The sequence below is a fragment of the Seriola dumerili genome, unplaced genomic scaffold, assembly GCF_002260705.1.
Source record: "Seriola dumerili isolate Sdu_G_001 unplaced genomic scaffold, Sdu_1.0 BDQW01000493.1, whole genome shotgun sequence".
Taxonomy (NCBI): domain Eukaryota; kingdom Metazoa; phylum Chordata; class Actinopteri; order Carangiformes; family Carangidae; genus Seriola; species Seriola dumerili.
In genome coordinates this window covers 538,873-610,527 of record NW_019174748.1, presented here as the reverse complement: position 1 = coordinate 610,527, position 71,655 = coordinate 538,873, and the positions used below count along the sequence as shown (strand labels likewise).

Below are 71,655 nucleotides of genomic sequence, written 5' to 3'. Positions count from 1 at the left end.
TTCTCGTCTTTGATGTCTCGGTGCACGACGCCATGAGCGTGCACGAACTGAAGCGCCTCCACAATCTGGCGGAAAAACCTGAGAAACCAAACACAGCAAAGTTTAACACCACGCAGAGGAGAGTGAAAACCAACATCAGAGTCAAAGAGCAGAGTGGAGCAGAACCTGAGAGCGAGGTGTTCAGGCAGCGCTCCTCTTTCCGTGATGAAGTCAAACAGATCCTGATATTGTGCCGGTCGCTCCAGCACCAGTAGGAAACCCTGCCCCTCCACCTCGAACCAGTCCAGCATGGAGATGACCCCACTGTGACCCCCGACCTCTGATAGCCGCTGCAGCAGAGCAATCTCCATAGGCACAGGGCTGACCTCGCCGGGCTGAGGGAGGAGAGGGTTAATGAACATGAGCCATTATCATCCTCACTGCACTACTGTGTTTAAACTGTGTTCACTTAGAACAATGATCTCAGACTGGTTGATGTGGACCATGTTTACAGATTACAAATTCAAGTCATGACTTTTTAATTCAGCTGAGGATGAAATTCAAAACCTTAGTCACAGTCAAACCAGTCAAATGACAACAAACACTAACACCTACAATCATTTACTGAGTACATTAATTTACTGGCATTTACATGTTTGCCAGCTGCAGAGACTCAGAGGGATAATACTTCAGAAAAATATTTGTCATAATTTTATCAGGTCTAAAGTTTACATCTTTAAATATCTTGTTGTATCCAAGCAACAGTCCAGAACATTTTTCTGTTAATCTATCCCATAATGCATTTCATGAATCCCCTGAGGTTCATCCTGTGACACAGAAGATAAATGTCACTGAACAGCAAAGTTGTTCATAAAACTTTTTTTTTTTAAACAACAATCATAACAATGATGTCTGTTATGATTAAGACCACATATATACTATTACACATATATATTTTAATAACTCAATGAAGTAAAAACACATATTAAATAACAATCTATGATAAACCAGTTACTGTAACACCTGGTGTTTTCATTACAGATATAACAATAATATTCTGTTATGAATCAAGGTGTTCTTTTTAAATATTTGTGGGTAATTCAAAGAGAAACTCCAGTTGGGTTATTGTGGGTGTTTTTGCCCTGACTCATCATCTGCAGGTGTGTTCCAGGAGCACTGTGTTCTGGTTGGGGGGACTCCCAGTTAAAGTTGTGATGAATAAGAAATAAGTTTGTTACTAGGGGAAAATCCTACAGCGTCATTTACCAACCCATGACATCACAGCTTTCCGTGGGAACCAGAAGCTGTCCCGCCCCCGAAACCACCCTGTAATTCACTCATCAGTCCAGCAGAGGGCAGAGCTGACCTGAGGTCTGTTTCTCAGTTTATGGGAGGACATACAGTATCAGGGTCTTAAATTGACCCTCTCTGGGTTCTGAACTGATGGTCAAACAAAACCAGATATTTGAAGACGCCACACTGAACTCTGGGAACATTTTACAGACTAAAAATATAACTAATAATGATAATATTTACTGTGGCACTCACCAGTCTGGCCCACTGCTGAACTCTGTCACTGGAAATCTGTTTAATGGCAACCTGGGTGGACAAAAAGGGCACACAAACAGTTTAGTTAAAATCTGCAGCAGCAGAGTGGGCCAGTGTTTCACAGTAATGTCATTACTCTTCAGTCAACCCAGTCACCCAAAGAAGATGATGCTTTGACTGAAATACTGAATGCAGGTCTAGTGATGATGGAACAGAACTTTTAAAAGACACAACCACTTTGTAGTGTTAAAAGAAAACAAGTAAACTAAAACAATGAAAATGTAAATACACATACTGAAAAAAACATAATAAATAAGGGCAGAATTAAAGTGTGTATAAAGGTTTGTAGTCTAACCTGCAGTCCATCAGAGAGCCTGTGGCCTGAAAACACTGAACCGAAACCACCCCGGCCAAGCAGGGACCCCCAGTGATACTGCTTGCAGAACGGTTCCTTCACTGAGAGAGGAAGAACACACCAGTCAATCCACATTTCACACACAGAGAATGTAAAATAACAGATTGGCCCCAAACACATCACAGTGATCTTTTGGTTTATACTGATCTATTGTTTCTGTAAAGAATGGTTTTGTACCCTCAGGACGAACACAAAATCAGAGATGCTGAGAAACTGTTGTTATACAACATATTTATACTGGTTAAAAATCCTCCAATGTGAGTTTATACTTAATGCTCTTTTTTTTTAATGTCCACTCACAGACTTTCATCTTCACTGACATTAGCTGTTGGTTGCAGCTACAGTTTTCTGTTTTCTCACGAGCTTATTGTTAATTTCATGTCTTTCATTAAAAAAACGATTAAGAACTAACTAAAGTGGGTTAACACAGAAAAAATGTTGAAAATAAACCATATTTCCATATGTTAGTGTTTGATTATTAGTGAGCTGTCTAAATATTTACAGAGCACACTGTCTGTGTGTTTGTTGTGGTAACTGCGCCCTGCAGCTGTTTGATAAAATGAGAATAAAATGAAGGTCAGGATACAACCCTTTAAAAAGCCTCTTGCTGTCATTTTAAAACAGCCGTTGGTTTCAGCGGGACTCTGGATTAACCTGAAAGTCTAAATTTTAATGTTTTCGTTCAATACGAGACGTTTAACCGTTGTTTAATAAAATCCAGTCACCGTGGAAACGGTGCTATATTAGCGAGGCAATATTTAGACTATTAGATGTAGTTGGAACGATAATACAGACGTTTAAAATCGTTGTTTTGTGACTGCAATCTAGTTTAAGAACAGCTAGAAGAGGGTCGCAGAAAATAAATAACAGAGCAGCTGGTCCGCCGTAGACACGGTGATTTTATCCTGTTTTATTTTATCTCAACCACCTTTTTTAAAACATATTTTACTTTCTTGTTGTTCTCACCGTTTTTCCCTCTGACTTCCTCCTCCAGTTGAAACTCCACCGCTCTTTTCTCCAACATTTTCTGAACGTTTACAGTTAGTTGAAGCCGATAAAATCCATCCTGCTGTTGGCTGAATTCCTGTTAGTTGTTTTTAAACCCTCTTCTGTCTTAAACCGACGATGCTACAGTTTCCCTCCGGCTGTTTCCTGCTTTACGATTTTAAAATCCAATTTCAGCAACAAAAAAAATTACTATGCAAGTTAGTTTCTCCGGTTAAAACTGCTTAAATAGTTGAAAATAATAACTTGAAGCCGTTGATATGTTCTCCAAACCCCTTGTTGACCGCCTTCTGTGATCTACGCATCTGTTTTGGTCTGTATTTATACCCCTCTCTACTACTACGCCCACTTCACTCAGGCTGTCCAATCAGCGCTGAGACGTGTGCTCAATGTTTTGAAACTGTCCCGCCGATCAGATTCAAGCTGCCGTTTCTACTTTCAGCTCATGAATATTCAAATCCCGCGAGAAGAATTCGTAGAATTCAGAGCGGCGAGAGAAGGTGACGGGAAGGAGAATGACAGTTTCCCCCAAAGCCTACACACACACACACACACACACACACACACACACACACACACTAACGGTTCGTCCACATGCTGCGCTTCCTCTGCCGGTCTGTCAGATGGTCTGGTATTACAGAGGTTGTACAGACACAGACAGGGCCCAGTTTAGCTCGCCTTGATAAGAAATGAGTATGAGGGCGCTTCCTGTTCCTGTTCAAAATAAATGTGTCATTACAAGAAAGACCACTGACCGAGGCAGGCGGGGGTTCAGCAGTGGACTTCTTTGAAAATTAGCTTATGTTTGACGCTGTATTTTACAGGTCTGTTATTTCCCAACAACTTCTTTAAAGTTTCCTAGAAAAAAAACGGTGGTGGTTTTAATGACAAGAAAAATAGGGTCCAGGTTCTGAGACCACTTATTTTAGTTAAATTAGTTGTGTTGAATTTATTATTGACTTCCAGATGAATTTCCATGAAATGAATGGTTTCGCTTAAGCCAATCATTTGGTTTATTCTTCATTTCTGCTGAATTGTATGCTAGTTTGACACACGTCACATTTTGTATGAGTGAAAATCTCAGGGTTGTGTTAGCTTAGCATTTAGAAATAACTGATGACTGTTTCCACTGTGGTACCTTCCAGGAGAGGTAATTTTGAAATAAACTGGAATTTATGGAACTTTAAAATAAAATGTTGGGGTGTTCCTACAAACATAAAGGGGGAAGAGGAGGTAAACACAACTACTGACTAACCTGAATTAACACCTCAGAAAGTTTTAACAAAACCAGATCATAAACTTAAAGGTAAAACATGTTGTACTACACTGCATCAGATTCTACGTGCGTACATAATAAAGTGGACACCGAGTGTATGATTGTATGATTATCTGCTTATGGTTATATGCTGCAGTAACGTGAAAAATTCCAATTTATTTCCAAATAACCTGTTGTGCAAGCAGAAAATTTGTCAGGACGTCTGGTGTTTGTTACAGTGGCAAGAAAAAGCCAGTGAACACTGGAATGAAATGGTTTAGGTAATAACACACAATCATAAACCTTCCAAAACCATTAAACCTTCACAGTGCTGCTGGAAACAGGAATTGAACCCTGGATTTGTTATCTGGATGAACCTCCTCTGAAACCAGCTCCTCCAGTAGCTGCTGATCAGTGCTGCTCAATGTTCAGGAGCAAGTTTGGACCATTCTTCCCTACTGACTCGACCACTCCAGAAGGTGGATTTTCTTTGAAGTTTAGGGTCATTGTTCTGCTGCATCAGCAGCTTATCCTAGGCTTCAGCAGGTGGACAGCCACTCTGACATTAACCTATTAGAGACCTTGATAAACGGTGGTACTACCTCCACCCTGCTTCACCTTCTATAGACGGTTTGTGTGACTGTGGACTCTTTGAGATGACTCTGTGGCCCTTTGTGCTTCATGCTCATCATCACTTCTTCATCCTCATTCCAGTCTGGTTTCACTTACTGGACTCCAGGTAGCTTCTGTTCATGTCATTAGAACAACACAATGATTAGTGTTATTAGTTTAAACAGATTGTGTTTGTTCATTAATGTAACTTAGATGACGATCTGATATTTTATATACTGTATACTCAGATGCTTCCACAGGGTTCACTTCTTTCTTCTTTCTGCTGTATTTAATCTGCCTCTTTTTATTCTTAGAACTGTGTAACCAGGACGTCCTGGTGGAGAGTTTAGGACATTGACAGCGTAATGACAACACTGTAATCTTATCTCTTTCTCTCATTTTCTGTCCATGGTGCTTATTATCCACTAAAAGACCAAAAATACCCACAAACATGAAAAAACACTTCTCTCTTCTCGCCTCAGACAGGAGAGGAAAGGTTCTGTGAATGAATAAAAGATGAAGTGAAAAAAATGAATGGTAAAATTAAGGATGTTAATGAAAAGAACTACATCCTTTTCATTAACATCCTTAATTTTACCATTCATTTTCAAGGAGGTAGAGTAGACAAGAGAACAATAGATGAACAATGGGTGAATAGAGGTTGATAAAAAGGGAGAAGGAGTCAGAAAGAAACATGAGAGGATATAAAAAAGCAGGAAGAAAAGACAAGGAAACAAAAAGAAAAGGGAGAGGATCATGGACAGATCAGGGGGCCCTAACCTCTTACATAAGAGCAAGACCCCCAGACTGAAATGACAAAATGACCACCACAACATTTGTGGTGATTTTGTTGGTTTTGTAGTCATCTTGTGTCTCTTTGTAGTAGTGTTGTGTCTCTGTAGTTGTGTTGTGTCTATGTAGTCATGTTTTGTTTCTTTGTAGTCATTTTGTGTGTTTGTAGTCGTGTTGTGTCTCTTTGCAGTTATTCAATGTCTCTTTGTGGTCATGTTGTGTCTCTTTGTAGTCATGTTGTGTCTGTCTGTAACTTTTTTGTGGTTGATCTTTTGACTGACTTTCAAACAAACAGAAACAGGAAGTGGTTCTGGACCAGGGGCCCGAGGTGTCAGGGGGCCCATGGTCCTGTCTATTGTAGGCCTGTTCAGTAATCCATACATGGAGAAGATGCACTGAAAGATATGGCGACACAGATTAAAGGGGAAAGATGGAGGCAAGGCTCAGAGAGGCGTTTGTGTGCAGAATAAATCTCACAAACATTTTTTTTGGAAACATTTTCCTCTTTTTATTCCAAGAAAAAAAAGGTATTTTCATCCCAAATGAGAAAATAAAATAAAACAAACTTATATTATTAATAATAACAACAATAATAATCAATCATTAAGGGGATAAGTATGACAATTCTCTTTTTTTCTCTCCTTTTCTATTTGTCGCTTTTTCTCTATGATGATATTGGTCGTGGTCAATTAAACATGCAGCTAAATAAGTCCAATGATGATGATGAGGATGGAGGTCATGGTGGAGGAAGAGGAGAAGAAAGACAAAAAGGAGAAAGAGGGAGGAGGTGTTACAGACCATGAAGTCACTGCTGGCTGTTTTATTTCTCAGACAACGATGGAAAGTAAATATGTGTTGGTCGCACAACATGGCTGCCAATGGAGCTGTGACAATGATTTTGCTTTTGGCAGCTAAGCTAACTGTAATGCAGCTTGTTAGCAGTGTTAGAAACCTAGAAACCAAAGGATACTGCTTTAAAACATAAGACTTGAGGCGATAGCCTGCTCAATAAAGAGCATGCTAACATAACGTATACGCCACAGGCGGGTTGCCTTCTTCATTTCTGATTAGCATTCCTCACAAAATGGCTGCCAGTGTGAGCTACTAGAGGATTGAGAATGAGCAGGAAACAATATTGCTCACGGCAGCTAAGCTTGAAAAGTAACACTATGGGTGCTGTAGACTAAGTTAAAGAATGCTAACACCGCTAACAAGCTGTTCTGCTGTTAGCTTAGCTGTCAATAGCAAAACTGTTTACCAGTAATTCTCAATCCTCTTGTAGCAACTACTACTACTCCTTTTGTGTGTGTGAGTAATCAGAATTAACAGGACAACCAATCGAGGCTATGTTAGCAAGAGTTAGCACTAGCTAAACACAGTAAGACTTCAGGCGATAGCTAGCTTGTTGAGAAGCATGCTAATGTTGCCTACAGGACACTGATAAAGATGCTTTAGTATAACTTTTCCATAAATTTCAGTTCTGATTAGCGGGATTAGCGTTCCTCACAATTTTGCTATTGGCAGCTAACTGCAATGTAGCTAGTTAGCAGTGTTAGTAGGAACTAACTTTACCTCATAGTAAGACTTTGGGTGATTGTTTTCCTACTAAAGAGTGAGCTAACTTAGCCTACAGGATTAGCATTTTAGAATTCTGATTAGCATTCCCCACACAAAGTGGCTGCCAGTGAGAATTATGAGACGAGTAAGAATGAGTGGGGAAAAATGAAGATATTGATAGTTAATCTAACAGCAATGGCGCTTGTTAGCTATATGAGAGGAAACTAGCTTTAAACACAGTAAGACTTCAGGTGATAGCTTGGAGTACCTGTGGAGAGGTCGTCTTTTTCACTTCTGATTAGCGGGATTAGCATTCATCACACAAAATGGCTGCCAACGGACGCGACGAGGAGTACAAATTGTGGCAAAAATTGTTGCTATCAGCAACTAAGCTAACAGCAATGTGGCTTGTTGGCGGCATTAGCGGGGACTAGACTTACACTTTATGCTATTTTATCATACAGGACACCAATAAACAGTACCTGTAGAGTGGTTGTCTTTTTCAGTTCTGATTAGCATTCGTCATTGAAACCAATGGCCTGATAGCCGCAGAGCTAATATCCTGCTATAAAAAGAGTCATCGGTGTAATTCTGAAAACTAAACAAAAGATAAAAATTTAAACCGATGAAGTTGAAAGCTGCCAAATGTGATGTTTAAATGTCAGAACTGATCCCAAATCAGCAGCAAGACCGAGCTCCCTCTGGAAAATGAAAAGTGGGGGTTGTTTGGTAATGCTGGATCACTATTGGCTGGAAGCAGGGCATTATGAGAGAAAGGGGAGGAGGAAATGAAAGGAAACAGGGAAGAAGGGAAGAGGAGCCGACAGAACGGAGAGAGATGAGAAGATGAGTTGAAAAAAAAAAAAAAAAAAAAAAAACAAGTGTGCATTTCTTTGATGTTTTATTTTTTCCCTGGTCGATCTCCTTCTGTGGGTCAGAGGTGAGGGGGTGGAGGGGTCAGGATGGTGGAGGGCAGGGGTCAAAGGTCATGGTTGTGTCGGTGTGTGTGTTTGTGTGTCGTCTGTCGGCTGGTTATCAGCTGCTGTCAGGTGACGGCTCTCTCTCTCGGTGCATTGCGGCACTCTGGTGTTTGATGCTGTCCAGGTACTCCTGCTGAGAGACGGCCAGCACTGATGCCAGGATCTCATCGTCCTCCCAGTCTGTCAGACCTGGAAAACACACAGACCAGGTGACAGATACACACATGACAGTTTCAACCAGAGACGGTAATCTACTTCAAGAATCCTGAACAAAAAAGTCTGTAACAATAAAGATGTATGACACATATCCTGCCCCCAGAAAGTCAATTGTCTGCTTTATAGCAGCTGAAACAAAAAACATATCGAGCCAATCGTGTTGTTGCACTGATGCAAGCACACACAGTTGAGGTTCATAAAAGTTTTAAGCTGAGTGAAAACTAACTTCGTAGTAAAATCTTGTGTTAGTTTTCTACAGACAATGATCAAAACAAACAATTCTGTAATTTATCAATTTTATTTATTCAAACATCAGACACAAACTCTCACATTTGAACTGACAGCATAGTGTCACAGCTCTCTGGACTGAGCCATAAAAGAAGATGATGTCTGAAATAACTGCCGAAGGGTGTCGCCAAGATGGCTGCCGAGGGGACAGACATGCCTAGGACTCCACGAATGAATGGTTTATGGCTTTGACTGGATTTGGCAGGAAGGACTATTGAAGATGAGATGTTCACAGTCACACTGTTCATCATCTCATGGACATATTTCACTACATCTCAACATTTCATAGACTTACTAGGAAAAACCATATGACTTGATGAGGCAAAATAATAGTTAAGTTGCGACACTAATCTTTTAGAGCTGATGATCTTATTTCCTGTGTTTGCTGCAGGTATGATGGATCAGACTGAAACCTCCTGCAGCTAAATCCACTGTCAAAAAAAGCCCTCTGAGTATAGAGGTTGAGAATGTCTCCTGACAGCAGCAACAGTCAAGACTATTACAGAGGAAACAGAGTTCAACGCTGACCTGCAGACTGTGTTTTAACTGGTTTTATTTTTATTTTATTTACTTGATAGAGACAATGCAATTTAACATAGTTTCAACACAAAGAATGAAACTAATGTGTTGTACAAAGAGTTTATAGCTATTGCTAATTAACGACTCCTGTCCTTAGTTGGGCTTTTATGTGTATAATGTAATTAAAACAGTCAATAGCAAAAACAACACAAAACAGACCACACAATTGATAATATCTTACAATTAGCTAAAAATATACAGATGTTCAGTCTAAAAAGAGACAACAACAGCACAACAAGCTACAAATAGTCAAACAAAGACAATAAACAATAGATACAATTACCTAGAAACGAATAAAGCTCTGGTTTGCTTTCAGCAGCACTGAACCTTTGTTGTAAAGGAATTTATATCTGGAGTTAATCTGGAGTTATATCTGGAGTTAATCAGTTGGTCATGTGTTCACAGCTCTTTCTGGAGAAAGCTGATTGTCTAAATTTAGATCTTCAATGTGGTATTTTATTTAGTAGTTGCCATTCACCACGCTCCTGGTTACTTTGTTCCTGTCCTGCCTTTGGATATATCTGGAGAGAGACTCTTGGGCTAAACTATTGATACATTTATAAACTAATTTGAGGAAGCAAAGATGAATAAAGCTCTCAAAACTAAGTAGATTGTATCTTTTCAGTATGTGACAGTGATGCCATCGGACAGGCTTTTTGTCCATTATTTCCAGTGCCTGATTGTAGGAAGTGAGGGGTCTGACTGTAGATAGTGACGCTTGAGCCCATACTGCGATACAATATGAGAAAAAAACCATCGGGTATGTTGTGTCTCAGTAATTTGAAGCAATTAAGGTTGGTCTTTACTGTTTTTGAGATCTTCTTTGCATGTTTATCAAATTTGAGTTGTGAAACTAAAATTATTCCTAAGAACTTGAAATCATCGACCTCCTCTATTCCTTCATTCTGTAGCTTGATTTTAAAGCTTTTCTGGTGGACCTCAGTGGAGTCAAAAGACCAGACCTTGGTGGAGCCGAGAGGAAGACAGCAGCATGTTCAGAGCTGCAGAGTTCTGGGCAACAGCTCATGATTATATCCCAAGAAATTATTGAGCAGTGAAGATGAAACAGACAGAAACATCATGGTGAGAGTTCAACACTGTTCTGTCCTTTGATAAAAACATACTTGAGTGTTCAGAGCTGAGCTGTAAACAGCTGATAAAACTCATATTATTAGAAAACAACAATGAAACTGAGAGTGTTTTCTCACAGGGACACCAGCCTCTGCTTCACCCCAGATAACTTTGAACACACACACACACACACACACACACACACACACACACACACACCGACACAACAACACACCACGCCCTGCTCTGCTCGGCAGCTTCCTGTTGACTCAAGCTGAGCTTTGATGGTAAACAACAGACAGTGACTGAGAGCTTCATGTCTGCTGCAGAGACGAGCAGCACCACTCACTGTTAGCAAGTCCAGTTTAGTTTTACAGCCCAGGTGGCTTTAATGTCTGTACAGTGAACAACCTTTGACCTTTGAATCAAACAAGGACTTCAACAAAATCTCTAAAGGCGAAAAATGGAAGAAACCTGAGGAGGAGCAACGGAGGAGAGACCCCTTCCCTCCTCTAGGAGAGATCAGGGTTAGAGAATGCATTCTGTTAATTAGGGTCCTCACAAAGGTAGAAGTACAAACATGTGTGTGTCTTACCAAATGCTGTAGGTGACATCTCCTGCATGATGGCTCTGTACTCCAAATGATGACGACTCTGATTACTGGGACCTACACAAACACACACACACACACACACGCGCACACACGCACACGCACGCGCACACACACACACACACACACACACGTTAGGTACTGAACACTTCATGAGACACACATGCAGTGAGGATGATGTACCTGTGTCTGTGTGTGTGTGTGTGTGTGTGTGTGTATACAGGTTACCTGGCGCGCAGGGAGAGGGGGGTTTGCTCAGGATGAGGGCGGCTCCAGCGGGGGAGGGGGGCTTGTTGTTGGTCGATGGGGTGGTTGTGAGGTCGGAGTGGGAGGGGTCTGAGTCGCGTTGCCGTGGCGACCGGGCGCTCCAGTCATCCAACCCACTGGAAGCTGCTGCCGTCGCCGAGCTGCAGGTGGCACTTGCCTTACGGGGCTGAGAGGGAAAAGATGTTTACATCTGTTAAATAATTCCTTTTTTCTGGTGGTGCTGAGTCAGCTGGGGGTGGAGACTGAAGGCAACAACCTCATGGTAACTGTAGCTTCAAAGCCATGTGCAGAGGGGCTGCAGGATACTGATGGAGGTTACGTCATAGCTGACATGTTCTGCTGCAAGTTTTCTACCTAAGTATAACACTCAAGGTTTCATTTCTCCTTAGCTAAGGGGCTCAATTAAGGGCATTACACAGAATCTCTTAAAAGGTTTCCTTAGTTAAGGAAAAAAGTAATTTACAGCAGTAATAGAGATTTTACAGCGGTAAAATTGTACTCTTCTTGGGATGTGTTTATTTTCTTCATTTATCATCATAAACTCAGTCATGTTGCAGTTAAGATAGAGTCAGAGATACCTTTAGTTTATTTCCTTACTTTGGTCACTAAGTTCTTTTGTGCAATGGTTTAACTGACTTTAAGTGATTCCTTAAGTAAGAGAAGAGTAATGTTTAAATACCTTAAGGAGAAGATTTAAGGGTGTTTTGTGCAACTGGCTCCTGCTCTTTAGTAACAGACCTCTAACACAGAGATGAGGCTGCGACGAATGAATGAATCAACACAGAGACACACAGGGCTCTAAGACTAGACCATATAGTGAGTCACTATGGAGCGACTCCTGTTAACCCTTTGAGTTGTCTGTAAATCCAGCTCCTGCATCTGACTGGACTCAGGTGACATAAGCAGTCAATGTTTGTTTGGTGGCTGATTGAAGTGTTCTGCTTCTTGTGAAGTCTTTGTTCCCTTCAGGAGGTTTTCCTCTGATAAAAAGTTCCAGTTACATTCCAGTGGATCAGCTCCTCCTCCTCTGAATGAGAACAGGTTTGGGTCTCAACACACAGTGACTGATAACAACACATACTGAAAAGACTTTTTATGCAGATCCTTACACTTTTAAAAGTGTAAGGAGTCCCCCCCTGTACCTGTCTGGCCTGTTTCTCCTGGTCCTGCAGCCACTGCAGGTAAGACTCCCGGGCCACCTGCTCCTCGATGGCCTCGTTGGTGGCCTCCCAGTCCGTCGCTCTCTTCTTGTCCTCCAACATCTGCTGCTCGATCCACGACTCCTCTGACGTCTTGATGGCCGATTTCATCAGAGACTGCTCTGCGTACTGAGGGGGAAGGGGTGGAGGTGGGGGGTGGGAAGGAAATCCACTGTCAACAAATATACCAGTCCACCAAGTACTGACTTCACACACACTTTTCCTGCTTACCAAGGGTTAAATATCAACACTTCAGAGCAGGGCTTTTGTAACTCTCTACCTCTGTCCTGTGCTTGTTTACATTTTGTCAAGTATCTTTGTCAAGTACCCGGCAGGCCTCACAGCTTGAACACCCCTGATCTATGGTTTTAAATGTGTCAGGTTTAGGTACCCCTGGTTTGAAGGCGGGCAGTCCCAGTCCCACACCGATCGTGGCCTTGTTGGGGTTCACCACAGAGTTATAGTGGATGTTGCGGTGGTAGCTCACTCTGATTGGCTCGTCGTTGTTCTGGTGGATGCCATGGAACGTGTTGATTGGCTCTGTGGCAGAGGGAGGAGGGTAAGGTGTGATTGGCTGATGACAACATATGTGGAGGTTGTTACTGGACAGTCAGACTCACCTGTGCTGTACTGGTACACCTCCACCGGTCTGTTGTACATCTCAGCCATGGCCTGCATCTCGATGTGGTTGCCATGGCAATTGTTTTTCCTCTTCCTGTTGATGTATGTGGTAAAGTCCTCTGTCACGTAGTTGGAGAAATAGTCGGCGTTCTTCATCTAAAGGAGGAGAAACACCTTCGTGAACACAGACGCTGACAAAGACTTTAACAAAGGAAGAAGAAGATTCATCAGCTGAGAGTGTAAGGTCAGAAGTCAGAGGTCAGAGTGACTCACCAGGTAATCCATACAGTGTTTCCTGACCACTTCATGCATATCTTGATCTCCATACACCTGATCAGCTAAGAGAGACAGAGACAGAGAGTTTGGGTTAGGACCAATCAGAGCCCAGACTGATCATCTGTGTGTAGTTTCAACTAAAACAGAGACACACACAGGCCGTGTTGGGTTCTGATCAGTCAGTTAACATGTGTGATGGGTCTCAGTCACTATGAAACACTTCCACAGTTCACCCAATATGGACTCAAACACACCGTTTCCTCCACCAGGAAAAAGTAAAGAACGGTGAAGACCTGCGACTGACGAATATTTTAATGACCAATTAATCATTCAGTCTATAAAAGGTCAGAAACAGTGACATGTCCAAAGTGATGTCGTCAGATGTTTTGTTTTGTCCCTAACACTCAGTTTACTGTGATGTCAAACCTGATACCAGAGGACGTCTGTGAGGTAAACACATTAAAAACACATTAACACACGTTTATTGTGTGTGCACACTGTTCATACATGTGAATGTCACACACAGATGTCTGCAGAGGAAGGTGACAATACTATGCAGTTTAACTGTTCAGGGGGCTGATGGGTGGACAGAGCAGGCTAGCTGTTTCTCCTTGTTTCCAGTCTTTATGCTAAGCTAATATAACTAGTTGGTCATTTTGGAATTAAATTGGAATAAATTTACTTGTCAGGGATCTTGGTCAAAACCATGAACCTCATACAAAGAGAAAAAGCTGATGTCCATCTGCGGGTCCACACAAACACTAATGTAACTACTGCAGTTGATACAAACACAAATTCAAAAAACAAGTCAACAACAGAGACAACAACAGGAGTTCTTTAAATGTTGAACTGCTCCTTTGACGTCGAACTGTTGAAATGTTCCTTTAACTGTCAGTTTTGATTCATACTGGTATTCAGCGAAAATGTGAGTGAACCAGTCTTTTTACTCAATTACACATTTATTCACACACTCACACACACACACACTTCCTGCATTGGTATGCAAATGAGCATCACTTTGGTTCGATTTCCAGCAAGTCACATGGTCTGTCACCGCGGCGATTCTCAGAACCCCCCCCTACAACTTCCTTTTTCTCATCAGCAGTTTCTGTGTGTGTGTGTGTGTGCGCATGTGTGTAAAGACAGTTTGTATGTTGTTGAAGTTGAAGCTGCTAAGTGATGACTGACACACACACACACACACGCACACACACACACACATGCACGCACGCACGCACGCACACACACACAAACTGAGGGACAGATATAGGGTCACACTCAGAACAAAACTAACACACACCGTTGAGCAGCAGCAGGTGTGTGAATCAGAAACACACAGTCTGAGTGTATGATATTAATGATGTTAATATACATAACCAAATTCACATCCATGAATCAGACTGATGTACAGGGCGACACACACACTGAGTCAGTGTTTCCACCTGTTTTACTCACATTAAAAAGAGGGAAAAACTAAATTAATTAATTAAATTACTTTAGTCAGCATCAGTGTAAATGTTTGTTGCTGTGTGAGGAGTTAAAGATGAATAATATGAATAAAAGATGATGAACAGCTGTTAGGAAATGTTTGTACAAATTCCATATTAGTCGATTTTTGCAGAGAAAAGAAGGAAATAAACCAAACAGACATTAAAACAAGTCTTTTTTCAAATGTTGATGCTCTGTCACTTTTATTTAATTTACTTAAAGCAGAGAAATTATTAATTAATAACACATACACAGTAACTGTGGCAAGTACAAAAAATAAATACAAAAAATAAATACATGTTTTAACAATGTAGCCCTGCACACTAGTTCATTATGACTCTACCACACACACGCTGTCCACTAGAGCAACAAATGTGGATTAATCCACCGCTGAAAATAGCCCTTAACAAATGCACAATTTCCTCCTGTTTGATAAAAAACTACAGTGATCAGCTGAACTTAGTTACAAGTCTGCACATGGAGTTTCTTGACTCTGAGAAAACCTGATGTCAGCAGAGAGTCAGTCTCACAGCGGAAACTTCAGCTTCTTTTACATAAAGAAAAAATAGAGTTTTGTTCAAAAACAAACCAGGTGCGTGAGTCAGACACACACAGAGGGAATCTCCCCTCTGATCACCCACAGTGAGTGAGTCACTGAGCGAGTCCCACACACTTCACAGGAGGCGAGAAGAGGAGGCAAGGACAGAGAAGAGGAAACAAGGAAAGGAGAGGAGAGGAGAGGAAAGGAAACAAGGAAAGAAGCTGAGATGAGAGTAGGGCTGGGCGATATGGCCAAAACTGTTATCACAATAAAAATTTCCATATCAGTCGATATCGATATTTATCAGGATAAATGCCACATCGTTATTTCTTTCAGGTTTAAAGGCTGATTTTTGCTCCTGAGTGAAAGTTGAAGAAACCAGATAGTCGACTGTGGTTTTAAACTGTTCTATTTAGGCAAAACATGACAAACACTTGCCAAACAGCAGAACATTTAAAAACTCTGAGGTACAAACATTCAAATTATGATAAAATATGCATTATTAAAATCAAAATCCTTTTCAGTCCTTTTTACTCAACAAAGTAAATAGAAAATTAAGTTTTGCAAGGAAGATGGCTCAGACTGCAAAATACATTAAAAAAATAAATAGACGAAGAAGATTTGCAGTGGGTACTGGCCTGGTGCTCATCGAAGTTCCACTAATACTTGTTTTTCTTACTTTCTGTGTGTTTTAACGGGTGATATTTTTTCAAATGATCAAACAGGTTTGTGGTGTTGCCTGTCTTTGATGGAATGTGTCTCCGGCACAGTTTCCGGTGCACATTGCTCTTTTTTTTTGTCGGAATGTAAATAGCCAAAATATCTGCAAACTACTGAAGTTGAGTGGCCTCTGTTGTCGACGATATCTGCGTCCTCCGAGCTGCGTTCTGCTTTTTCTGCGGTGTCTGTCATTTCGCCATATTTGCTTACTCCACTCCAACTTCAAGCCTGTCAGCCACTGCGTGCATCTGTAATTAATATCATGTGCTGGCCTACATTTATACCTCTCACTGAATATTTATCAAACATTTTTAATGTTTCTATCGAGGAAAATAATTTCGAGATAATTATTGCTATTGTTTTATCGCCCAGCCCTAGATGAGAGGACAGGAGAGGAAACAAGGAGAGGAGAGGATAGGAGAGGAGAGGAAACAAGGAGAGGACAGAAGAGGAGAGGAAATAAGGAGAGGAGAGGATAGGAGAGGAAACAAGGAGAGGAGAGGAAACAGGGAGAGGACAGAAGAGAAGAGGAAACAAGAAAAGGAAAGGAAAGGAGAGGGGAGGAGGAGAGGAGGACACAAGGCGAGGAGAGGAGACAAGGAGAGGAGAGCAGGTAAATGTGAGTTTGTTGCTGAGAAACACACACAGAGATAGACTTCTGCAGAATTAATAACCACAAACACAAATACACAGGAAACCACAGCGAGCGCTCTGATTGGTCAGCCTGGATATTATTCTCAGAAAGGTGGGGGCAGGGCCTGACAGAGGAACTGCGTCCATCCATTCGTTTTTACTAATGATGTTGATAAAGTTTTTATCTGAACCTCACAGACACTGACACCACCCTGACCACCAGCAACAGCAAACTGCAAAGCATGCTGGGTAATGTAGTCGTAGGTCGTTAGTTGGCTCCTTGGGCTCATTATTCATCAGGATTTTTAAACAAATTCACTTATTTTATCAACAAACAGGAAACAATATGATCAGGCTGAGTTTAATTTATGAGCATGGAGAGAAAAATACACAACTCACTGAATGATATGAATCAAACTTTAACGCGACTCCTGATCCTCTAGAGATGATGTCTCACTCTGTTGAAGTTGTTGAACTCCAGAAACTCTCTGCTCTGACCGTACGGTGGTGTTACAGAGTGATGCTTCTTTTACCTCATAAACAATTCTTGGCAGAGAACAGACACAAAGTGTCATGTTGTTCTTTGTTAATCACATTACTGACAGAGTTAATGTGAATCAGCCAAGTTCATCAAAGTCTAACTAAACTCCCTGTTTTTGTTTCTATGGTGATTCTGTTGAGCTGCAGGAGAGGGACAGGAACACGATGAGGGAATTTCTCAATAAAAGCTGTATAACTATGGGAGACACTCACTGGATTTGTCTAACTCAGAAATCTTAAGCCTTTACATTGTGGATTCTGTCCATCACTGACACTGAAAGGTTTTCTTATAAAGTCCAGTATGGACAAGAGGACAAATCTGTGACAGGTTCATGTGACTGTTGTTTTCAGACATGAACAAATGTGAATGTGCCCTTTAATGTGAGCAGTAATGTGAGCAGTAATGTGAGCAGTAATGTGAGCAGTAACGTGAGCAGAACTGCAACAGGAGGCTGAGGTAAAGACAGCATGAGGTTCTGATCTGGACCAACATCAGGCCCTCCCTCACAGAGGAGGTAGTGGTGATGTTGCTACACATATTAAGGACAGGTTGTGTGTGTTAATGTGTGTGTGTGTCTCTGCTGTGGTTTTATCTCACTGCAGCTGACCAATCACAAAGCAGAGAGAAGTCAGCCTGTGTCATCTGTTTTCTGTAGAAGTCTATCAGCTCTGAAGCTCCGCCCACCATCAGGGGGTCATTTGACTGGCTGAGCAGCGCTTGGTTCTAACACCACTGCCCTTCCTGTCAGAGATCATGTTTATAACCCTGTTGAACAACCATACTGAACCACCACAACACACACAGCTCAGACACTGAGTGTGTGTGTGCTGACCCTGGGTCAGTCCTCAGTCACCAGCTGCAGGTGACCTGTTTTATCTGTGTAGCTGTCAGAGTCACTTCTCTGACACTTCACACACTTTAACAGTCAAAACACTCTCATTTATGAATTTTATTCTGAAGTTTGTGAGTAAAAACAAAAGATTTTACTTTTAACTTTCACTCAATTTTACTTTTACCAGCTATCGAGTGGTTTTTCTGTATCAATCTAAAAACTGATCACAAAAGCTTTAATTGCTGAAATTACAATGTCACAGTTGTTTCTAAAAAAAAAACATGACGTATTTGTTTGCAAAAAAATATTTGTCTGAGACACAACTGTTGTTCCACAGATTCCAGATGTTTGAACCATCAGAGGTACAGATGTGTTTACGCTGAACTGTTATGTGATCCACAGACACATGAAGTGTAAATGAGGTCAAAACCAGATTCTCTATTCATACCAAGAAACTCTATACATCTGCTCACACGCACGCACGCACGCACGCACGCACGCACGCACGCACGCACGCACGCACGCACGCACGCACGCACGCACGCACGCACGCACGCACGCACGCACGCACGCACGCACGCACGCACGCACGCACGCACGCACGCACGCACGCACGCACGCACGCACGCACGCACGCACGCACGCACGCACACACACACACACACACACACACACACACACACACACACACACACACACACACACACAGTTATATAACCCCTCTGTGATTCTTCTTCTACTGTAACTATCTGTGTTTCCCAGGTAACCTACAGGTGCAGTTTTACTGCTGATGTTTTCACTGACACGTCTCCTGAAGTCGAACATCTGGAGGACCTGCTCTCTGATTGGTCAGTGCATCCACAGTAAATTGTGCAGATGGGTGTTGAATGGTGGCTCGGAGCTGCACCAAACCTGAACCAAACCACACTCTTCAGATACCCCCAACCCCAAGTGCCCCCTGTATTGTTCCTGACTGAATGGGACTTGGTTTGAACCTTGATCACAGCTGAAGTCCTGGAGCCTCACAGACACACAACACAACAACAATCATTTTTGAATCCAGGACAGTGAAGCTCAGGTGTTATATCACTGAGACTGCTACACCTGCAGAGGTTTGTATTACGGTGTTTGTGTGTGGGCGCGCGCCTGTGTGTGTGTGTGTGCGTGCGTGCGTGTATGTGCGGCTGGTCAATAACACCTTGACCTGCCTTCACTGTGTCAGCTGATCAGCATTAGACAACAGGTATAACAGGTATGATCTCTGACTGCAGCTTCACCAGGAAGCTCTCAGATCCTCAACAGATCCTGGACTCAGACTGAACTCTGGTCTTTACCTCTGTCAGGTAGAACGTGGTTATCAGAGCTGCGTGACACTCGTCAGTGTTTGTCCACGCTCAGTGTTCACGTTGACTTTTCATTTGTGTCACTTCAGATAAAAACTGAGAACAAAACTGTCATTCAGCGTGCACACACACACACACACACACACACACACACTGCTGCTGTGCTCAACAGAGACAGAGGTCAGTGTGTAAATACTGTTCACAGTCAGCTGAGCAGTGTGTATGTGTGTGTATGAGTTCTATCCAAACACAAGCTATGTAAGAGTAGACTATTTCAGTCTGAAGGGAAAATCCACCTTAACCCAGATCTGACTCTGTACACAACTGCAGTCACACACAGACACACACATACAGACACACACAGCAGCAGACTGATGGAGAAACTGTGGTGGAGATTCCTCTTTACACACACTGTCTGGACTCAAACAGTCAGACGTCGGTGTTACAGTAATACAGGTCAGAGGGTACTATGACAGAGGTCGAACGAACAAACGAACACACACACACACACACACACACACACACACACACACACACACACACCTGGTCTTCATGTGAGCTCAGCGACTCATTAGCAGCAGGTCATTTGTACACAGTAGATTTCCCTACTGTGTACATTTGTACATTATCACACTGTAACGTGATGAAACAGACTCTCAGGTTGAACTCTGCTCCAGTTCATCCTGTAACATCATGAGTACGTCATCAAACAGCTGTTAATGAGCAGAGAACAGTAACTCACAGTGTGGTCTTCATCCTCAACACCGGGGTCTGTTACACACACACATACACAGCTCGTTATGCTGACAGGGACCTGCTATGAACGAGCTAAAAACTGAGGCTGAAACGTGTCTGAACATGAGTGAAGTCTTCTTCATGTCAATCAAACTCTGAGACTCCCTGGAAAATGAGCGCTCACACAGTATCCCCCATGACATCACGTTCCTCACTATTCATTAGACCAGGTCCAGCTGCAGTCCGGACTAATGAAACTGATCCGCCGTTTTCCTCATCAGATTCAGTAGAATCTGATTCTCCTCTGCAGAGAATCTTTCATTCATACAATTCATTTCAAATCAAATGAATTTTAAAAACTTGCTGTGAGACTCAGTAACAGCAGGAAACAATCGCTTTGGAGAAGATCTGAGAGATGAGTGTTATAGGTGTTTAGAAGCTGCATGGTCGGTGTTTATACTCTGTTCCACAGTTTTTGTTCATAATGAGAAATTGGTTCATTTACTGCTGGTGTTCAATGACCTGAGGCAGCGACTGGGAGGATAAACAGTGGAGGTGCTAAACCGTTCACACCTTAAAAACTAGTCATAAAGAATCAGTCAGTGTAAAGATTCAGAGCATGAACCTGGTTTGACTCAGGTGGAAACACACAGTGTTACTGATGTAGTCAAGACGCTTCTCACTGACGCTGCTTTACCAAAGTTGACTCAGAATTTTGTCCCTTTTAGAATCAGCAGCAGCGACTTTAATTTTGGTTTTGTCCTCATTTAGTTTCAAGTAATTGTTACGCATCCAGCCATATGTCATCCAGCACCTGCAGAGAATTTATAGAGGTGCCTCTTTATGACTGCTTCCTCATAATGATCACTTAGGACATTAGGGCTTTAACCACTAAACTTAAAAAAATGTAAACAGAAGTGATCGCTTAATAAAAGGCCAATCACAAGTGATGTACCTACAAGACAGGAAAATAAAATTACTACATTAATTCCAAATATCACAGCTTATCACATCTTATAACTTATGGCTCTACACTTTATAAAAGCTCTAAAAACACAGTGGTCTGGTCTGAACTTTCCACTTCCTCCAGCTGCAGAACCACAGGCCTGACAAGATTTTTGGACTGAGGTGAAAACCCTCAGGGATGATTGACAGCGTTACCGTGACAATGCACTCACAGCTCAGACAGGTCGGTCACCTGAATGCTGGAATCTGACAGTATTTAAAGTCAGTAAAACCAGCAGGACCGGCTGTAGACAGATACTCATCACGTCAACATGTTGACAGCTTTAGTTTCTCTTTCACGGGAAAACACCATCAGGTTTTTTACACATCGAGTGTCTTAAAATGACCGAACCACAAATCTAACTGTGATGGAGGAGAGACAGCGGAGGGGCACGAGGGGCTCTCAGAAGCCTGGCAGGAGAGATGACATCCCAGGTGACAAACAGACACATAAAAATGTGAGTTTAGATCAGACAAGAGTCATGTAGAGGAGTCCGGTGTGGAGCAGCTGAACGGTGTGAATGTTTCATACGAAGTTTACTGAAGTAGACGTCAAAGAAAAGTTTCTAAAAACAGAAACTGTGGATAAGAAAAAAGCACCTGACCAAAGATGAGAAGGCCTCCTCAGCGTAGTGAACCACTCTTTGCTCTTGTTCTCTCTGATAAAGCATGACCAGCAGCAGTGCATGCTGGGAGTTATCAGCACGCTGGGAACACGTGTCTGACCAATCAGAGGTTGCTCAATGGGTCTGAAGCAGGAGACGTGCCCAACAACCACATCTGACTTACTGTATCTAACACACACACACACACACACACACACACACACACACACACACACACACACACACACACACACACACACACACACACACACACACACACACACACACACACACACGCTGAACTTTAATCTTCTTCTGAGCGCAGGGCTTTTGTAATAAACTGATGATGTTTCCCTTCATTCATTCAGTCTCTGTTCATGTTAGCACGGATCTTGATGGGAGACGTCTCACTATGGTGTTTTAAATACATCATAGTGTTTTTCATTTTTATAAAAACTCTGCATCATTACTGAAGCTTCTTCTGCTCCACACCAACACGAGTCTCATGTTTTACCTGTAATGTCTCTGTTCATGTGTGAGGTGAAAACATCAGAGAAAATAAAAGTAAAGCATCGTGTAGGTCTGCAACTACTGATAATTTTCATCACTGATTAACCTGCTGATTATTATGTCAATTGGTCAATTAACTGATTTGTCAATAAAGTGTCAAACAAAAGCAAAAACTGTTTTTTATATTTCCCACATCAGTGTAACATCTTCAGATGTCTTGTTTTGTCCAGAGACCAAAGATGTTCAGTGTCACACAGGAAAACATGAAACCTTCATATTGATGAGCTGGAAGCAGCGGAGATTTGGTATTTCAGCTTCAACATATAATTAAAACCATTATTTGATTATGAAAATAGTTTCCAATTCATGTTCTATTGATCAATTGATCAACTAATGGATGCAGCTGTAATTGTAGTGAGGTCCAAATAGTTTTTGTGATTCTTGCAAACTGTTATTTGTTGATTGTTACTGAGCAACAGTGTTGATATGCAGTGAGGTGTGTGTGGATCAGCTGATCACGTGTGTGTGTGTGATGTTAATCAGCAGGAACCAGCTGAGAGACAACAACAGGTGGACGAGTGTCACCACCACCCTGAACATCACACATGCTTCATTTGCATTTAGAGACAGCAACACGGTTGTGAGGAGCTGACAGCAGCACCTCCTACGGGCTGCACGAGTCATCACACACCCTTCACTACAGCATCAGACAGAACAGGAGCTGAGCGTGTGCTGATTGATTGTTGTAGAGATGTCTCACTCTGGACCAAACCCCCCAGACAGATGATCGGAATGTCGACCAGGTGTCATGGAGGAATGTGACCTGACCACAGGAAACACACCCATCTGTGTTTACAGCAGAGGAACAACTTATCACAGCCTTCACTGAACCAAGCAGACACACAAGTACAAGAAGAATCCTGCATTCAAAACCTACTGCAGTAAAGGTGCACGTGTTCATGTAGTGATTTTCATGTAGTCGAAGTATCAGTAGTAATGTAGTAACAGTACACAGAGAGTCTCAGCTGGTCTCATCTGTAGTGTTGCTCTGGAGTCTTAATTTGAAAAGTAATTAACATCAGTAAAAACTTCACATCCTCCTCATCGTTCTGGCAGCAGAGGTCATCACAGAGTCGGACCGACGTCTGCGTTAAAGACGAGAGCTGTCATGTCGGAACAGACGCATACACTGTTACGTCTCTGATTCCTGAACGGCAACCTGCTCTGACATCACACACTGAGGCAGCACGAAGCTGCGCTTGGTTCAGTGTGAAGGAGAAAAGGCGGCAAAACGAGGGTCTGATTAACAGGAATATAGTGGGATCTCTGTTTAAAAAGGGGCTGGTGAGAGAAGGTGTGTGCATACATACACATGTGCAGGACAAAGTTTCTTCTTCTGTTTCTTTAGTCATAGCTACTACACTTAGTACAATGAACGCTGCCTCCACCTGAGTGAGTGAACTAATGAAACACAGAGAACTATGAACCCTGGGACAAAGTACACACATAAACCACATTTACCTCAAATGTTCAATTCAGTGTTACTGTTAATGTAACTGTACTGAATTGACCTGAGGCCTCTGGTGTCAGGGAGAATGAGCTGTGACCCCTGGATGTTTTTCTCTATAATATCAAAGGAAGATCAGAAAAGCAGAATTTAGTTTTTTCTGTTCCACAGTGTCTGGAAATCATCGCAACCCTCAGGGCGGGAAACACTGACCTGAAATGTTCACTGCAGCAGAGACGGACAGAGGGGCTGCAACACGCACGCACACACACGCGCACACGCACACACACACACACTTGAACAAATGTTGTTGTTTAGTGTTTGATGTCTCAAAAGTGTTTTTACACCTCACTGTCCACTTTCTGTTTCAGGTAGGCAGGTGTGGGAGTGTGTGTCTGTGTGTGTGTGTGTGTGTGTGTGTGTGTGTGTGTGTGTGTGTGTGTTTGTGAGAAAGAATGTGTGTTTGTATTTCTGTGAAATGCAACAGTGAGTGAAGAAACAGCCTCTGAAAACAGAAGTGAAAAGAATCAGAAGTGAACTGAGAGAAAATGAGAAACACTGACGTCCGTCTGTCCGTCCAGCGACACCTGAACGAGCCCTGGAGTCGACCCAGACACTGAGGCCTCAACCATCTCTGTCTGACACGAGTGAAAACGTCCACTAATAGTTTTCAGTTTTTAGCTGTGATGTGTGAGTGAGTATCAACAGATACACTTGTCTTCACTCTAATATCTTTATAATAAAACTAACTCTAACATCACACAGCACTCTGCCCCTGTCTGCTCTCTTGGAGATACATGTTTTACGTATTAATGTTTATTTAGTGTGGTTAAACTGTCCAATAAAAACAAGCTTCTTTTTACCTTCAGACAAACTGAGCCCAAACTGTTTCTTCATGAAGAAATTAATACGTCATATGTTTTCTAAACACTGTTCTCCTCATGATGATGACCATTGACACTGACTGAAAGCTCTCACCTGTCCAGCAGTTTGTTCCTTCTCCCAAAACACCTGAGTGAATTTTACAGTGGCCTCATTTCCAACATTTACACGTACAGTACATGATACAGCAGCAGCTGTCTGAGCCGCCCTGACACTGAGCTCCCAAAGCATGCTGGGTAAAATGCTGCATTTGTAGCATTTTAGTTTAAATGTGGACAGTCTATGTTCACACTGACTTTTTATAAACAAAACTGGAGGAGTAAACATGAAGTCACTTGACTGACAGCTAAGTCAGTGATTGGTCGGTTTTCGCGGGATGTCATCCTGCACCATCAGATTCACATCCTGACTCCAGGTCAGTCTCGATTGCTTCTACTGTGTTTATGTTCATTCATCTTCTCTGCTGTCGACAGAAGCTCACACAGAAATGACTGTAGCTTTATTAGTGCCATTAGACTGAAAATCAATTATACTGATCAATCATAGGACGAGTGTTACTGTGAGATCAATATGAACTGAACTAACAAAAACACAAAGGATACACACAACACAATAATTTTAACTGCTCTGAACGCACCAGCTACAGCGACTGATGTGGACTGAACAGCTGGACCAAGACCTGGTAGAGGAGGGTTCAGTCCAATTCACACAAAACAGACCCGCTACAGGATTCCGACTTTAACATGAAAACTCAATAAACACCTTATTACACAACAACAGGAAGACAGGTGTGAGCTTACAGGTACAACACAGACACAGACACACACACACAGACACACACACACACACGGCTGAGGTCAGTGCAGTGACATAACTGCAGCAACATAATAGCTGTTATCTGAAACACAACCTGGACTCTACTGAATGGACCTCTGTGTCTGTGTGTGTGTGCATGTGTGTGAGTGCGTGTCTGTCCTAAAGGTAGACACAGGAACCCTCATCTTTCACTGTGACCCACATTTCAACATACTTTCCCACCACACACCCTGACACACACACACCCTGACACACACACACACACACACACACACACACACACACACACACACACACACACACACACACACACACACACACACACACACACAGTGCCCCCTGCTGTCAGTGAGGAGTCACAGCGGCAATTTCCTGTCAGTGCTCAGTGATGTAGGTCATCTCATCATTGTTCACATTCACACAATAAAAAACAGGTTCAACAGAAAATCAGATGGGTTTGTACAGACACCTGTTTACAGGTTAATCCCTCTACTGACTCATCCAGGTGCTGTGAAACAGTAAACAAGGCAAAGAGACATCTGTCCAGTTTGTACTATTTGCATATAGTACACAGTATAGTCACAGAGATGCCATTCAAAAGGTTTTATTCTGAAGAACTTTTCAACAAAACAGAAGCACCTGAACCTGTTCACCTGCACATCAATAACACCACACTGACTAAAGCAAACAAACCTAAACCCACAATAATTGAACGACCACTAAAGACCAGAGGCCTGACAACACACAGCTGATGACGTCAAGTCAGTTTGATTTATTCTTCTTTTAAAGATTAAACTATCTTAACTTAAGAGGGACTCATGTGACACACTCCTCCAGCCAAGAGCCGTGGACGTTACAGTTATATGAGGATATAAATGAGCTGGTGACTGGTTGTTGGTTTGTCTGTCAGTCAGATGGAAACATGTTCAGTAAAACACAACACAGTCCAACAGCAGCTAAACACTGACACCTGCTGGCGAGCAGACGAACTGCAGAGTTACATGTTAATTGGAGCTGAACAATGAATCAAAATATTATTGAAATCCCAATATGGCCAAGTGAAATATCCAAATCACAGGAGCTGCAGTTTTTCTGATGAAGTTAAAATGTGCCACAACAACAGATCATTATAGATGAAGCTTTGTGGTGCTACAGATGTCCCGGTCTACAGATCATTTTCTACAGATGTAAAAGAACTGGTTGTTTGCCAACAAAAATCACATCATTATCATCTTTATGTTTTTTATTATCATTAACCGAAATCATGATATCACAACATGATTTTTTAGTCTTTTAGACCTAGTGTGTGTGTGTTTGTGTGTGTGTGTGTGTGTATCACTTACCCACGGCTCTGAACAGACACGCTCCGTCCTCCTTCATCTTCTTGATGACAAAGCCTTTCTTCTCCCTCAGAGCTTTTTCAAACCAGTGCTCCTGCTGAACACACACACACACGGAGGGTCAGCCATATACTGGGCCAGGACAGCTAAAGACTTCACTACCCAGAATTCCTTCTCTCCGGTCCCAGAGATGTTAACCGTTCTAAGGCTGTGATTTAAAATTATTTCATTATCAAATAATCTGAAATGTTTTTATCAATTAACCAATTAATCATTTGGTCTGAGGTGATGACATTAAATGTCTCATCATGTCCAACCAACAGTCAAAAACACAAAGACACTAAGTTTACAATCAAAGGGCATGAAGAACTGTTCACATCTGAGCAGCTGGATGAATGAAGTGTTTGGTAGTTTTGATTATTGATTAAAGCACCAAACAGATGTGTAGTGCAGGTGTTAAACCTGGAAAAGCATATGATCTCCACTTTAAAATGAACTGTCACAGCATCCAGTCAGAGAGTCTGATGGTAGGACCTTAAATGATGTGACTCACATGATGAGACGTCTGAACATCAACATCATCTCAGAGAAAAATCTGAACATTGTATCTCACAGTTTGGTCACTTTGAGTTGTGTCCACAATCTGGGTTGTGGACACTGGGTACTGAACTTTTATGGAGTGACTGAATTTGTTTGAATCTATTGAGGATCAAAAATACTTTGTTATTCGACAACAATTTTTGATACCTAAAGAGTAAATCTCATCATCAGTGTCAAGACTGAAGACAATGTTTTGAACTGTATTAGCCTCGCACTGTAAGAAGAGAATATACCATGTAAGTAGTAATAACGTAGATCTGTATGGACTAGGGCTACATAATTAATTGAAATGTAATCGAAATCACACTATGGCCAAGTGCAATTTCCCAAAAAACGGCAGGAGCTGCAACTTTTTTGATTAAAGTCAAAATGTGTCACAACATTGTTGTGCATTGTAAGTACCATCTGTTGTGCTACAGAGATGCCCCCGTCTACAAATCATATTCTCCAGATGAAAAGGAACATGTATGTCTGGTACAAGACCCAACAAAAATTACATCATCATCATTTTTTAATTTTTGTGAAAATTGAATTTAAAAACGACCATTCAAACTGAAATCGCAATCCAAATCCCAAAATAATCACAATAAGTAATATTTTTTTTGCATATCGTGCAGCTGTAGTATGGACACTGACCTCATGAACAGGGATGTGGTCTCGGCACCAAACAGTCTCGTCGTGTACTACACCTGTCTAGTGTTGCAGAGGCTGAAATCTGACTTGTGTCAACAATAAATCCAGTGTTATTGTTTTTGCTGCGTTTTTTTTTTTTAATATTTTCTAAATATGTAATTGTACATATTATATTACTATCTATTATTTATCTTGTTTTTCAGTATTTTATATTGACATTTTGCAGTTTCTCTTTTTTTTTGTACTGTCCACTTTGCTGCTGTAACACTGCAAATTTCCCCACTGGGGGAATATCTTATCCCTTTACCGACTCCAGTCTCCTCCACACAGTAAGGTCACAGGTTTTAGGACTCTCTGTACCACCTGATATCCTGAGCTGAGGCTCTCTCAGTACTGAAATCCATACATTGCTAGATCAAACGCACCACCTCAGGTGTGATCATCCAAATCCTCATCTGTCTCCAATCAGCACCATTCAGATTGTTAACAGAGCTACAAACCGTCACAACTGTGCCTCCAGAAAAGAGCTGAGTAGAACATGTGTTTTCTGAAATGATGGTGTTTCTTTTGTTGTCAACACAGAACAGAGACATTTAGCTACGCTCTCCTTCAGAGCCACAGAACAGTTTTATATCACAATAAAGGTTTTAACTGTTGGTCAGAACAGGTGAGCTCACTGAACTTACGGAGTTACCTGGACAGGTGAACTGAGGTATGTTTACATCGACCTGTGTTTATCAACCTTTTCAATATGTAAATAAAAAACAAAAAATCTGTCGAGTCAAGATCAGTGTTTGTTGTTGTGTGGATAAAAAACCAAAGTGAAACAGACTTCATGAATAAACTCGTACATGAAGCATGAACAGAGGAAACATCAGCTATGTGTGGAGCGATGTTGATGAGGAGGCTGAACCCTCCTCACATTTACATTCCATCATGTTCTCCACATGTTTCCATTGTCTGAGCTTTGACTGGATCTGTTAATTAGCTCATCTTCTTCTGTGGTTTGATGGCAGCATCTCGAGAATCAGCTCCACCAGCTGTTTATCTCCATCAACACAAAGCAGCAGAGGAGGAAACAAGACTTCACTCAGGTTTGACTTTACACTTTTTTGGACATTGGGTTATAATTTGATATTTGATGCAACTGTGGCTGCTGGATTCACAACTACAAGATTTAGTTCTTCAACAGTACACTTCATCTTCTGTATTACTCTTGTCAGACTTTTACTTTCACTTCACAGAAACAGATCAGCATTGCATCATAGCTCTCATTTTACTAACTAAGTATTAAAGACTAAGTATTAACTTGACTTTATGACACAGCTGTGAACACGACAGAGACCAGGAAAGCTGGTGTTTGAATACATCTCAGTTTCTATCAGAGTCCTCCGAGCTCTCAGAGAAGATAATTGAAGTTTCTGAAACGAGGATTTTTACATGTGTACGTACACATCACTAACAAACCTGATCACAACCACGGTACAAATATGAATGTAAACACATTTACAAAATTCAACTTCAGTTTTCACCAGAGGAAAATATGTGACAGCAGCTCTGACATGTCCATGATCAAAGTGTCCTATGACAGAGATAATTTAGCCTGTAAATGTTTCCTCCCCATCCTCACACACTTATTTACTGTGGATTTTTTTCATTATCGATTAGTTTATAAAAATAGTCAAAATGTCATCTATAGTTCCTCAAAGTCTGAAGTGATGTCATCAAACGTCTTTTGTCCAAAACCAAAACAGACTCAGCGACTGTGAGACTTCAATTTATGATTATTTTCTGACAATTATTTTGTTGGCTGATTATTCCATTTATAAAATGTTTATAAAACTGACTGACACCATTAGTCAATTATCAAAATAGATGCTTATTAATTTTCTGTTGAGTGACTGATCAATTAATGCAGCTCTGGTTACTGATATAAAATCTAAGACACAGAAACTGACACCAGAGAACAAAGTGAGGTTTTACTTTAAAATGACTTTTTTTGAAGTTAATCAATACTCTGATTACAGAGTTTCTGATTACATTTAATGTAAAAAATGTTGTTTTATTTTCAGCTCTACTTTCTTTTATGTCAGGTTTAAAAACCTTGAACAGGCAGATGCTGATTATTTAGAGTTTTAATGTTGAGTTTTAATGTGTGAGTTATTCTAATTTTTAAAATGTTTCTAATTACAATAGAACATGTAAGTATTTTCTTTTTATTGACGTGGTGATTTTTCTGTAAATTGATGTTTTTCAATAATCTCTTTAACCTCTACAAATTAATTTTTGTCAAAATAAAAACCATAAACCACAGAAAAGACAACATAGAGTGAGACTGAGAAGTTTCTGTTGTTGAGTTTATGGCTGTCTGGACACGTGCACGTCAACAACAGGTGTTCATATTTCTGTGCACGTTATCATCTCCACCTGGACAGAGATCACTTTCTGTTCTATCAGGTCCACAGACCAAAGGAACAAATGTGGATATGTTATATCCTGTGTCTGTAGTCAGTTTAACCAAGGTTCATTTGTTCTGGGGCTGGAACTACAGATTATTTTCAATAGTACAATTAAAGGTAATAGACCAACTGCTTTAAAAGATAAGAAAACTGTGAAAATGTCCATCCATGGTTTTCAGAGTCTAAGGTGAAACCCAAAGAGCTTCAATTTAATGTGAATCAAAACAAAGAAAAGCAGCAAGTTTAGTCTTTTTTTATCCTAAAAAAAAAGACTAAAAACACAGTCTGAAGCATCAGCCCTGTTGCTATGGTTACCAGCAGGTTAATGAAAGGTGGTTAAACTATTGACCTGAATTTTGATAATAACTGGCTTCTACATGGATATGGTTTGTATTGTGCACCGCTTTTGCGACTCCTTATTATATCTCATTATGACATAAAAGTGAAAATCAATCATCATTAAATTAACATTCTGTACGATGTATCTGATTTGTGTTTGAGCCCCTCCAAGCTAACACCTGGACAGCTGGGGGTCACCTGGACAGCTGGTTATTGTCCCTGTGTGAACAAAGGTCTGCTGTGTTTAAATCCTATGTATCTCTGATCAGTTTAACTCAGTGATTATAGGTTTGTTTCACCACTCACTTAACTCTAGCATCACTCATGTTGCTATGGTTACCTGCAGGTGAATGAGAGGTGGTTAAACTGTTGTCCTGAACTGTGTTTGAGACGAACACACGTATGATTTTAAATATTTCACATGTATGTTATTTAACTGCTGAACACACAAACAAACTGGAACAGTCGTCGTTTATTTAAAACATATTGTGAGTAAATCACTTGTTTTTGTTTTGAGAACGTCTCTCGACGGTCTGTTTATTGTTTTAATGTTGTTTTCTCGTGTCACCTCGATAAACCTGATGAATCGTATTTAAACTCGGAGTGAAACGTTTACAGTTGGTCCATCTGTATAGCCACGGTAGCATTAGCATTGGTTCTCGCTTGTTGCTGTTGTGTTAGCTGACGTTAGCTTCCTACCTGCTCAACGGTAGCCGGGTCCATGGACTGCAGCCGGGCGGCGTTCTCATACTCGTCCTCGCTGTTGTTCCCGGCTCCTTCCTCCGTGTCCTGGCTGGACCCCACTACTCCCGGTCCGGTTACCCCGGGTTGGCCTCCGCCGGCCAGAGCCGCCACCACCCCACCGGAGCAGGTGCCTGCCTGCCGCCGTCTCTTGCTCAGTCCGGGCCCAGAGCAGCAGCTGCCGATGCCTCCACCGCATCCGACGACGCCGGCCGACACGACGAGCTCCCCGCGCGTCCCGGCCACCATCCCGCCGCTGCTGTCCCGACCGTCTCCTGGTCCTACGGGGGACACCGAGCCGACGGGCGGCGGAGAGGCCTGCTGCGGCCGGGAGCTCGCCTCGATGCTCCGCCTGTCGTCCCTGGCGGAGGGCGGAGCGGGCTGGTAGGACCACGGCGGAGGTGAAGCCCTCGGCCGAGCTCCGGTCCTCCCTGCGTGTGGGTGCGGGTGTTGGTGCGGGTCGGAGCCGCTCCGACGATCGCTGTCATCGGCGTGGTCCGAAACGCCGACCCCCGAGCTGGGCTTCTTCTTCGGGAGAATCGTCATGGTGGTGAGCGTGTGAGGGAGGCAGGGAGGGGGTCAGAGGGTGAAGAGTCCTCCCTTTCTAGATCAAATGTCTCGGTGTATTCGCCCTCCGGCCCGGCCGTTTGGCTCTAATCACCGAGCTAAGGCTCTTAGCGAACCGAAACGGACGACAGAAGCGACGACTCGGCTCCTTTTCGACGGTTTAGTTGAACAAAAACAAAACGCGTCTCCGTCTTCCCGTTCTCCGGCCGACCAGTCCACAACATCAACAGTCTGACGGAGGCCGCGACGTCACTTCCTGGTCGCGACGGCAGTTTTTACGTCAGCACGTTCATCTTAAATTTTTTGTTTTTATTATTTTTATCAAACTGCCCCGACCTCATGCTGTAACTCTAGCAGTCTATATAAAGTCTGGACTGATATTCATTGCTTAAGCTTATTTCAATAAATATATAATGCATATAAATATAATCTATATGTACAGTATCCATGTGTGTGTATCTGTGTGTTTTATTGACATGAAAATAGAAAAAAATATATAATTGAGACAGGATATTTGATTATTATTGTTATTGGTGGCAGCAAAAGGCAGAAAATTATAAACACTCAAATAGATTAAAATGAATATATAAAAAATAAGACTAAGATGACACAAAGAAATATAAGATTTATTATCAGTTTAATAAAATCATTTTTTTTCAAATCTTGCTGTAAAATTATAACATGCTATTTTCTTAAAAATATTAAAACATTTTCTTTGATAGAAATGTAAGTTTCAAATAAGAATACAAAAAGAAGAATATACAAAATAAAAATGAAATAAAAACTATTTTCAGTCAGTTTGTCTTTCTCTCCACACAGTTCTACTTTATTAACAACATGAACATAACAATCTACAACCATAATGAGAGATTTACCACACAAAGTTAGACAAATGGATCAGTTCATGTCCTTGGTTTTTCAGGCTGAGACTAAAAAATATTTCTTGCCTTATAAAATCTGTCAAACCAAGTTCCCTATAAACACCAGTAATGAACCACTCAGTCATTAAAGTGATGATCTGCTGGCTCAATTTTCATCACAGTGAATGCAGCAGTTAGAAAGCCTGCTGTATGTTCCTGTAAAAGTTTTAAACTGAACTTTAGGTGGAAAAGATAATTAGTTACTTTTGTAATTCAATCTTTTGAGAAAAACTGAGACATTCTGCTGCAATGTCCAAAATAGTGACTTTGAAAGTTTGAAATCTGTGAAATGTTAACCAGGTTAACCAGGTTAACCAGATTAACCGAGAGCTTCAGAAGACAGAGGAAGCAGTGGTTCAACTGCAACAGGCAGCGTTGTTTTTACAGCAGGTGTGTTGCCTAGCAACATGGGGGAAACTGATAATGAGAGGAAGCTGATTAGTGATGGAGAACAAGATTTCAGATTCTAAGAAGGAAACATTTAACTGCTGGAAGGGGAGAGTTACTGCAACTCTAGTCCTCAGGGCGCCACCGTGTGGACAACAAGACTAACTGAGACTACACCTGTTGGAGTTGATGTTACTGAACAGGTGGACGATCCTGCTGTGCCTTAAATGAAAAGTTATATAATGATCTCATGAGGAGTTTGGTCACATCTGTAAAGCAGAACATTTAACAAAGTTTTTCAGTTTTATAGTTTGTATTGAACCTTTATCTTAAGTTTTACACAGGTAGTTTATGACCATGAGCTCAGAGCAGTGATGACTCAGGGATCACAGCATCACTGACATGATACCATTGAGATTAATTCATGAGGAGACATAAGGTTATTTATATTATCTAGTAAATGTAAAGTTAGAATGTTATGAAAAAATAAAGTCAATAATAGTTTTTATTTCTCATTTAACTTCATCCAAAGTTCAGTAAAGAGTAAAAATCTGAATCAGATCAATATTTGCTGCGACCCCCCTTTGCCTTTAAACCAGCTCCAGTTCTCCTCGGTACACCTGAACACAGTTCTTCAGGTTCTTGTCAGGTAGGTAGTTCCAGTATCTTGGAGAACCTGTTTCAGTGTCTCTTCCTGTGATTCCAGACTGACTCCATGATGCTGAGATCAGAGCTCAGAATCAGGCTGTTTTTATTCACAGACTGAGGCAACAAGATGAAGCCACAATGCAGTAAGATCAATAAAACACTGATAAAATAAAGTCATAACATCATTGCACAGATGAATTCATCTTCCTTAGAAAAAACAAAACTGCTAGACCTTTCTGTCTGGATCAGGATCAGTGTCTGACTCAAAACAAAAGCTCCAAGTGTTTGTCCTCAGAAACAGCATCAGTGTGTGTGTCCTCGACGGTTGGGTCAATAACACTGAGCTGTGTTTGTGGCTGAATAAACCTCCTGTGGTTGTATTCATCTAAAACCAGTGATCATGTCTTTAGTCTTTAGTTGGCACATTTATCTCGAGACAAAATCATTACACCAGGATACAAAATCATGGTCCATGTTCAGACACATTACCATTTAAGAGACTGACAGTGATATCAGTCAGTATTAAAACATGCCTGTCATTACTCACATAAACACACACTCTCATGCAGTAACACACTCTGAAGTCTGCTGTGTCTCCAGCGGTTCTCACTGGCTTCCACCCTGAGGATGAAGTAATTAGACTTAAACAACCTGCAGGTTCTCATCAGTCACGCAGCTGATGACAGGACACGTTGAACTGTTTTCCAGCTCCACTCCATTCCCCAAACACAACTCTGCTCATTTACCTATAAGAGAAAAGCTGCTGTCATCATCCCTCCTGTGGACTCACACAGTCCCAGCGTCGTGATTCCTTCTGCACAACCAAACTCTGTAGAATTTTCTCAGAATTTACGAAAAATCACACAATCAATCACAATCACATTCAAGGATGAGAGATCATATAACTCTGGTTTAAGCGTCACTCCACTGGGTCCCAGGATCTTTTAGAATAGAGTTTGAAGTCCTTTTACTTGTTTTTAAAGCTCTTAATGGTTTGGGACCGTCCGACACGGCAGACTTTCGGTCATTTTATAATCCTTGACGAGCCCTCAGATCTTCTCCTGCCAGGCTTTTAAATACACACAACTTTATGCACAAGAAAATAGGAAGTGCATTTTTTTTTAAAACTATGCTCCAAAACTATTGAACACCCAGCCAAGACAAGAATCGTCTCATATTTTACTATTCTTACTGGTTTATAGTTCGATCCTCATTTTCATATTTTATCACCTATTGTCTTTCTATTATCTATTTTCATTGTCCTCCAATCTGCCTTTATTTTATTGAACCATTAGATTTTTTACTGTAAAAAAAACTTTGACCTACATCTCTTGTATGAAAAGTGCTCTATGAATAAAATGTATTATTATCATTATCATTATTATTATTATTATTATTATTAGACTCATCCAGTCACAGCCTCAAAACACATCAACCATCAGACTCCACAACACCACAGCACCCAGAACCTCCCACCTCCACTGGCTGAGACTCACGACTGTACACAACTGTCTCCTCCACAGATACTGCACAACACACAAACACTGACACACAGATATTTTTTATTGAGTCGTTATTCTTATTTTATCTTATGATAGTTTATTTGTTATTTATTTCTGATGTATAAGTAAGTATTCATGGAAATGTCTTTCTTTGATGTAACTGCCCTTGTTCTGCTGTGTCAAACTGAATTTTCCCTACGAGGGATCAATAAGATATTTTATCTTAGCTCATCTTATCTTATCATTTTTGTGGTAAATGTTTTTTAAGTCGTGCCCTGCAGGTTGAATCAGTAAATGACAGAACCAGTTGGTGGAGACAGAAAAATTACAAGAATCTGTGAAAATGTCATCTGTGTGTTGGGTGGAGACAGTCAGGACAAATGTTAGACTAAAACACAGCTTCCTACACTAAAAACATCAAACTGTCTCCTCAGAGTCCTGAGTCCTGCAGCATCGTCCCTGTGATCGTCCACAAAACCTGCAGGAGGTAAGATGACGGTCTCTGTTGCTGTCTCTGCAGACACAACACAGACTGCTCACTCAGTGTGGTACCTTCAGTTCTTTCTGTTTTATGTTTGTGGTGGTTCTTGTTTTTTATCTTTTATTATTTTTCATTCTCTTTCCTAACATTTTTTTTCTTTTTGTTTCTTTCACTGTTAAGTATAAAAATGTGATAAGAATGCTAGAATTGTGAATATCATTATTTATAAGCCAGTGTAAGTCTACAGGATAAGTCTACACAGAATACACAAATATATAAGAAACACAGGAGCCAAAAAAAGGTCAGTCAGTCAGAGTCATCTTCACAGTATCATAACTTTAACTGATGTGATATCACTGACCTTAATTCATTTGGAAACCTTAAGGGATCATGATTAAATAAATCATTTATGACATCATGGGCCAGGCTCAGCACAGCGGGGCAATGCCCCACCAAACTGTCCCGCTTCATCCCCAAAAAAAAATAACTGAAAAGTATTTTATTTTGTCCTTGTCAATTTGACCAATCATAAACATGCCACATTCAAATAATCAAAGTTTATTTATATCCGATTGGTTGGTCTGGCCATATGAAACTGGATCCAGTGGCGACAGCAGTTACTTCTCCATCATTTCACTTTTACGTTCACATTTTACCTTTTGCAAACAGGAACCAGGTCACAGTGGATGTAATCACTTCAGTTACCTGTGCAACCTGATTTCTCTGTGTAACCTGGTCTTTGTGTGCATGTAAATGTCCGTCAGCTGACTGGCTTCCTCCAACATGCTCCACCTCCTGCTCTACCTGGCTGCTCTCGGCCAGCTCACAGGTAAGAACACACCTGACGTCATCTGACCCCACCCACACCAGCCATCTACAAATGTTACCTAAACTCGTGGTGTAAGTCTCATAGTTCTGAAAAATGATATAATAAAGTCATACTATTCCAACTGTACCCTCAAAATATTCAAACTTTAATCTCAAAATATTTTGACTTTAATCTTGAAATATTATGCTTTTAATCAAGAAACATTTGGCTTTTACATTAAATTATTTTTCTCTAAATAATACAACTTTTTCAAACTATTTTCTTGAAAACATACAGTGTTTTTTTTGGAAATATTACAAATTTCTTCTTGAAATATGCCAACTTTTTGTTATTATGCCTTTCATGTCAAAACATTGTAGCTTTATTTGACCTTTAATTTGACCTTTTGTTGCCTAACATCCGTGTTTGCAGCTCTTCCTGTTGACTGACTCTCACCATGTGTCTGTGTCTGCAGGTGCAAATACTCCTCCCACTGAAACAGACATCAGCAGCTGTCCCATCCTCTACTTTGGAAAACGTTACACAACAATATATGTGAGTAAAGTTTGTCTCAGAGGACGTTACCTCAGGTTCGACTGTCTCCATAGCTGAGAAGTCAGATGCTGCAGAATTAATTAATATACTGTGAAATGAGTCTGGTTCTGCTCGAGGTTTCTGCCTCTTAAAAGGAAGTTCTTCCTCGCCACTGTTGCTGAGTGATTCCTCATGGAGGGAATTGTTGGGTCTCTGTAATCAATATTATAAAGAGTTCGGTCTAGGCCGGCTCTATTTGAAAAGTGCCTTGAGATATCTTCTGTTTTGATCTGACACAATATAAATAGAACTTGACTTGACTAGAAATGGCCTTGAGGTGGCGCAGAATAGGAATCAGGAATCAGTGTGTGAGGAAAGAGGCTGTGAGTCCCAGTCTATTCTGTTAATGAGGAAAAGTTTGAACCGGTGGAGGAGAATAAACATGAGCTATTCTTCTAGTCATCACAGTGTTTGTTCACAATAAACTAATAATTCAACAAAGAAAGATTCAACTCCAAACACAAGTATTCATACAAACTCACTGAAGAAACAATAATCTAACCACAACAGAAACGTCACTGACACAGTAAACATGAAGCTACTGAACTGTCGGACAGAGCAAAGTTAGAGATCATTCACACTCAACTATTGATGGAAGAGACGTCCACATGAGCCCAGAGGTTTTTACACAGGTCAACTGGCCAGAAGTGTTTTAATTTTCAACAGAAAGCAAATCACAAATACTCGCACTTCATTAAACTAGACACACTGTCAGATTTCAGCTGCACACTTCACTGAGCACAGAAATGATTCTGCAATTGGACATTAACCCTCAAACCAAAGCCACATCTGTCATGCTGTCTTTTGTCTGTTGTGTCTCTCTGATGCTCACAGGTGGACAGCAGCGGGGGAAAACTCTCAGTTTGTTTTAAAGGCCCTTACAGCCCTGGAGCCAAGAACGACTGTCTCCTGGCATCTTACGGGGGTGTAACCAATGTTGAAGTCCGCATAGAAAAGAATGGTACTGGTCCTGGATCAGACTTTCATCTCTCTCTGGGACAACTCACAGGCTCGTCACCCTGCACTGTGTCTCTGATCCTGAAGGACGACCGGAGCACTGACCACGTTAGTACTGTTCATCTGAATATCTCTGACAACAACTCAAAGGCTTCGGAGGCCGTATCCTGACAGATTCCTGTCTGTGTCATGTCTCCAGATGCTCAGCCAGATGCGCCGCTTTGAGGACCAAGCAGCTGTGTCGGTGTCCCTTCAGGACGCCTTCACACAGAGCTCTCTGGTGAGGAAACGTAGAAGACAGTGGGATGATTAAAGATGTCTTTTTGATACTGTGGTGTCAGTTGGAGCATCAGGTGGCAGCAATAGAGACAAACAAGACTAGGTCTAAATCAAGTATGTCTGGACCGCCTATGGTCAAATCCTGATTTTATTTTATCATTCATTTTATCAGTCATAGTGAGAGAGAGAACAAGGACTAAGCCTAAATGGCCCAAACTCTACCAGGTGAATCACCGGGGTTCCCCAGGACAGACTATCTTTCTTATTTGGACTGTCACACAGCTCAGAGCCTCTCTCTGCTCGGTGTGTCTTTGCTGTAATGGAGGCGAGGCTTCATGCGCTCCTCTGCAGTTCTCGACCGGACAGGAAACCAGAGCAGCTTTGTAGACTGCGGCTCGGTACTCCTCTGATCATTGGTGGAAATATCATCAGTCAGTCAGTGACATTTGCGATTATACAGAAATAAAGACTCAACTCAAAACTGTAAAATTATAACAGGACTTTTGTACTTTGAACTAAATACTGGAGAAAATAAACACGAGACACTATACATGTAACTCTAATGGGAAACACCAGTAACCCTAATGCCTGAAACATGTTATAACATATATTGACACAACAATGTTCATTTACCTGTCTGCTAACCAGAACAACAACAGCAGAAAGACACAAGATAACTAAACTTTCCCACTTTGTAAAGAACCTAATGAATATAAATTGTTCAGACTCACTCTCTGTTTGTCACAACTGAAACTCTGATTTTAATTCAGATAATTTACTTTTCTGAGTCTGAACATTGTGTAATCCTTATTATTGAAAGTGTGTGTTGTAAAGTGTGTGTTGAATGTGGTTTGTGTTTGATGTGTGTCTGCTGCAGGAGGTCGATGTGCAGGTCGATGGTGTTTCACTTCGTCACTTCAGTTTTACGCAAAAGAACAAGAAGTACTTCAGGGACCTGAGCGGCTGCAGACACTCAGGTGAGCACTAAAAGGGCCGGACACCAAAATACAGACACACAAAAACAAGAGGGATCTACAGGACACATCATGACCTGAGTGAGGATATTATCATAATGATATTCACCTTATATAACAATGAAATGAATTAGCTGATAACTTACCCCTTTTTCCTTTTAACAAAAAGATTATATCTTATTAATTTTATTATATTTAAATTTAATTTTATCTAAATTTTAATCAATTGAATTGGGTCAGTTGACACACAAATTAAATTCCATTTATGAAATCAAACTAAATGAAATTAAAATGGAATAGAAAATAAAATAAATATTAAATTATAATGAACCAAATTTATCAAAATTAAAGAAAATTACAATGAAATAAAACTGAAGTGACTGAAATTTAATTAAATACATTATTTTCAACAAAACATTTTATATTAAATAAAATAAGAAAACGGAATTAAAATGAAATTTAAATTTCAATAAAATAAAATAAAACTCAATTTAAAATTAAAATAAATTGAACATGAAATTTAAATTTCAATAAAATTAATTAAGTTAAATCAAATTGAAATGCAAGCAAATAAATTATAAAGAAAGAAAATTTTAATTTAACTAATTAAATTTAATTATTAGTTATTAATTTAATCTAAAAGAAATCAATCTTACATAAAATAATTAGGATTATTATTAAAGGGGCCGTCAGGGGTTTGAAGGTTGCAGTTGTTTTGATCTCCTGCAGTTTGTGCACCTGTCAGTGCTCCGTGTGTTTTCCAGGTGTCGTCTATGAACCCAACACAGTGGCGTGCAACTCTGACTCCTCCTCTGTTGTAACCTGTGATGCATCAGCAGCCCTCAGCGTCAGCCCCTGTGGCCCTGGGAGACGTTGCCAGGGCAACAGCCAGTAAATATGATTTACATGTCTGAGACTCTTGTCAATGGATTAAACCTGATGGTTTAAATTAGAATTAGACCTTTGAAGTTTTACAGTAACACTGAGGCTCCCTGACGTCTAACTCAGAGGTGATTTCTAGATACGTCTGGGTCAACTCTGATGAAACAGATCAATTCCAAGAAAAATATTTTCAGTGCCAAATTACACCCCTTCTGATTGTTATTTTTCCTGTCAGGTGTGTAGTGTACTCCACCTGTACTGTGACTGGCCCCACGGTCATAGATTTCAACGGCCATGTTAGCTCTGTCCAGGACCGCTGTGCGTACACTCTGATGTCAGCTACAGGCCTCCAGCTGCTGGCCACCTTTCAGGAACGCCGCCGCAAAGACGTCAGTTTTCTGGAGCGTGTGATCCTGCGTCTGGACGGGTCAGGTGTTGACATTCACCTGGGACAAGGTGGGAAAGTTCAGGTAAGATGCCTCCAGCTACAGAGAGTGATGTGTCTGTTTAAAAGCCCAGTTACACCAAAATCTAAAATGATTCTTGGTGAACTAAATTCAACAGGCAGCAGAACCTCACACATATGCTGATGATACTCTAGCGTACATCTCAGGTGGCCCTGACAAACTGCCATGGAGGATTATTTCAAACCAGAAATACAATTGAAAAATAATAGACAGGATAATCTCAGGATAATTATCTCAGGATAATCAGGTCATAATCAAACATTAAAAAGACAAAGGAAACTGAAAAAGGAAAATGGATACCAAAAATCTTTAATGCAAAAGCTTAAATTGTTTATTCTCATTTTCTTTTTCCTTTTTTAATTTCCTTTTTCTTTTTAACAATTAATTATGGCTTGTTTGTATGGCTTTTCTATTTTCCCTTTTAATTTTGTCACTGGGTAAAATCCTTTATCTTCCATCGATATAAACTATATTTTATACATTTAGTTATATATTTCAAATTACAGGGAACTATAATATTTGACGGATTTGCTCGTATTGTTCTGGTGTATTTCCCAACACTGGATGAACATAATGTACCGTGCAATACATTCGTAATGTGGCACTGTAACAAGGCATGACTGGATACAGGTGAGTCAGATTATGGTTGATTGATGATGGTGAACATTATGACATTAAGCTATTTATTAATGTTGGTCATGTCTGTTTCCTCGTCTCTGTCGTCTGCAGCTCAACGACAGCACACTGAGCCTGAACAGCTCCGCTCAGCTGATTCACGGCGTGGAGCTCTCAAAGGACAAAAGCGGAGTCACTGCCAAAGTCACATTTTCCAATTACACCACATCCATCTTGTTTGACGGCACCACCGCACAGATCCACGTGAAAGGTACAGAGAAATATGTCCCACATACATGGATTAAAAAAAAATAAAAATAAAAACTTGACATGTTCTATGTTATAATAAGATATTTGTGCCTGTTGATTTGTTTGTTCTTCTGAATCCAGGACCGGGCTCCCTGCAGGGTTTATGTGTGAACAGCAGCTCTCTGAGTGAAGTCAGGCTCTCTGAGTTCAGCTCCTCCAGGTAAGACGTCGTCACCACCTTAACATGCACCGACTGCTGCTTCGTCACAAACACTGTGGTCCTCTGCTGCTGTTTGTCGCCCCCCAGCTGTGAGACGCAGTACAGTGAACCCGCTGACGGACGGATCGACTGCACCATGATGACTGCACGGTGAGCAGAGACACAGCAGAGACGCCAAACTGGTCAGAGAGTCTCACAATGAAGCGTCTTTGGTGAAAAGCATTTGATCAGTGGTGTCGGTATTTAGAAGACGGCGTTCAGGCAGAACCGCATAGTTCTTACATGATAGTAAACTGAGTCTTATATGTATCCGCGATGTTTTAAAGGTCAAGCAATTTATGGACTGATAATATAACTAATTAATCCATAATAAAATTGTTATTGGCAGCCCTATTAAATAACACATTGGTTAAAGATGAAACCTCTTGGCTTCTGTGTTTAGTTGGAGCCTCTTAATTCTCAAATGGTTTCATTCAAGTCCAAAGATGTAAAACTCTAAAATGTCTCACATAAATTCAATGATGAGAGAAAAGTCCAAAACCCGAATCCAGATCAGTGAATCAGAACTTTCCCATGAATCATGTGACAACTCCTCAGATGTATCTGGTGGCCCTTTGGAGGGGCCCCACCCCTGGGTTGGGAACCAGTGGACTAAACTATCTAAGTGCATCTGGCGTAGTTAAAGCAGCTCCACCTGGAGCAGCTACACCAGTAACATGAGTCAGGATCAATGATCTGATCAGAGATCAGTCACAGGAGACAGTTTACTGTGATACTGTAACATTAATGATGTGATGATGTCAGAGACAGGTGACTGCAGGTCAGTCAGTGCAGGACTTATTTTTCTGGTTCTCTGTTCATCCGACAACAGCTGTAATCTCCTGAAGGAGGCTCCGTTCACTTCCTGTCACAGCCACGTCGACCCGGGGCCCCATGTCACCGCCTGCACCAGCGTTCTGTGTATGTACCCGGCGGTAGACGGTCTCAGGTGTCAGTTCCTGGAGGTCTACGCTCAAGCCTGCAGTCTGCACAGTAACCACACGCTGGAAGGCTGGAGGTCCAAGGCCAGCTGCTGTAAGAGCGAGTCCCCTTCACTGTCACTCAGTCCTGTTTAGAAGACATGATGCCAGTACTGACAGCAGTAATCCATTACTCGTTAAATTACACAACCTATTTTAACCCTTTACAGTCCTCGTTACTGGAAAAAGTAATCACATTACTGAAACATGTAACTGATTAATGTGTTACTGCCCAACACTGTTTTTCACACACTGCGCATGATGTTGATAGACTCATCACAGTGATGATTGACAGGTTTTTGTTACTGATGAAACTCCCTCTCTGTAGCCCCCCCTCAGGACCTCTGTCAGGACGCCTCCTGCAGCGCTCATGAGTTCTGTGGTGAGGACATGAGCGGTCGACCCCGCTGCCTCTGTCGGGCTGCTTTTGCCTCCAAATACAGAACGAGAGGAGCTTTAGGTGAGACGTTTGTTAGAAGCTGCGAAAATAATAAATATTGAACAAACAACGATATCAGATAGTTTCCAGTGGTTCCAAAAAACCACTGTCCTTATCTCAACATATGAAACATTAATTCTTACAGTTTTTACAAATGTCAATGAGACGTTGGATTAGGTTGTTTTTATATTTTTGAAACAGATGGTTTTATTTCGTCTCTCTGTAGGGTCGTGGGATGCCTCCATAATAATCATTTTTGAATGTGTGTTTCATTTCCCTGGTCTGTCCTGGTCTGTCCTGGTCTGTCCTGGTCTGTCCTGGTCTGTCCTGGTCTGTCCTGGTCTGTCCTGGTCTGTCCTGGTGTTCAGGTGACCCGACGGTCTGCGGGGAGAACTCTGCCTCAGTTTCTCTGGCTGCTTGTCTGCTGGCAGAAAAAGGCATCAACCACTCAGTCTTACACCTGAACGACCACACCTGCACAGGTCAGATGGACGAGAAGACACACATGGTGACGTTTGGCTTCAACAACAGCAAACCCTGTGGGACGGTGATCTCGGTGGGCATCTCTCCTCCACTAAAAGCCTCCAACAAAGTGCTTGTCAGATCGCTTCACAGAGTCTGAAGTCTCCTTTCAGGGAAACTCAGTCTGACAATTTGTGATCTGAAAGAGACAATCGGACAGTTGTGATCACTTTACACAGGGTTTGAGTAGCACCCTAACACCTGAGCCCACCCACAGGTAACCCTGAGTGGCCCCTTTCCTGTTGGAGCTTTGTAAGATTACAGACTATAAAGTGTCACAATCAGGTGTCAAGTGCTGATCCTGCAAAGTGCTGAAAACTCTCTGTTATTAAACTCAGTAAGATTCATGACCATATAAATAAAACCCATAAAAATGGTCCACAGGAATCTGACCAGCACTTGGTTTGAAGCAGACTGAGGCCTCAAAGATTAAAGTTAGGCGTCATCACCTGGAGAATCATGAGTAACACTGTCTGAATCTCTGTGACACTACAGGCAGCAAAAAACAAAATCATCTACAGTAACACCGTCAAGACAGACAACAGCTCCGTGTCCGGGCCGATCTCACGCCAGAGCCTCGTTAACATCGACTTCTCCTGTTTCTACAGCCAGCCGGATGTCAAGAGCATGTCCTTTAAAGTCAAAGGCGGGTGAGGAGTTCAATTCACAGCTTTTTTTTAATTACTCATCATTAATAACGTGAGGAAAGAAGTGCAGAGTCTGACAGTTGTGTAGAAACAGTGATTGTCTCTTAAATATTTACTAAAAATCAGTTATGGACGATGAGGCAGATTTAGAGCTGAACTGGTTCAGTTCTTTGTTCCTCCTCCGGTCAACTTTTACTCCAGGAACCAGCCATGCAGATCATTATGGTTTATACTTTCTTACACAAACAGTGTGTGTGTGTCTGTTCTCTGCAGTACTGCGATGCAGCAGATCATATCTGGGTCTTGGAATTACAGTCTGTCTATGAGCATGTGCGCCGACCCCGCCTGCACTCAACCCATTGACTTTTCGAAGGGGGTCCAGCTTGACCAGACCATCTACATGAGCCTAGATACAGACGGGCTGGATGGCAACCTGATCACCATGAAGACCGAGTCCTGCTGGGCAACCAATAATGAAAACGGCAACGGTGGTCTGAGATACGACCTCGTCAAAAACGGGTGAGTCGGAGGATTCAAGACTATGAGCACAAACACAGACGCACATCAGCCGTGTATACACATGGGTCTGTTTTATAAATCTCAGTCATTGTTTTCTCCCACAGCTGGTTCACCAAGAGTCGACTCATTAAAGTTTAAATGCTTCAGAGTTTAGTCTGGTTGGTTTGTCTGAACCCACAGGTGTGTTCTCATAAAACTAGAGCTGGTGTTCCACGTCCCTAGAACCAGCCTGCGACTCGACTTCACGTTGATAGGAGGCCAGTTAAGGTGGTTTGGGCATCTGATTAGGATGCCTCCTTAACGTAGACCCAGAACTCGCTGGAGGGATTAGCCTACATATCCCATCTAGCCTGGGAACGTCTCTGGATCCCGCAGGAGGAGCTGGACAGCGTTGCTGGAGAGAGGGATGTCTGGACTGTCCTGCTTAGCCTACTGCCCCCTCGACCCAACCACGGATAAATGAAAGAAAATGGATGGATAAAGCTGGTGTTGATGTGTTTTCCCTAACCTTAAAGATCCATATTGCATAAAGATAGATATCAATGTGTTCTTTGATTATAAAGCAGGTTAGATTCAGTATTAATAGAGAGGATCGGGACCTCTCTTCTGATTTGTGTCACGTTGATGCAAAGGGGGCAGGGCTTGTGCCACACCGAGCTCCCCTCTGTACACAGCAGAGGGGACAGTGCCATTTGAACAGGAGCCACCTCCCACTGGTCAGAGTGACACACCTGTAGGAATCGACACCAACACAAGAGAAACACACCGAGGTGGACAGTGAACCAGGAGTGATGAGCTGTTTATAATTCACACACACCATCATATTATAATAAGAAGTGGCATGTGTCATTAACAATACATGCTGATAATGTTAATTAGTGTCATAAGCCAGTAGACAGTGACAAACCTCTCAGGATCAACATCCATCACCGGTGACACACCATCAGCTGATCCATCTCTGTGAAGCTTTAAGGGGAAACACTGACGATCCACAGATTTTCTCTTCTTCTCTCATCTGTTCAACATGACAGGAACCAGAATCAGGTTTCAATAAGAACAATGAGAAGTGAAAAAGAAGCTGATTCTTATGAGTGAATTAATATTACTCCTAATTTCTAAATATTAATATTATGATGCAATTCATGTTTTGTGAGCAATTTATAAACATCAAGGTCTAAAGATGTGATTTTGACAATTAAATTTCTTAAATGGAATCATTATGGAATCTATGCAGTATGTTAAAAGTGTGTATATGACGCCCTGGGTCTGGATGACAGGTGATGAGTCCTGTGATCGCTCCTGTGTTGTCTTGCAGCTGTGGGAACCCTCAGGACAGCACGGTGAAGGTCATACCGAATGGAAAGGGAACAGGAAGCGTCTTAGCGTTCCGGATGTTTCAGTTCAGGGGGAACAACAACAACATTTTCCTGCACTGTAAAATGAAGCTGTGTTTGAAGAGCAGCCCCAGCTGTCAGCAGGTGCAACAAATACACAACCACTCACATACCCTAATGGGTGTCATCACTATTTTATCACTGGATCAGTTTGATACTTGACGATTCTCAGGCAGGTGCTGCAGTCATAAGGAGAATAGTAGCACCTACCAGTCTTAGACTATTTGAAGTGTAAACTTCCTCTATGTCTCTGTCTCTAACCCTAACAGAATTGCCAGCGAGGGGGCAGGAGGAAGAGATCTGTCAGGCCTGACTATGAAGATGAAAACCCAGCCTTTGTCACCGTGGCCTGGGGCCCTTAGGTGAGTCCAAGCTCTGCTGCTGTCGCTCCGAGCACAGATCCAGGTGGATTTAGTCCTGTAGCAGAGGTCATTAGTGGAACCAACAAATATCAACCAGGTCACTGTAAAAGTGGTGATTTCAGTCACTGCAGCTTTGTAGAAAAGACTGATAACTGATTGATAACCTACAGTATACCACTGGTTGTCTTCTCAGGTTGTTTCCATGGCGTCTCGGACCGACTGACCAGCTCTCGACTTCAGATTTATTCTGCAGACTGGGCACAGACCACACTGCACCACAGACTACGTGACAGGGCTCTCACTCTAGAGCGAGTCTACCTGCCTCTGACTGTAAACTGTTGGCTCTTCTGGTTTCTATAAAGCTCATCAGAAATGTTTGGGAATTTAGTCTCATTTAACCAAGAAATGAATAAAATGTAATACAATTATTTTTATATGCAGGGAGGTTTTCCACTGATCACTGGGAGTGTTTGTTTTTCTTTGCTCTGTTCGGTATTGTGGGTTCTATATGAAACTATTGTAGACTGTCTATTGTGATTTTTACATTCAGAAACTAAAGCAATGTTCCTCATCCATACGTTTTCTTATTTTTTAAACTAAATTCATGTATTAAATAACATTAAAAATTAAACAAGACAAGTACAAAAACTATGTCTGATTCCTGAAAGGTGCAGACCACAGAAATACGAGAAAATGTTTGTGAATCAGGCTTTTTCTTAAACTAGATGTTTTTGAAGTTATTTGAAACAAACTAACATTTGACAAGACACAGATACAGAAACCTTCTAAATGGCGGCAGCCATCAGTCAGAAGTTTCCCCTAAAAGCCCTGAATCTTATATGAAGTTTATAATATAACTTCAACTTGCTGTCATTTCCTCTCACAAAAGCACAAATTTTTTACATGCACAAACCTGAATTTCTCATGCAGATATATTTTACAGGTTTACAAATGTTAATTTACAACTACAAACATTGGAATTATTTGTGAACATTACAATAATCTTAATTTGAGCCTATATACGTGTGGGGTGGAGTCATGCGCATGACTTAACTTTACTTGCTGGTTGTGGGTGATCATAAGGTGTGGTATTCTTCTATGCAGGGCAAGCAAGGACATTTTAGGCAGCTCTTCTTCTGACTATGAAATGGTTTTGAAGAATTGTAAAAAGATGTATTAATCATTCATTTAAACCTTATTTAGCATAAACTGCAAGTACACTAATGACCTATATACATTTACTAGTTCAAGCACAACCAGCAAAGGTGACATTTAACAGTAGCTACAGCTAACAACAGTTAGAGTCTGTTTTAAAAACATCTGCTGCTAAGCTAACATACATATGGTCACAACACATTTCTCAGCATAAAACAGACTATGCTAAACCTTACATTACTTAGTTGTGGTTTGAGTGGTAGTTTACAGTTTGTAAAACTTTGGTCGGTGAAGAGATAATCAAACAGAGTTGTTTCCAAACAAGTATTTTAATTATAATATTAAAGTATATTAATGATCACATCCATGTTGTTTTCTGATACATTAGTGATGATGATTTATGTAATAAAATCATCTTAAGCATTTAGCTGTGATCTATGTGGAAAACCAAGAAGATTGAAGACAATTAAAAAGAAAATGCAGTAATCCAATTTGCATTTTCATTTTCACATATTCATGTGGGCATTCTACGAATGAATCAAAAGCTATTGACAATTCATTTTCAAAGACTTAACCTGCTTTACAGTGACAATATTCAAATACAATAAGCCAATAGTGCCCACAGTCCATTGCATTTACATGTCACTACACTCTTTTAGGGTCAAAATGAAAAGGCGATTGAAAGTTTTAAATGCTTTAGAACAGGGGTGTCCAAACTACCGCCCGCGGGCCAACTGCGGCCCGCGGTCCAGTTTTTATTGGCCCGCAGCAAATTCTGAAAATATAATTGAATATGGCCCGCACAAGAAGCTTGAGCTCAACTCTGTTGCACTTCTCAGTTTCAACACTAGATGGAGCCAGCCACGGAAACGGTGCTTCTCCACTAAACAAAATTAAGCAAAGAAAAACTTTTACCGCGAGTCACCAGAAATGGCGGCACCGAAGAAACGCAAAATAGCAAGTGAGTGTAGAAGATTTCAAACACGGTGGGAAAATGAATATTTCTTCAAAGAAATCAACGGAAAGTGTGTCTGTTTGATTTGCAATGAAGATGTTGCTGTGATGAAAGAGTATAATGTCCGTCGGCACTATGAGACCAAACATCAGAGCTACACATTGTACACCGGTGCCGAACAATACAGAAAGTCAAGTAAATGGCAGCTAGCCTGCAAGCTCAACAACAGTTTTTTTTTCGTGCTAATAAAATACAGGAAAACGCCACAACAGCAAGCTATGAAGTCGCTAAACTTATTGCCCAGCACGGCAAACCGCTCTCAGACGGTGATTTCATAAAACAGTGCCTCATGAAAGTCACAGAAATAATGTGCCCGGAAAAAGTGCAGGATTTCAACAACGTGAGCTTATCCAGAAATACAGTGGTGCGGAGAATCGAGGACTTGTCAGCTAACTTGAAACTTCAGCTGAGAGACAAAGCTTGTGCTTTTGATTTTTACTCGATAGCATGCGATGAGAGCACAGATGCCACAGACACCGCGCAGCTGTTAATTTTTTTGCGGGGACTAGATGATAATTTTTGCTGTACAGAGGAGCTGCTTGATATGATGAGCCTAAAAGGCACAACGACGGGTAGAGATATTTTTGAAGCTGTGTCAGAGGCAGTTGAAAAGATGGAGCTTAAATGGGACAAGCTCTGTGGAGTAACAACGGATGGAGCTCCGGCCATGACGGGCGAGCGCAAAGGAATGGCATCGATGGTGTGCGCCAAGGTAAAAGAGAGCAGAGGTGAGGCTGTTAGGATGCACTGTATAATCCACCAAGAAGCACTGTGTGCCAAGACTGTCCAGCTGGGCGATGTGATGAACACTGTTGTAAAAACTGTCAACATAATTTGAGGTAGAGGACTGTACCACAGAGAATTTCAAGCTTTCCTATCTGATGTGGATGCTGAATACGGGGATGTACTCTACCACTCTGATGTGCGCTGGCTCAGCCGCGGCTCTGTGCTGCAGCGGTTTTATTCGCTGAGGTCAGAAATCGACCAGTTTTTGAAAGAGAAGGGCCGACCTCTTCATGAACTGAGTGATCCTCTGTGGCTGGCAGACCTGGCATTTTTAGTTGATCTTACTCATCATCTGAATACACTGAACAAGAGCCTACAAGGCAAGGAACAGCTGGTGCCACACCTGTATGCGCACATGAAAGCCTTCTGTGTAAAGCTCCGCCTGTTTGAGACACAACTACGAAGCTTTAATGCTGCACACTTCCCTGCGCTGTCTGAAATCAAGTCTGCTTTTCAAAAGGCCGACCTTTCTGCTAAAAAGGAGAAATATGTGTCTGTGATTGCATCTCCCGTGACAGAATTCAACCAGCGTTTCCAAGATTTTTCTGTCATTGAAAAACAAATCAAGCTGTTCTTGACCCCCTTCCTGGTGGATGCAGAAGAAGTGGAAGAGAGTCTGCAGTTAGAACTGATTGAAATGCAATGTGATGATTCTCTGAAGAGTCAACATCAGCTTCTCTCCCTCCCTGACTTCTATCAGAGTTTGGATAATGCCAAGTTTCCTCTGATGAGACGCCACGCAAAAAGAATGATGAGCCTGTTCGGCTCAACATACATATGTGAACAAACATTTTCTCTGTTAAATCAGAACAAAAGCAGACTGAGAACCAGAATGACTGATAGCCATCTCTGTGAAGTCCTTCGTGTCTCAACCACCAAACTTTCTCCTGACATGTCAGCCATCCTTCAATCCAAAGGACAGCATCACTGCTCCCACTGAGTGCAATCTTCTTCACATTATAGGTGAATTAGAAATACACACAGTATTCATGTCCCAATATGTCACCTCTAGTGTGTGGCCCGGCCCTTTGTTTATTTTTCTGTATTTGGCCCTCACTAAAAAAACTTTGGACACCCCTGCTTTAAAACCATTAGATTCAAAATCTGATGCAGGTTCTGGATGATTTTTTTTCCAAGGCAACATGTTTTCTCCAGATGATACAGTCAATAGTGCATGTAGCTGCTGTGAATGGGGGAAAAAATTAAAGAGGGAGCATGTCCCCTGAATATAGACTGAAATCCCTGAATGTTTATAATCACTGGCTCCGCCCCTCAACCAGTTTGTTACTTTACTGTTCTTTTATATTTTCCGTGTTTTGCTGTTGCAGAGCAGCAGCCTGCAAGTTTTCATCAGCCTGTACCTTCATATCAAGGAGTCACTTCATGCTCAGCTGCAGACGTCACTTCAGCTTCATTTACTGTTCTAACAGAAGCTTTGAGGTTTAGATGTTCAGTCCATCTGAACGCCACATCGTCAGGCTGATTATTGACATCAAAACAAACTGTTGTGCTGTCTAACCTTTGTCTTATTGTTTGTTTAAGCAAATAAAAAAACAACAACAACAAAACAGGGACATGGGTAAAATACACAAGTTTTAGTGTTTTTCTGTTAGTGATTCAGTGTCCAGTCTGTCTGCAGTCCATCATCTGAAGTTTATATTGATTCATTGACATTGTTAAGGGACAGAGACAGACATCATCTGTATGAATGAAAATTACATCCTCCCATATCACCACATATATTATATAGATGAGTTATTAATCAGACACCAGGCTGTGGAGTGACAAAGTGTGTATTTATATTATCTTCCCCTCCCACACACACATACACACACACATCTTTAGTTACAGTTGGTGCTCAGTGTTGAGTAATAATAATAATAATGATAATAATAATAATAATATAAGCAATAGTTTCTTCAAATATAGAGCGATACACTTTGTACAAAATACCCTGCATATTACTGTCAAGTTTAATTTAATGACGTGAAGTGTGTTGTGCCATTGTTGACTGTGATTGACACTAGAGGGCGCCGTTGCTCTGAGGTTTCAGACTGATCATCACTGTTTTAACAACTCAGGGAAATCAATCAATCAATCAATCAATCAATCAATCAATGATCATCTTTGAAAAACATCTGTTATCGAAAGCTTCAGAAAAACCAAGTGAATGAACTTTGTGTTTCTGAGGTCGAGGATGAAGCTTAAAGGTTAGAGGTCAGAGAAAAGAAGTCAGTCTCTGACTCAGAATCAGAATCAGAGTTTTGTGTTTTTGAACCTCTCAGCTGAAAACAAACTAAAAGTCACACATGCAAAAACAAAAAGTCAATTCATCTTGTAGCTGATTTAGGAAGTTGGACTGATGGATGATCATTATCATTATCAGTTCACCTCAACATTATTTTCTCAGTTTTAATTTCCCAGAGTTCACAGCGACATCTTCAGAAACAACAGTTTCAGGTCAGTGTATTAGAAAACTGTGACCAGAGGAGCAGAGAAACATCTGTTTAACAGTAAATGATGTTTGTATGTACAGTACATGTTGTGTAAAATGCCCAGAGCTTCCTTTGGGTGTTCCTGAAGTGTTTTGGTTGACAGACAGCTGAGGGAATATTTGGCTGAAAGTCTGAGCGACAAACCTGCAAACTGCTGAGGATGAATCAGTTTCAGAGGTTTCACTCAGAGTCCAGGTTGATGTTTATTGAGTCTTTAGATGGTGGAAGTGACTGTTTCTGTCCAGTTGCTGTGGGTCCACAGACACACACTCCACTCACCAACAAAAACTAAACTTTGGCTGTAGGTAACTGTTGTTGTCGTTATTGATTTTATATATGTTCTCCCTAAAGACACTAGAACTGAACTTAATAACAGATTTTATCATAACTTGTTCACTTAATATAAATGTTGTTGTTTGTTGTGCATGATACTGAGTGGAGGTGTTTCTTGTGTCTCAGGGTGAACAGACTCACTTCATCATCACTGAAGCAGTTTGCAGGTCGTCACACAGACATGGTTTTTATACAAACAGTCCTAAATATGAGTGCAAAGGCATGCAGCACCACCCTCCTCCAGCCACCTCCACCTTCCACCTCCCACCTCCATGTCACTGACAGACCCAGAAGAACTCAGTGTCACAGTGAGTCCAACAAACTGAAGCACAACATGGTGACTGTCAGCGTCTGTACATAGGCTGTCGATAAAGTCGGACTTCTTCACATGGATGTAACAGTGGTGTCAGTGACTGAGCTTTGACCTGAACCCGTCCTCACGACTGTGTACACTCCTGATGCACAACAAATATAAAATATAATAATCATAGTGATGCATTCATGCTGATGGAGACAGGAGGATTAAAGGTCCCGTATTCAGACTGAAGACCAGCGGATTGAAGATCTGCAGACTGCAGACCAACAGTAATAAAACAAATGAAAGGTGTGAAGTTCAGGTGAATATGGGACCTTTAAGTGCAACTGTGAAAGAGTTAAAGTGAAGTTTACCTGTGCTGAGTGTCAGTGCTGCATTCAGGTTCATCAGATGAACTAAATTACATTAATCAGATTTCTCCAACAGTACAGCTACTGTCAGTGTGCTTGACAGGGAGGAGAGGGAAGAGGAGAGAAGAAAGGAAGGAAGGAAGGAAATCAGGAAGAGAGGAAGGAGATGAGATCTGAAAATAGAAAACATCTGGACTCAGAAAACATCTGGACTCAAAGGACAACAGTTCACGTGCTCTGAGAAGAGTTCTGCTGGAGAAAGAATCGTCCAGTTCAAACTCACTGACGGCCCAATCACAGGCCCCCGACCCTCAGTTTGAAAAACAGAGGGACAACAAGAGGGAAGGAAAACAGATCCATTATCCTCCTCTGTCCATGTCCATTTCTGTGTGGTCTCTCCTCAGGACGTCCAGCTACTTCCTCAGAGTAAAAACCTCTGAGAAACCGAGTTTGATGGAAGTACAGTGAAACAGAAACACTCTGGAGTTTTTTATATTTCAGCCCATTAAATCTCTTAAAGACCAATTTATGATCTAATTTAATCTTCTCATCAAGCCCCTTTTCCACTGGTCAAAAAACCTGCTGAGACTCGCCAACATTGAGCTTTTGCTGGCAATGGAAAAGGGTACAATCAACATTCACACCCGTGTCAAATGACTCTGCAGTAGACACGGGTATTTATCAGCTTGGCAGTGATGTAAACACAACACCTGAGTGAACCTGCTAATTTTCACCTCTCTTCCTGCTGTCACATCTTTTGGAGCACAGACACTGTAAAAAAAAGGCTGTTAAACCAGAAACACAGCAGCTACACTGCGCATGGGAATGGAAGAGTGAGTTACAGCCCCGAGATAAGTTTCAAAAACACACAATCACCGATTGAAGGATCTCACACGGAGACACTTTCATAGGAGCACCAACTCTGGGATGAAACCTGACAGATCTGTTTTACCAGTTTGCAGGGCAGCTAGCAGCTCACTGTCTCTCCACTGCTTCTGTGTGTGAACGCATGTAGGTTAACTGCTGACTCTAAATTGTTCGCAGGTGTGAATGTGAGTCTGAATGACTGTTTGTCTCTGACTGTCAGTCCTGTGATAGACTGGTCAGAAACAGTGTCTCCATCAGTGTTTCCAGACTGGACTCATGTTCCTTTATCTGTGCAGTAAAAATAGATTTGGACACTTTAGTCTGGTTTCTACCTGCAGAGAGTATGTCTGTAATCCAGAGGATTACACTGTGAGGAGGGAGGTGAGAGGGACAGGTGCGTACAGGTGATCTAATAACAACAGGAAGTCAGTGTTTGTAGTTTAACAGCTGATCAACAGGATCAACAGCTGCAGCAGTAACAGTGACATATAAAACTGAAACAAACCTCCATGAATCCACTCAGAAGAATCGAATCTCTGACTGATGACCTGATGTTAATCAGTTTCCACAGAACTGCAGTGAAAACGATGTTCAGCTGACAGGAGGAAGATGATGATGATGATGATGATGATGATGATGATGATGATGATGATGATGATGATGATCAGGAATGTGATTTGTGATTAATGGGCTAAAATAAGACAGAAACACCAGAATGGTCCTTTAAGGATCTAATGGGTGACATGTTTTTATCTGTTCATCAGTTTTTTCCTCCCTCTCTTCCTCAGCAGTCACATGTGTTTGTTTTTACCCTTCTGTTTACTGTCAGGTGCTTCTCTCTTTGATTTCATCCATCCAGGTTCTCTTCTCTCCTTCCTTCGCCCTCCATAACCCCCCCCCCCCCCCCCCCCCCGTGAATGTCTCTTTCTTCCCCCCCTCCTCCAGCTACCACATGTACGTCTTTGTCGTGTCAATTTGACTCCCCCCTGCCTCCTCCCCCCTCTCTCCTCCCACCCTCTCCTCTTCCTCCTCTTTGTCGTCCTTGTCTTTCTCGGCCTCACTCTCCCACAGTGTGATGAGTGGTGGGTACAGCTCATTCAGTGGGATGGACGTGGCGTGTTGCATGTACTTCTTCAGTGAGTGGCCGCAGGATTTGTGCTGCTGCACACGACGGCCCATGTAGACCACCAGCAGAGCCATGATGGACAGAGCAAACATGGAGCCCATAACGGCCGCCAACGCCACACTGCTGCGACGTGATGCCACCAGCTCCACAGAGAAGCCCGCCTCCTTAGTGGTGATGTTCAGGCAGGAGGTGTGGACAGGAGCGGAGGGGGAGTAAGGGAAGGAGGAAGAAGAGGTGGGGGTGGGGGAGGAGCTGGGAGGGGACGAGGGAGGGGTGACGGAGGGAGGCGAGGAGGAGACGGTGAGGCAGACGTGGTACTCTGTGGCAGGAAGTAGGTGAGTCAGATTATACTCCTGAACATCGACTGGGACCTGGACAGACAGGAACAAGGACGGTAGAGATGAGTTCAAGTTAAAGTGAGTCCGACTTAAGTTAACTTAAACCTAAGTTAAACCTGTTTTCAGCAGAAATAGGTAGCAGTGAAGCAGTGAACTCAACACAGACACTGGACTGTCCCACTGTTATTACAGACAGTGAACTAACCGAGTGCAGACAGAGCATTAGTTTACATGCAGACAGGTCTAGACAGGTGGATTTGCTCACTTTGGCAGTGTAGCTGATCTGAGGGTTGTCTATGTGCACAGTGGCGCTGGTCCACCGGGGCAGAGGGAGGGGGGTGTCCTGCTGGCTCTGACCCACAGACGAAGTTCCTCCACTGGGATACAACTTCCACTCCAACACCACCGACTGGGCGTGAACCACCTGCACAAGAAACAGGAGGCAGGTAACAGTTTGATGATAGTAATAATAAAAAATGTGTTTTATAGGAAACTGCCTATAAAAAGATACAAAACTATGTCCTTAACAAAAGAGGAAAAACACAAAGTATAGATTATATATATTAAATTATGAGTATTAAAGACACAGCAGGTTCTGTACCTTAGCCAGAACCACAAGAGAGGCTTCAGGGCTGGACGAGCTCCCCAGCCAGGGCTGCTCTCTGCTGGACTCTCCATCCCACCGGGTCTCCCCGTCCAACCACCAGCCCACAAACCCCAGAGAGTCCACAAACACTGAGACGCTCTTCGTGTCTGCTCCCTCCATGTTCCACGCTACACAGGTATACACACCTGAGAGAAAGAGAGAAAGAGAGAGAGAGAGAGAGAGAGAGAGAGAGAGGGGGACAGACAGAAACAAAGAGGTTGTTTTAAGTTAAATGATGCACAAGTTCTGAGTAAACTTTTTTTCAGTGTTTTGAAAATTCCAGCCAACCAAAATATGAATTAGAGTAAATTTCCATCAGATACCTTGATGTACATCTTTTTTAAATTTTTTTTGAGGATCATTTTACCTCACCTGACTGCCAGAAAGACTTCACTGATTAATATACATTTCTAGCCAAAAGAAAGACATGTCAGTAATGTTACGTAACTTCCTAACACAGATTATGTGCACCTTGTGTTTAGTGTGCATGGAGAAATTAAAATCACCTGGAAGAAAACATGAATCCTTTAAGTGCTGTTTAGACTGAGGTAGTGGTGGACTTCAGCCTTTTGTGGCCAAAATGAGTATTACAACAACACTTCTCTCCTTGCCTCTCAGGGCTTCTGAATTGATGTGTGACTTTGATGAAAACTGAGTTGAGAGAGACTTCAGACTTGGACTTGGTCTTGGAGCTAGATGTGAAACAGACTGACCTGTGTCTGACGGCTCGGCGTGTTCGATCACCAACGCTCCGGGGTCCGACACACGATGCTTCTTCTTCTTCCTGGTCAGGCCACGCCCCACCTCTGATATGATTGGTGCAGCCACTGCCTCAGAGCTCACCTGACCAGTTGAGGAAGAGAGATGGTTATAATATTCATTAATTATTAATTAAATAGACCCCCCCCTCATACACACACACACACACACATACACATATATATGTGTGTACCCTCATGACCCAACCCACCTTGTCTCCAGTGGGCGTTACCCAGTAGAACTGGGGGGCGGGGTCAGCATCTGCCCAGCACTCTAGTGTAATTGGCTGCCCAGCGCTGACATTCATGGCCGTTGGGAAGGAGTGAGGTGAGATGTGAGGCAGGCAGCTGTTGGCCCCGCCCCCGCCGGCTGCACCCCACCCGACCGCCACCACCTCCTGCAGCTCCCGACCAATGAGGTGAGGTGGGGAGGAGCAGAGAGTGACAGATGACTCCAGAAGCTTGAGATGTGATTGGTTTCCGAGGTGAGGCCCCCAGGAGGAGAGACAGTCACATCGCAGGGGGTTTGAGTGAAGAGACACCTCCTCCAGGGATGGGAGGGAGGAGAGGAGGTCTCCAGAGAGGAGGCTAAGCTGGTTATTATGGAGAAGGAGAGTCCGGAGGGAGGACAGGTTACTGAGAAGGAGAGGAGAGGAGAGGAAAGAAGGAGAGGAGACGGGTGGAGAGGGAAAATGAAAAGGTGAATGAGGAGGGATGAGAAGGAGAAGAAATAGAGGGACGCAGGTGAAAAGAAAACAGATTTGTTCATGTGTGACATTTGCAGGAAACATTGTGACATGACAATAAAACTGTTCAGAGGAAGTTTGATCATGTGACCATGTTCACCTGAAGGCCTGAGGGTCAATGTACGACAGCCGTGGGTTGTTGCAGATCTCCAGTTTGGCAATTTCAGGAAGGTTCTGGAAAGCAGCTCGCTCCACCATCAGCAGCTCCTCCATGTTGTTCAGGCTGAACACAGTCAACATTTATTCTAACACACAACCTGAAGAAACTGCACACAATACACCAAATAACACAACATCAGAGAGAAAGAAGCAGGAAACAGCAACACCATACAGCTGGAGTTCCTCCTTCAGTCCAGTATCAGATCAGACCCGGGACGACAGGGACAAAACAAAATCTTGATCCAGACGTTCTTACTGCACTGTACTTTTTGCAGTTGTATTCTCAGACTGACCTGAGCTCCTCCAAGTGCTGGAGGTTCTGGAAATCTCCCTGCTGGACTCTGCTGATTGGGTTCCTGTTCAGGTCCAGGAACTTCAGGTTAGGGAGTACACTCAGGGCATCCCGGGGCACAGACCTGCAGGAGAACAACAGGTCATCAGTGTCACCCAGAACAGTGAGAGAACACTACAGTCTGAAGGAAATTGAACCAGCAACCATAGTCAGACCCACCTGAGCCGGTTGTCGTAGAAGGAGAGGCTCTCCAGGTAGTCCAGGCCCAGGAAGGCAGCGGAGGGGACGGAGGCCAGTCCCATTCCAGCCAGCACCAGGCTGTGCAGGCGGGATAGGGGCAGGAAGTTCTTCTCCTCCAGACCCAGGATGGGGTTCTCCCCGATCATCAGGATCTCCAGGGATGGCAGGGACTCGAACCAGCGGCTGTCGATCGCCACCAGCCGGTTGGAGTTCAGGTGGAGCCTACAGGACCGAGCACATGGCAGAAAACTAGTCCAGACAGAGTAAAGACCTGCTCAATCCTGAGAAGAAAAATTTAATCTTATGATCATAAATTCCACTCCATTATCTTATTTAATTTGTGAAATTGTGCTCACATTAGGTTTTAAAGGCTTTTATTTTGACATACAGATGGTTTTAAATTGAAAGAAAACCCTAAATAATGAGGTAAAAACATAAAGAATGTATGATAAGGTTCTAGGGGTCAATTAGGTGGTTGTCCTGGTCACTGAGGGGCTTCTAGTGGTCCTTGAGGTAGTGCTTGTGGTCACTGAGAAAAGTCTAGTGGTCCTTTAAGAGGTTAAATAGGTTCTTAATGAGGTTCTATAGATCATTTAGGTGGTCTGGTGGTCCTTTGAGAGGTTCTAGTGGCCCTTTAGAAAGGTTCTAGAAGTCTAGAAGTCCCTCAGATGGTTTTAATGGTCCTTGGTGTCAGAGGTGGATGTTTTGGTGGTTTTAATGGTCTTTTAGCTGGTTCTACTTACTGGTGGTTAGGTGATTCTGAGACTCCCCTAGGTGGTTTTTGCGATCACCAAAGGTATCCTAAGTGTCATTTAGGTGGTTCTAATGGTCGAAGTGGAGAAGACAAATACGAAGAAGAAGAAGAAGAAGAAGAAGAAGAAGAAGAAGAAGAAGAAGAAGAAGAAGAGAATAGAAGATGAAGAAGAAGAAGAAGAAAAACAAGAACAAGAACAAGTGTAGTTACCGCAGCAGGTTGGTGAGGCCGGCGAAGGCTTTTGGTCCGATGGAGGAGATGTGGTTGTGGTTGATGTAGAGCTCCTCCAGACTGGACAGGTTCCTCAGACTGAAGTCCTCCAACTCCTCGATGTGATTCTCCTCCAGGTACAGAGTGACTAGCCGGCCCAGAGAGGACAGACCCATAGAGCTCACCTGGACAGAGAGAGAGAGAAAACACTTCATCTTCAACACTAATGTCTGAAGAGGAACCAGTGTGTGTGTGTGTGTGTGTGTGTGTGTATGTGTGTGTGTGTGTGTGTGTGTGTGTGTGTGTGTGTGTGTGTGTGTGTGTGTGTGTGTGTGTTTGTGAGAAAGAATGTGTGTTTGTATTTCTGTGAAATGCAACAGTGAGTGAAGAAACAGCCTCTGAAAACAGAAGTGAAAAGAATCAGAAGTGAACTGAGAGAAAATGAGAAACACTGACGTCCGTCTGTCCGTCCAGCGACACCTGAACGAGCCCTGGAGTCGACCCAGACACTGAGGCCTCAACCATCTCTGTCTGACACGAGTGAAAACGTCCACTAATAGTTTTCAGTTTTTAGCTGTGATGTGTGAGTGAGTATCAACAGATACACTTGTCTTCACTCTAATATCTTTATAATAAAACTAACTCTAACATCACACAGCACTCTGCCCCTGTCTGCTCTCTTGGAGATACATGTTTTACGTATTAATGTTTATTTAGTGTGGTTAAACTGTCCAATAAACAAGCTTCTTTTTACCTTCAGACAAACTGAGCCCAAACTGTGTGTGTGTGTGTGTGTGTGTTACCTGGGTGAAGTGATTCTGTGACAGGTCCAGCTCTGTCAGGTTGGTCAGGCTCTGTAGTTCAGTAGTGATGGATGAGATGTTGTTACTTTGCAGCAGCAGCACCTGCAACACAACAACACATCAACACATCAACACAACAACACATCAACACATCAACACAACAACAACACATCAACACAACAACAACCCATCAACACAACAACAACACATCAACACAACAACAACAACAACAACAACAACACAACAATACATCAACACAACATAATCATAACATGTTCACAACACAATCATAACATAGTGTTACCTGTACGATGTGACTGTTACCTGTGTGATGTCAGTGTTACCTGTGTGTTGTCAGTGTTACCTGTGCGATGTCAGTGTTACCTGTGCGATGTGACTGTTACCTGTGCGATGTGACTGTTACCTGTGCGTTGTCACTGTTACCTGTGCGATGTCAGTGTTACCTGTGTGATGTCAGTGTTACCTGTGTGTCAGATGAGATGTTGGCTGGTACTCTCTGCAGATGGAGTTCATTACAGTCCACTGTCTTGGCCTGGTGATACACAGACTGTGGCGTGTACCATGGCCGCGTCTCACACACACACTGCAGAGGGCACAGCACAGCGCCACCTACAGGACACAACACACACCAAACTTCTGTTTAAAAACAGATGATTTAAACTTTTCTTTATGTGCAGATCATCACGGTTCTTTACCTTGGCTGGCCACGCCCAGCCCAGCACACACTGATGATGTCACAAGGAAGAGGAGGAGCACGAAGAAGACTGCAGATCCCATGGTGCACTGGGCTGGAGGAAGTGCTGGCTAAATGATGAACTTCCTCCAGATGGTCAGTGGGAGGTGAGTCTCATCTACAGCTGGATGGAAACACAGAAGAGGACAGAGTTAAATTTGTTTTTTTTTTTTGTTTTTTTATTCAGGGAAACAACAGCTAACAGTCATCGTTCACAGAAGTGCAAATACAAAACCAGAACAAGTCTAGTCTAGTTTAAAGGATTCCTGAAGCTGATTCCAGGAACAATACTGAAATAAATAAACTGAAAAAAGTAAATTTACAGTTACAAAGTTTGACATCATCAACATCATCATCAACATCATCATCATCACTTGGCCCTTTAAACCTCAGTTACTGACAGTTCCTGTTACAGCTGGTGACTTCTGTGTTCACACTGTTGATTGTTCTTTGATCGATCAGTGCTACAGATGTTTTCTAGAAACATGATAAAAGTCTGATACGTGAGAATTTACAGAGGGAAAAAATACTTGTGGGACAAACATCAGATCCATCACACACAGTTAAGGGTGAAGGTTGGTTTAAGTCTCTAGGATATCAACGTAAGTCAGTATAATGTCCTCTGAAGTGAGTGTGTGCATGTGTTTCAGAAACAAACAAGAGATTTGTTGTTGGCTGGCTGAGAGAGAGAGAGAGAGAGAGAGAGAGAGAGAGAGAGAGAGAGAGAGAGAGCCTATGATTTGATTATATTTGTCATTTACTTCTACTCTGCCCATACACACACACACACACACACACACACACGTTTCCATCACTCAAGAGGAAAACTTTAAATCAAGTCTTCATACTAAAATTCAATGACATTATGGGGACTGGCTCATTGTCCCCACAATGTGTGTGCACAGATTTACGTCCCCACAACATGAATAATAAAATTACACACACACGCGCACACACACACACACACACAATCTTAAATGGAACTAGTCCTGTTGTTGCTGTTGTTGTTGTTGTTGTTGTTGTTATTGTTGTTGTTGTTGTTGTTAAGGACTTCCACATACACTCAGTGGGATAGGAAAAAGGGGCACCTTGCCTCTGGTGCCATGGCAACCAGCCAGGAAGTGACACAGGAGGACAAAGGGGGTGGGACTAACCTCTGAGCAGCTCTGTGATTGGTCCACCCACTGTGTCCCACATCCACACTACACACTAACTGTATACAGTCTGCTCTGTATATGAAACATCAGTTTAAAATATGAAAGTACTCAGTGGAGGGAAGTATCTAAGCACATTTACTCAAGTACTTTACCAGTAGCAGTATATAAAGTTATTAAAACCAGTCCCACCTGAACCAGCTGCAAAATGAAAGTGATGAACACATTAATTTGCCAACTAATACAATCCAGTAAAGGGATATATTATCATTCTGCATAATGAGTACTTTTACTTCTGGTACTTTAAATATACTTTGATGTTGATACTTTTATACTTCAATAAGACTCTGAATGCTGAATTTTTACTTCTTACACAGTATTTCTACACTAGACAAACAGGAAATTAAAATATGTGACATCAAACTTCACAGTGACACCAGATGCTTTTCGTAAGATGGAGAACAGTTTTTGTTTGTTTGTTTTTCTTCAGTTGTTTCACCACCACAGTTTATGTTAATGATGAGCAGCCTCTTCATTTCCTTTGTGCTCTGGTGTATTTAGTCCGAACACTGAATCCTGCTGTGAATAACCTTTATTCTCCAGTGTGAACACAAATCAGACTAAAACCTGCTGAGAATCAGTGCAGAGTCTGGATTGAGACACAGCAACTGTTTTATTCATTTGTTTATAACAGCGGGGGGTGGGGGAGGGGGGCTCTCGTTCATTGGCTGAGCTGCATTTTAAACCTGTGCTGTCACATGACCACTGAAACCTCACAGCTGTGTCCTCAGGTTTAGTCTGTAGAGGTCACCTGAGAGGTAAACCTGCTGCACACACACACGTTTCCTCACACCGACACAGTTCCACACATTACAGATGTGTCTCACAGAGAGGCATTCACACCTTTTCAACATCTGGATTAAGTGAGTCTCAGACCTTCTCCGTCAGATTTCACGGAGCTGTTTACACATCAAATATTTGATCCACAGACTCTGATGGGAGAAACAGAGGCAGGTGGACAGAGCAGAGACTGTTTGAGATTGTTTCAGATTTTATTTTATATTCATGTTTGTCCCAGCAGGAGTATCTAGTTTCCCAGGTGGACCCTGAACACAGCACAGTGAGACAGATTGTTGAAACCTCTGATCCTCCTCCTTCTTGTTAACGATAGACTAAAGGAGGGTTCATCTCTCTGTTCCAACATCTGAACACATCTCCTCCCCCCTCCTCCTGCTGAACAGATGGAATATTGATGAGGTGATATTAATAATTTAACGAGCTGCGAGCGCCTTGTTAAGTGTCCTGCTGCAGAGGATGTGATTGGAGGAGAGAAGGAGATGCTGGTTAATTAACTCTGAGCGGTCATTCAGACACACACACACACACACACACACACACACACACACACACACACACACACAGACACACAAACAGAGGTGGGAAGGGACATAAATATAGAACGAACCAGCCCACACTGCTAACAAGCTCAGAGTCTGCAGTCAGAACAACAACACACCGACAGGAAGCAACTTCACATCTGTTTGTTTCCAGAATGAGATGATAAAGATTTCAAAATAAGACAAACTGCTGACGACTGCAGTCACAACAGTTTACATTTGTCTGAGTTGAATCATCTGATGGTTTGTGGTAAGTGGACAAACTGCACTTCAGCGCACAAACAGTGAATCACAGACACAATGCTCAGTTTTAGTTTCATCAACTAAACTACAGTGAAAAGAATTTACTGACGACGATCAAAAACTGTAAAGTTTAAAGTGTTTAAGGAAGGAGTCTGAAGGACAGACGACTGGACACATGAACTAATGATTGTCTTAATCTGACAGATTAAACCAGTGACGACCTTGAACTCTTCGTTGCTAATTTTCAGGATGATTTTCCTCCAGATCGTTCGCGGCTTCACGTTGGGTTTGAGGTACAGTTGTCTGATTAATCAGCTGATCGATCGATGATCTGACAGCTAATCTAAATTTTACTGCTGAACAACAGAAACTAAATATCAACAAACTCAGATGTGAGGTTTAAAACTAAGACGACACCTGAGAGTCCAGCCGACATGTTCTGTTCAGTTTTATGAAACAATAAAACATCACTGCTCTCACAGTAAACCTCGGCTGAAGGTGAACTCACTCGGTCTGTAACAGTCACACCTGCTGTGTGCGTCAGGTGAGCTGTAACAGGTGAACATCGTCAGGACAAATCAAAGTTTTGTTCACCTGACACTGCTCACCTGATTGACAGGGCTGGACTGTGACATGGTCCTGAATGAAGCTGATGCAGACTCCCGCTGTTCTGCTCACAAAACGAGACGTATCCTGTCCCACACCTGAGGGTCCACAGCTACACGACTGATTCTAGACCAGGTCCTGGTCCCAGGATTAGTCCATTAGGAGGAATCCAGACTGGATCAAATTATTACAGGTGCAGATAGTGTCAGTTAATCAAGTGTAACGTACAGTGTGTGCTGTGTGTGTCATGTGACAGCACAGAATCAACACACCACGTCTGAATATACAAAGAAACTGAAAACATCCACAGAGGGTGAGGGCTCTCCCTCCTGTCCCACCTCTGGTTTCCCGTGAGCCACTTGTTTCCACAGTGAACATGTTCGGCTGCTGTTTGACTGAGGCAGCCCACAGAGAGGTGGAGACACGTCTCTGAACCATCTGACTTAAAGGACTCGTCCTGACGGGGACAAGCTCACAGTCTGTGATGACTTCAGCATTTTAGTCTCACATGAGAGACAAGACTGAGACAAATCAAATGAACCTGGAGCCCTGAGAGGAGTGGAAGGGGTTAACTGAGGGGGTTGGGGTGGGGGGGGTGGGGGGGTAACTGAGAGGAGAGGAGGAGGTTAATGGAGAGTTGAAGAGGTGAAGAAAGCAGCAGAGCAGTGATTATATAAAACAGCAGTTACTGTGGAAACCTCCTGAATGTGAAACTCGACTCAAGTGGAGAGACTCTGACCTACTTTCATGGAGGAGTTTCAGAAGAATCATTACGCAACAACAACTCAACTCATCCCACTTCTCTCCATCCTCATCAGCCTGAGGAGAGGAGACGAGGAGAGGAGAGGAGAGAGGAGAGGAAACAAGGAGAAGAGAGGAGGAGAGGAGAAGTAAGGAGAGGAGAGAAGGAGAGGAGAGAGGAGAAGAGACAAGGAGAGGAGTGAGGACAGGAGAGGAGACAAGAGGAGAAGAAACAAGGAGAGGAGACAAGGAGAGGAGAGGAGACAAGGAGAGGAGAGAGGACAGGAGAATAGACAAGAGGAGAGGAAATAATGAGAGGAGAGGAAATGAGGAGAGAAGACGAACATGGTGAGTAAAAAGGGAAAGGAGAGGAAACACCAATCACCGATTGAAAACTACAGTAAGGGGACTTTGAGTGCAGATGTTTTCACCTTTCTGTTGATGTGAAGCTTCAGAGCTGCTGCTCAGTGGATCTGTTACCTGTGAAGAGGCTAATGGTTTCCACCTGATTCAAGTCTTTATGCTAAGCTAAGTTTCCAACTAGATAAACTAACATCATCCTGACTCTGAACACAAAAGAAAGAAATGTTGAACTGTCCCTTTAATTCAGCTGCTGTTGAAGGATTCTTCAGTATTATTATTAGTGTCGTTGTTGTTGTTTGTAGAGTTGAGCCTGTGTTGTGTTGTGTGTGTGTGTGTGTGTGTGTGTGTGTGTGTGTGTGTGTGTGTGTGTGTGTGTGTGGCTGAAACACCTGCTCCGTCCACAACTAACGGGTTCACATGTTTTTCCTGGTTCAGGTCTAAGGTGTGGTGTCAGGGTCTGTTCACCTTCATGACGTCAACACTTCACACAGATAAACGTCTTCACTGTCACTTCACAGACCTCGACTCCTCCTGGGACAGGGTTTATCTCTCTCTAGTTCCGGACCCATGTCTAAGACCCTCACTATGATCCCGGACCCTCACAGCAGCACTGAACCGGCTCACAGCGACCGAGCGACCGGGTTTAAGATCATAATCCCGCTGTACCGACCAGACGCCCATGTCCTCACCTTGATCCTCCGCCTGCAGCTGCTCCTGCTACGAGCCGCAGCGGGTCCACAGTCCGGTAGAGTCCGGTAGAGTCCGGCAGAAACGGGTAGAGTCCGGTAGGAGCTGGAGCTTCTCCGGTTTATTCGGGTTTTGTTGATCCGGATGAGGGCGGACTGGGTCCTGCCGCTGCCGCTTTTATCTGAAGCATCCCTCCCTCTCTCTCCTGTCCTCTGTCAGGTCCGCAGCAGCTGACTGGGGATCAGCCAATGGGATTTATAGACAACTGGGTGACGGACCAATCAGAGTTCTGATGCTGTACAGAGGTGATGGAGGGAGGCGGGGGTCTGCTAACATGACGTAATGCTCCAGATTCTCCTAATGACTGTGCCCGAGTCTCTCCACTTCTCTTTCTACTTCACTTCTTCTTCTTCTCTGGTGTCGCCTCCTGTTTCTCAGCTCAGTGACACATCATAAGAGGAAGAAGAACTCAGACCTCAGATCAGCAGAGACTGTTAAAGTTCAGTTCAACATTTTACTCAAAGCACAAAAACATGGAAGAACATCAAAATATACTGGAAGAATCAAACAGAACAAATGAAGCAGAGTAAATGAAACTGAACCATCATCACTGATGGAAGCTGGAGATGATTTAAGTAGGCTACTTCACTGCATTAATCTACATTCATCTATATAAAAAAAGAGAATTATTGATTATGTTTTATTTTTTATATGAATCTGAAAAGTAAAGTTATCAGATAAATGTGGAAAATATTGAACTGTGCTGTTGTTAAGTTCCTTCAGTATAATACTTATTCTTTTAGTATAATACTTATAATACTAAATATATTTACTCTCCACAGGTGTGCTAAAAACAACTGTAAAAACTGTAAAAACTGTCAAAACATCAACTCATATTCTTATGAGGACGAGTCCTGGGCTGTTAGTAAGTAGAATTACTTTAATACCATTATTATAACTGTATAAACTTGTTTTTGTTGTTGATGTTGAAAAAACTCTGAAACTCTCTGAGTCATGAGTTACTTGAATGATATCTCATCCAGACTGACACACACACACACACACACACACACACACACACACACACACACACACACACACACACACACACAAAATTATGTAAAGTAAATTTCTACTAGGCCTATAGATAAAAGTATAATCTCAGGACAAGTTACTGCTGGGACAAACATCAAATCAGTGTGTGTGTGTGTATCATGTGTCAGATAGGACCACTCTCTGTCAACAACAGAAGAGAGATCATCATCATCTTCATCAGTGATGTCACAGTGATCCAGTAAATCAGTCTGAGTCAGAGTTACTGTTAAAGTGATGAAGACGAGGATGACCACACAGAGGGATGATGATGATGATGATAAATAAGATACTACAGTTATAATGATGCTGAGAAAGATGAACAAAGAATGTGGATGATGAACAGGTTCAGAGCAGTTTTGCTGACAGAGACCTCTTCATCATCAATACATGTCGATCAGTGTCCTGACTCACTAAACCTGAACACCAGCTGATAACCTGAGGACATCTTCATCACCTCCTCTTCCTCATCTGGATCTCAACATCTGGACACAAGATGAGTTTCCATCCAGCTGTTTTTGTGAGAACTCTGTGGGCAAACAATCAAATATACAGTTTTTACTGTTGACTGAAGTGTAAAAGTAAATCTATCAACATTGTGCAGTGAATGTGGAGCGATGATGAGGAGGCTGAACCTTCCTCACATTAGCACATGAAACAGAGATGTCAGATCATGTTCTCCTCATGGTTTGAGCTTTGACTGGATCTGCTAATGATGTTCATTTTCATTTTCTTTTGACAATTTTCTTCAAATCAGGTTAAAATTTGTGGCATTCTTCTTCCAGAGGAGAGGAGAGGAGAGAAGAGGAGAGAAGAGGAGAGGAGAGGAGAGAAGAGGAGAGAAGAGAAGAGAAGAGAAGAGGAGAGAAGAGAAGAGAAGAGAAGAGAAGAGAAGAGAAGAGAAGAGAAGAGAAGAGAAGAGAAGAGAAGAGAAGAGAAGAGAAGAGAAGAGAAGAGAAGAGAAGAGAAGAGAAGAGAAGAGAAGAGAAGAGAAGAGAAGAGAAGAGAAGAGAAGAGAAGAGAAGAGAAGAGAAGAGAAGAGAAGAGAAGAGAAGAGAAGAGAAGAGAAGAGAAGAGAAGAGAAGAGAAGAGAAGAGAAGAGAAGAGAAGAGAAGAGAAGAGAAGAGAAGAGAAGAGAAGAGAAGAGGAGAGGAGAGGAGAGGAGAGAAACAAGAGGAGAGGAAAGGAGATGAGGAGAAGAGACAAGGAGAGGAGAGAGAACAAGGAAAGGAGAGGAGACAAGGAGAGGAGAGGAGATAAGGAGAGAAGACAAGGAGAAACAAACTGCTGATTGAAAACTACAGTAAGGGCACTTTGTGTGCAGATGTTTTTACCTTTCTCTGCTCAGTGGATCTGTTACTCGTGCACAGGCTAACTATTTCAACCTGAATCCAGTCTTTATGCTAAACTAAGCTAAGCTAGGCGTTCTTCTAACTGATCAGTCTGTTAGTGACCGACCTTTGTCAGAGTACAGTCAGGCACAGGTGTGTTGAAGCTGTTAGTATGAACTCAGTCTCAGTAACTGATCATCCTCCAGTCTGGTTTCTCAGCCCAGATTCCCCCACAATGCAAAGTTGTTTTTTCTGCCAACCTGTTTTATCTGTAAATGTGTGTCAGCCTGTTCTCTGAGCCTCTGTGTGTGTGTGTGTGTGTGTGTGTGTGTGGCTTTAGCCCCAGATGATGATACACAACACACACACACACATATTCCCCCACACTTCAATGGCATCATATCCAGAAGCTCAACATTGACTTTTATCTAGTTTTTCGTCTGGATCTGAAGTTATCAGAGAAACAAGCTGAGTTAATGTTTGACAGCTCAGCTCCCAGCCGCTGGAGACGTCCTGTGTCCACTGAACTGTGTCTGTGAGTCACTGATTTTTAATGTCAAACTGTTTTATTCAGTGTTTTTACTGGTTATAATCACCTGGTGTGTTTGTTGTGGAGAATAGGAGACCTCTGAGGATAATTCAGCTCCAGGTAAAAACCTCCTGAACCACTGACACTGAGGAAATCAAATCAGGAAAAGCTGATGGAAATGGTTGTGATGACAACAACTCCGATGATCCCACGCTACTTCATGACATCACCAACCTTTTGACTGAGAGACTCCTTAAGGCAGAAGTTACAGACTAAGTTTCAGAAAAACATTGATCTATAGAAGAGTTTTCGTTGTTTCTGTGATTTTCCGTGTTCTTCAATTTGGCCCAACAGGGACACTGTGTGTTACAGTAGTAGTACAGATGAGTTATATACACAGTGTATGTTGTGTGTTACACTGTAAGACTGGAGATGTAGTCTAGAGCTTATCTACACAAAATAAACAGTGATGTGTTTCATCTGTGGTTGAAATGTCGTTGTTGTTGTTGTTATAATAAACTGTCATCAGCACTTCTTCCTGTCAGACAATGATATGATGCTATCATGTCATGGTACAAGGTTAAATGTCAGGAGATTATAGTTTTATCTATAGGCCTAGTAGATTCATTTAAAATTTACTTTACATAATTTTGACTTCCACTGTGTGTGTGTGTGTGTGTGTGAACTAGCGCTGAGTAAAAACAATCCTGCTGCCTCTGAAATCCAGCTTAGTTTGGATTAAGACTCAAGTAAACATTAATTCCCATCAGAGTGTGTGTGTGTGTGTGTATGCGTACGTCTCTCTATGGTTGTGAGGACATGCTGTCTGGTCCTCAACTTCAAAGAGCTGTTAGAGGGTTGAGACCCGGTTTTAGGGTTCAGGTCAGAATCAGGTTTAGGTTTGGGTTGGGGGTTAGGGGACGCATTATATCGAGTGTCCTCACAACTAATGTAAGACAAGTATGTGTGTGTTGTGGTGAGGGAGGGGGAATCATTGACACTGACATCACAGACACAATAAAAGACTTTGCCTTATCAGATATAGATACAGATATTTTATAGCTGTAACGTGTCTTCATTTTCCCAGGGCCCCTGAACTACACACCAGCTGCTATGAACTGGATCCTAATATTAAACCCGTCTGCAAACATCAAATATCCAGAGACAGCTCAGTGAAACTGATGAAAGAGACCACACTGGAGGAATGATGCCACGTGCCAAGATATTTGTTTTAATCCTCAGCACTAGATATTTGTTTAAATTCTGTACATGTATTGCTTACGTGATCTCATGTTTAATATTTTGATTTTTAATTATGTAATTTTGTTTGGACTGACAGGGTGTCAGTGAATTCTTGTTTGTTTGTATGTTTGTTTGTTTATATGCTGTTTGTGTATGAATGATTTTATGTGGACCCCAGGAATATTAGCAACCACTGCAAGCAGAAGCTAATGGGGATCTGAATAAAGAATATAATGTGATACTCTGATTGCCGTAGCAACAGTAACTACCATGGGTGTGGCCATAAGCACTCATTTTACAGTAATTTACCCATTTAACATAAGAAGTTTAGGGTTCGTTTATTATTCACCGTGACTTCAGTCAAACATGTGACACAGAGGGAGTGTGTAGATGAGACAGTGGCCCACAGCTGCTCATGTTAGCTGCTACGACAGTTATTCCTTTTCTTACCTGTCAGATTTCCTGCCTGTTCTTATCTACTGTTTTTATGTCACCTCATATCCACCTCAGTCAGCTCCTTCATGTTAAATCTAAGATTCAAATTCATTAAAATGAAAATGATTCAATAAATAAAATGTAACCGTCCCCATTTTAGTTTCTTGTAGTTGTTTCTGAGCAGATTATTTTTAGCTTGGGGATAAATGATATTGATCATTGCTGAGTGTGTGGTCGTCATGGCAATAGATCGGGGATAAGGTCGTCATCAGCAGAGCCTGAAATCTGAATCTGAAAAGATCATTAACACAGAATTAATTAATCAAATATAATTAAACAGAATCAGAACATTTATGAATCATTATTTAAAAAGTTCAGATTTAGTGGCATTTAAAAAAAACTAGCAAACAACCTGAACATTGTTTTATTCTGAGGCCACGTCTCTCACCTTTGATTTAATCTCCTTCTCTTCATCATTTCAGCTCTAAGACCTGATGCTGGTCTCAAGTCTGTGAGGTCACAATCTCCTTTTATGAAACCAGTGTGAATAGTGTGTGAATGGTTTTTGTGTCTATACATGTTTATAGATGTGACCTAGCACTAGAGACAGAGATGAGGATAAGATGAGTCTTCATCAACTCAGTTGTGTATTTTTAATAACAATGAAAGATCATTGACATTAAGACGTTTGTTCATTTTC

The 71,655-nt window shown here is 42.0% G+C and overlaps 4 protein-coding genes across 5 annotated transcripts in view; 1 reads left to right on the top strand and 3 right to left on the bottom strand.

The window, feature by feature from the left end:
- Positions 1–3,225, bottom strand: part of LOC111235452 (serine/threonine-protein kinase pim-2-like) — a 5,703-nt gene extending 2,478 nt beyond the window's left edge. The window contains exons 1-5 of the mRNA XM_022763916.1: positions 2,909–3,225; positions 1,883–1,983; positions 1,528–1,578; positions 166–374; positions 1–78 (exon numbers count right to left, since the gene is read on the bottom strand). The exon at positions 1–78 is cut by the window's left edge and continues 92 nt beyond it. Of these exons, the coding sequence (XP_022619637.1) occupies positions 1–78; positions 166–374; positions 1,528–1,578; positions 1,883–1,983; positions 2,909–2,966 (497 nt within the window). The 5' untranslated portion in view covers positions 2,967–3,225. The remainder of the gene's footprint in view (positions 79–165; positions 375–1,527; positions 1,579–1,882; positions 1,984–2,908) is intronic.
- Positions 3,226–6,170: 2,945 nt separating this feature from the next.
- On the bottom strand, positions 6,171–32,330 carry otud5 (OTU deubiquitinase 5). 2 transcript variants are annotated; one of them, XM_022763907.1, is made up of 9 exons: positions 31,499–32,330; positions 26,772–26,865; positions 13,268–13,332; positions 12,994–13,150; positions 12,765–12,913; positions 12,317–12,502; positions 11,136–11,340; positions 10,893–10,964; positions 6,171–8,332 (listed from the first exon to the last, which is right to left on the bottom strand). In XM_022763907.1, exons 1-9 carry the CDS (start codon positions 32,084–32,086, stop codon positions 8,199–8,201), a joined length of 1,650 nt encoding a protein of 549 aa, XP_022619628.1. In that variant the 5' UTR covers positions 32,087–32,330; the 3' UTR covers positions 6,171–8,198. The 2 variants fall into 2 exon arrangements, with proteins under 2 accessions (XP_022619628.1, XP_022619629.1); XM_022763908.1 differs by having other exon boundaries at positions 26,772–26,862.
- Positions 32,331–36,828: 4,498 nt separating this feature from the next.
- LOC111235438 (alpha-tectorin-like) lies at positions 36,829–46,992 on the top strand. The gene is made up of 17 exons (XM_022763903.1): positions 36,829–36,874; positions 37,329–37,408; positions 38,282–38,512; positions 38,604–38,684; positions 39,561–39,660; positions 40,422–40,548; positions 40,775–41,009; positions 41,736–41,892; positions 42,012–42,090; positions 42,178–42,240; positions 42,962–43,164; positions 43,438–43,569; positions 43,917–44,104; positions 44,566–44,720; positions 44,991–45,236; positions 46,552–46,714; positions 46,900–46,992. Exons 1-17 carry the CDS (start codon positions 36,829–36,831, stop codon positions 46,990–46,992), a joined length of 2,379 nt encoding a protein of 792 aa, XP_022619624.1.
- Positions 46,993–54,012: 7,020 nt separating this feature from the next.
- Positions 54,013–66,458, bottom strand: LOC111235437 (leucine-rich repeat neuronal protein 1-like). Its single transcript, XM_022763902.1, has 14 exons — positions 66,329–66,458; positions 61,098–61,259; positions 60,866–61,011; positions 60,382–60,483; positions 59,579–59,763; positions 58,594–58,836; positions 58,376–58,498; positions 58,024–58,146; positions 57,390–57,813; positions 57,133–57,262; positions 56,375–56,565; positions 56,039–56,197; positions 55,324–55,806; positions 54,013–54,051 (listed from the first exon to the last, which is right to left on the bottom strand). The coding sequence occupies exons 2-14, from the start codon at positions 61,177–61,179 to the stop codon at positions 54,013–54,015; spliced, it is 2,430 nt and encodes an 809-aa protein (XP_022619623.1). The 5' UTR covers positions 61,180–61,259; positions 66,329–66,458.
- Between the last annotated feature and the right edge of the window lie 5,197 nt (positions 66,459–71,655).

Excerpts from the sequence above, each read along its gene's own strand:
- otud5 (XM_022763907.1), bottom strand. The coding sequence starts at position 32,086 with ATGACGATTCTCCCGAAGAAGAAGCCCAGCTCGGGGGTCGGCGTTTCG. Across the intron at positions 26,866-31,498 it reads ACCCGGCTACCGTTGAGCAG|CAGGAGCACTGGTTTGAAAA; the intron begins GTAGGAAGCTAA and ends GTGTGTGTTCAG. Across the intron at positions 12,914-12,993 it reads GGTGTACCAGTACAGCACAG|AGCCAATCAACACGTTCCAT; the intron begins GTGAGTCTGACT and ends CCTCTGCCACAG.
- LOC111235438 (XM_022763903.1), top strand. The coding sequence starts at position 36,829 with ATGCTCCACCTCCTGCTCTACCTGGCTGCTCTCGGCCAGCTCACAG. Across the intron at positions 42,241-42,961 it reads TGCACCATGATGACTGCACG|CTGTAATCTCCTGAAGGAGG; the intron begins GTGAGCAGAGAC and ends ATCCGACAACAG. Across the intron at positions 43,165-43,437 it reads GAGGTCCAAGGCCAGCTGCT|CCCCCCCTCAGGACCTCTGT; the intron begins GTAAGAGCGAGT and ends CCCTCTCTGTAG.
- LOC111235437 (XM_022763902.1), bottom strand. The coding sequence starts at position 61,179 with ATGGGATCTGCAGTCTTCTTCGTGCTCCTCCTCTTCCTTGTGACATCA. Across the intron at positions 61,012-61,097 it reads GCTGGGCGTGGCCAGCCAAG|GTGGCGCTGTGCTGTGCCCT; the intron begins GTAAAGAACCGT and ends TGTGTCCTGTAG. Across the intron at positions 56,198-56,374 it reads CTCTTGTGGTTCTGGCTAAG|GTGGTTCACGCCCAGTCGGT; the intron begins GTACAGAACCTG and ends TTTCTTGTGCAG.